At 44.6% G+C, this 69539-nt stretch overlaps 3 protein-coding genes across 10 annotated transcripts in view; 2 read left to right on the top strand and 1 right to left on the bottom strand.

Moving 5' to 3' along the window:
- The window catches only part of med14 (mediator complex subunit 14), a 14378-nt gene extending 9633 nt beyond the window's left edge, over window positions 1-4745 (top strand). For 2 of the 3 annotated variants that reach the window (XM_079170802.1, XM_079170801.1), the window contains exons 21-29: window positions 585-834; window positions 1459-1581; window positions 1793-1969; window positions 2149-2387; window positions 2486-2665; window positions 2934-3041; window positions 3469-3594; window positions 3704-3893; window positions 3989-4745. In XM_079170802.1, coding sequence (XP_079026928.1) covers window positions 585-834; window positions 1459-1581; window positions 1793-1969; window positions 2149-2387; window positions 2486-2665; window positions 2934-3041; window positions 3469-3594; window positions 3704-3893; window positions 3989-4062 — 1467 coding nt within the window. In that variant the 3' untranslated portion in view covers window positions 4063-4745. The remainder of the gene's footprint in view (window positions 1-584; window positions 835-1458; window positions 1582-1792; window positions 1970-2148; window positions 2388-2485; window positions 2666-2933; window positions 3042-3468; window positions 3595-3703; window positions 3894-3988) is intronic. The other variant, XM_079170803.1, reaches the window with a different exon arrangement.
- A 5363-nt stretch (window positions 4746-10108) lies between these two features.
- LOC306704149 (cohesin subunit SA-2) lies at window positions 10109-26817 on the top strand. 2 transcript variants are annotated; one of them, XM_079170371.1, is made up of 32 exons: window positions 10109-10383; window positions 11108-11191; window positions 12527-12614; window positions 14031-14195; window positions 14491-14587; window positions 14870-14946; window positions 15032-15103; window positions 16214-16418; window positions 17233-17384; window positions 17465-17538; window positions 17640-17763; window positions 17895-17993; window positions 18300-18379; window positions 18474-18581; window positions 18663-18783; window positions 18866-18983; window positions 19311-19414; window positions 20298-20390; window positions 20496-20582; window positions 20825-21025; window positions 21293-21375; window positions 21470-21557; window positions 21649-21729; window positions 22203-22295; window positions 22398-22572; window positions 24060-24196; window positions 24714-24815; window positions 24900-25051; window positions 25144-25272; window positions 25349-25539; window positions 25632-25707; window positions 25793-26817. In XM_079170371.1, exons 1-32 carry the CDS (start codon window positions 10319-10321, stop codon window positions 25926-25928), a joined length of 3657 nt encoding a protein of 1218 aa, XP_079026497.1. In that variant the 5' UTR covers window positions 10109-10318; the 3' UTR covers window positions 25929-26817. The 2 variants fall into 2 exon arrangements, with proteins under 2 accessions (XP_079026497.1, XP_079026498.1); XM_079170372.1 differs by lacking the exon at window positions 10109-10383 and adding an exon at window positions 10456-10603.
- A 152-nt stretch (window positions 26818-26969) lies between these two features.
- ppp2r3b (protein phosphatase 2, regulatory subunit B'', beta) lies at window positions 26970-47339 on the bottom strand. 5 transcript variants are annotated; one of them, XM_079170374.1, is made up of 14 exons: window positions 47268-47339; window positions 46300-46684; window positions 35928-36113; window positions 35527-35630; window positions 34809-34911; window positions 33376-33450; window positions 33180-33266; window positions 32434-32590; window positions 31817-31865; window positions 31646-31735; window positions 31381-31556; window positions 29851-29969; window positions 29644-29750; window positions 26970-28030 (listed from the first exon to the last, which is right to left on the bottom strand). In XM_079170374.1, exons 2-14 carry the CDS (start codon window positions 46651-46653, stop codon window positions 27895-27897), a joined length of 1743 nt encoding a protein of 580 aa, XP_079026500.1. In that variant the 5' UTR covers window positions 46654-46684; window positions 47268-47339; the 3' UTR covers window positions 26970-27894. The 5 variants fall into 5 exon arrangements, with proteins under 5 accessions (XP_079026500.1, XP_079026499.1, XP_079026501.1 ...); XM_079170373.1 differs by having other exon boundaries at window positions 47176-47314; XM_079170375.1 differs by having other exon boundaries at window positions 46300-46680; window positions 47176-47272.
- Window positions 47340-69539: the final 22200 nt, after the last annotated feature.

The raw sequence follows: 69539 nt of genomic DNA, 5'->3' as shown, positions 1-69539 counted from the left end.
GGGTCCACCCAAAATCCACAAATCGCGACCTGTCTGTTTTGGAAATACACAAATTAGCTTTCTAGTCACGGGGGAGATAAGACACACGGGAGATAAGATGCCATTCTAATATCTGTACTCTAAATATGAAGCTTGAAGTCAGCAGCTGGTTAGCTTAGCACAAAGACCGGAAATGGCTAGCCTGGCTCTGTTCAAAGTTTAAGTCTACCGGCATCTCTAAAGTCACTCGCACTGGAGTCTTGTGATCAGCTCCAGCAAACTCACTGCACCTGACCAAGAAATATTCTCACATAACCCTCCATGAAACCATAACGTGTTCGTTAGCTTCAGAGATGCTTTGGGTGGCAGATTTTGTTGTCTTCGGACTACCAGGCCAGCTGTTAAGCTAACTGCACATTTCCCATCATTTGAAAAGCTTTTAAATTCTATGTGTTGAGAACACTACGGGTATTTTCTACTCAGCACAACTACAGAATACTACTTGATTCCAAAAGTAAATACAGATAAACAATTTTACGATTAACAACTCAAACCTTTTTTTGGTCCATCTTTTAACATAAACCTCTGTCCTTCTCCCCGTCCAGACATTCCTGAATATGTTTGTAGACAGTAATCAGGATGCTCGCAGACGCTCCGTCAATGAAGACGATAACCCGCCCTCGCCGGTGGGCGTCGACGTGATGGACAGTCTGATGAACCAGCTGCAAGCTCAGCAGCAGCCGCAACCAATGAGAGGGGGCGCGGGAGGCGTGTACCCACCTCTCACATCGCCGCCACCGAACTACCACGCTAACGTAACTCCCTCACCATCCATGATGCCCACCCAGTCGCCAGGTAACGGCAAACTTTGTGCTCGTCCCAAGTCTGTGCGAGTGAATGATTTCCCGTACTGTTTGTGTCATCTGAGCTTGTCAAGCTGCCATGCAGGATTACGACCGGCAAATCATTGTTTTTGAATATATCCCATTGCTGCCATCAACCTCCCTGCTGACTTACGCATTTTCGTTGCCAATCGAGCAAATCGTGTGAATATTCCCGAAAATTAGGAAGAGCAACCATGTGTGCCCATTTTGATTTTTGTAAAGAAAAAAACATGAGATCAGCTGTTTCTCATGCAACATGCACACACCTCACAGCCGAGAGGGAACAAAGCATGCATTTAGTCCTGCTCCTTCCATTCCTCTCCATCTCAGCCCACCAGCCAGACTACAGCCCTTCCGCCCTGCTTTAGCATGTGTGTACATGCGTGAGTGAGTGAGGGAGTGTGTGTGTGTGTGTGTGTGTGTGTGTGTGTGTGTGTGTGTGTGTGTGTGTGTGTGTGTGTGTGTGTGTGTGTGTGTGTGTGTGTGTGTGTGTGTGTGTGTGTGTGTGTGTGTGTGTAAGGAGAACTTGTCAACCTAAGAGTCTGACGAGTCCTTTGGTGTGTGTGTGTGTGTGTGTGTGTGTGTGTGTGTGCAGGGAACATCCATGCCTCTGGCTCCCCTAGCGGAGCTCTGAGGGCCCCTTCTCCTTTCGGGCCCACCCCGTCTCCGTCTTCTCTGGGCATAGCAATGGGCCAGACCAGCTTTGCCAGTCCCCACGGTAAGCAGCAGGGTGGCCGTAAAAATTCTGGCCCCAGTGGTAATTCTGGTCTGTGGGACATGGGCTGGAATGGGCGGAACTGAAGAGCCTCACTTGGCACTGCAGACTATATGACAAATGGCCTGTGGTCAGTGGGCACACGGTGGTGTGTTTGTTGTTGTACGTTAGGTTGTTGTTTCGTCGCTGATGTTCTGGTTCTCCTTCACCATAGGTGCTCTGGACCCCAGCTCTCCGTATGCCATGGTGTCTCCCAGCCATAGGGGCCAGTGGCCAGGCTCACCCCAGGTCTCAGGGCCCTCTCCTGGGGCTAGGATCCATGGCATGTCCCCTGGCAACCCATCGCTGCACTCTCCTATCCCCGACCCTCATTCTCCACGTGCCGGGTCCAGTAAGTACTCAAACCTAGTTTGGCACTTCTTTACTTGCTTGTTCCTTATTACCCTACATGTACACAGATACAGATATGTCTGCAACAAGATGATATCGTCTGATGTGTCAGCGTAGCTCTATTCAAATATTTAAATGTTTCTCTTCAACTTCTTTCTCCCTCTCTTGTCTTTGGTTTAGGTTCACAAGTCATGCCCACTAGTATGCCTCCACCCCGCAAGCTACCTCAGCGCCCCTGGGCTGCCTCCATTCCCACCATCCTCACCCACAATGCCTTGCACGTGCTTCTGCTCCCCTCGCCCACTCCCTGCCTGGTGCCGGGCCTGGCAGGGAGCTACCTCTGCTCGCCACTTGAGCGTTTTCTGGGGTCGGTCATCATGCGGCGGCACCTTCAGAGGATCATCCAGCAGGAGGCCAACGTAAGTGCCGCACTCATTTGGAGCAATAATTCCACTCAAATGACATTGTGTGTTCTGCCCTCCCCTAACTTCCCCCTGCTCTGTCAACTCTCCTCCAGTTGTCCATTGTGAACTCTAACGAGCCGGGCGTGATAATGTTCAAGACGGACGTGCTCAAGTGCCGCGTGGCTCTCAACCCAAAGAACTACCAGACGCTGCAGCTCAAAGTCACTCCAGAAAATGCAGGTCCCTGGTCCCAGGAGGAGCTTCAGGTGCTGGAGAAGTTCTTTGAGACGCGGGTAAGAAAGAGCAGCAGCCACTCGAAGCCTTATTCATACATTATTCAAACATATGCATTGGAGGCATATGTACACACATAGTTGAAGAGTTTTTTTTTGTGTTTTATTTATTATATTATAGTGGAAGCATTTAAAACGTAGTCGAAGTGTTGTGCTTCAATTAAAAGACTCGTCAACTAGGTTTACAGGGATGAACTTGAAGGCCATTCATAGAAAGACTCATGCGGTTATTATTCCATTGATACATCTGCTGTGGTCCTTTTTCTAGGTTGCTGGTCCTCCCTTCAAATACAACACTCTGAATGCCTTCACAAAGCTGCTGGGAGCGCCCACGAACATCCTGAGGGACTGTGTGCGCATCATGAAGCTGGAACTGGTGGGTGGCACTGTCTCTTTCTTTGAAGAGCGGTTGTTACAATGTATTGTATCATGCTTGTGTCTGAGCCCCCTCACTTTATCTGTTGTTGTTTTTAAAGTATTTTGATCCGTATAGCAAACGGCTTAGTCTCTACACAGAATCCATAAGAACTTATGAATATGCTAAATTAATGAGACCTTTAGTTCCCAGCTGGCAAACAAGAGTAAACATTGCAACAAGATACCAAACAAGTACACTAAACGCTCTGATAAACTCCTTTTTGTACCACTGTGTAGTAGAGAAATGTATTTGTGTGTAATGAATGACATAAGATATCCATCTTATATGTTGATGCTGTTCTTTACCTTTTTGAATGAAGCCATTAGAATTGCCCATGTGTTTGAAAGGTATTACACCTATAGCTATATATTGCCGTTCCTTGCAGTTCCCTGACCAGGCGGCTCAGCTGAAGTGGAATGTCCAGTTCTGCCTCACCATCCCTCCCAGTGCCCCCCCCATCGCCCCTCCCGGAACCATCGCCGTGGTGCTCAAGTCCAAGATGCTCTTCTTTGTAAGTCTCCTCAGAGCCTCGGCATCAGCTCCGTGTAGCATCATTTTGAAACAACCTGACCCCCCCCCCCCCCCCCCCTTTGTGTGTTTGGTGCGTTTTTGCCTCACAGTTGCAGCTGACCCAGCGTATCCCAGTGCCCCAGGAGCCGGTGAGCATCATCGTGCCCATCGTGTACGACATGGCCACCGGCCTCACGCAGCAGGCCGACATCCCCAGACAGCACAGCTCCTCTGGCGCCGCAGCGCTCATGGTCTCTAATATCCTTAAGAGGTTCAATGAACTGCACCCAGCCAGACAGGGTGAGACTCGCACTGAATGATTGACTGCGTCGATAAAGATACTTTATGCAAAATGTCATTTCTAACGCTGTGGTGTTTTTCTGTCTTTCTTTCAGGTGAGTGTACGATATTTGCTTCTGTTCACGAGCTGATGGCCAACCTCGCTCTACCCCCCGGCACTCGTCAGTAGAAACGACACGCTCAGAACTCTGAACTCAACCAGACGGCTCCATCTCTGGGCTTAGAAGAAAGTAACAACTGTGGTCCCAAGATGTCAAAATCCAGCCCGTGTCGCTCCGCTTCAGCCACTGGACTATTGACCTGATGTGGAAATGCTGTTATGAAAAGAATTTAAATATGTACAGTTGTGGACCACAGTCTTTATTCTTGATAGGAGCTCACAAACAAGATTTGCCGCTGAGGTAGATCAAGGACGAGGGGGGGGGATATAAATGTTATTTTTTTTCCTCCAGGTGCACTTGTAAACAAGATTATCTATTGAAATTAAGGTTGTTTACGAAAATATGTATTATATTGTATATTTGAGTGTTGAACAGAATCAGGTGAGTTAGAGTTTTTGCTAGAGAATTGTCTTTAGTTCTTTTTTTCTTTTTTTATAACGCCAGACTGATATTATTATAGTATCAGGAGATATATTCCTTAGCACACTATTTAAATGTTTTCTTTCCTTTACTTTGCCAAGACCTCTGCATTTTTATTTCAAACTTTCACTTTGGATACTGTAAAAACTGTGACAAACTTTATAAGCCAGTCGTATTTTATTAAGACCCATTTTGAGTCCTGATTGGAGGATTTGAGACTTCCTGTCTGACTTTGCTATTTAATAAACCAAGCCCAGAGTTGGTTTGTGCTTCGAGGATCTTCCACTGGCAGCACTAAATTCATCCGCTCACTACACAAATACTATATTTTAAGTAAATGTCCTGCTTGTATATGTAAAGAATACAGCTGGGACAATTCAGGGGTTATTTGATCAACAGGAAATGAATCTGCAACTAGTTTGATGAGCAGTTACAAGTCATTTTCCCCCTAACTGAAGGCAATTTTTCAATATGTTTTGACATTGTGTAGCCCAAAGGATCTATTGAGATAACTGGCAGATTATTCAGTAATGAAAATGACCATTAGTTGCAACCCTATAAAATGTTTTATAATATAATATGAATCCCCTTTTTACATTTGGTGGTCTACAGGTAAAACGCGGAATGAAAATAAGATACTACTTACTACATACAGTACTTTAAATCTACTTGGTTAATCTCCACCACCTCCATCCTGGTTGTCTTTGTTGGTCCTGTGTTAAACCTGGAGAGAGCCGCTCTGCATCCTCATCCCTAAAGCATGACATCATTCAGATAGGCCCAGTCTGTGTGGTGGGAGGGGGCGTTCAAAGCCGCAAATCACGGACTGTGACTGCACGGCTGTCGTTGCAAAGGGCGTGAGCATTGTTTTTATTTTTTGTATCATTACATAGCTGCATGGATCCTCCGGGTGTAGAGGATGTATTCTTCCCCTCGCGGATGCGCGTGAGCGTCGGCACCTGCGGGAAAACGAACGGATTGCGGACGAAGAGACGCCGTGTCGGCTTTTATTCACCCCGGCTGAACGTTTGACACCCGAACGCACCCCCACGCGATGGATTGGATACTTCCGACAAAATGACATAAGATAAATAAATAGACTCAAATGGTGACGTTGCCCTTGCTGCCCTCCTTATGGCTTTTATCGGCGTTGCACATTTAGGAGAATAGCGAGATCACCACAGTCCGATATGGCCGTGAGCATATCCGAGCCGCTGTGTCGGCCGTGCGTCTACCACGAAGCTTTCAAAGGTAAGTCCCGGCGCTGCACACAAGTTTTTATTTGAATTATTTCGGGCTGTAGCAGCGTTGACATCTTTCTGGTGTTCGAATTGCATCTCGGGGGAGTTTGTGAAACCCCCGCAGGACCATTTCAACACACTGACCACTCCCCTTCGGTCCCTGTAAAAGTCCTCCATCCTTCCTGTAGGACCTGTAGACTAGATGACGCATGCACGTTGTTGTCTCCCCCCCCCCCCCCTTTTAGTTATGTCATTAATAAGGGGAGATGTCAGACAGGCCTACTGATTTGGTTGCTGTGTGGTCAGTGGAGCTACAGGTGAGGAGACCCCTGATGCCGGTCCAGCTGAGTCCGGAGCAGGTGGGCCTGGAGATGTTGTGTCTTTGCGGGCAGCTGGACCTCCTCATCAGGGCACAGATGCAGCAGGTAGAGTTGACCCCGAGCACCTAAATGCATCGCTTCCACCGGTGCTGACAAAAATTAAACTCCTGCACTCTCTGTCCCGATTTCATCCGTTTCTGTCGAACTGTCAAGTAAAATTTGAGTCACATTTCATATACTATATTAAAAATCAGCCCCATGCATCTCCATCAGCCTTAACCAAAGCAAATGAACAGTTATATAATGTATTAACCAATGCACAATGCACGCCCATTAAACAAGAGTCAATTAGCCTGGGTGTGCAGCAACTTAATTACATCAGCTAATGTTGGCCGTCCATCACGTTGTATGAGGAGGACGAGACATGCACTTGGCAACGGGCTGCAAATCAATGTGTGTAGAACTGCAGTTAGGGCTTGCACATGCTGTTCCGGCATCTTTCATTTGTTTTCAGCTGGGGGTTTTTTCTTTAGTTTTAAACTAAATACAGCATTTGTTAAAATGTGTTAAATCGTATTTTGCATCATTCTGCTTGGTGGAAACCCATCAACAGGAAAATATCCCTTCAGCAAAACAAGTAAAAGAATTGTCTCTGCCTGTTACCTTTAATTCGAGTTTTTATGGGATCATTAAGGCTGCTTTTATTAGCCAGGAGAACACATTTTCTTCTTCTTAAATTGTGCACACACACACACACACACACACACACACACACACACACACACACACACACACACACACACACACACACACACACACACACACACACACGTGTTGGTCTTTGAGAAGTCCTTATGGTCCTTTCCCATATTATAACTTGTGACGTTTACGACGGCACTCAAAGGCATCATTAGACTTGAAGAAGTCATTGCCAGCTGAAGCACAATCGTGTGCATTATGTCCCAACATGCCAAGACTTATGAACTGGTTTCAGGTCCCACTGTTCATGAAGCACTTTCACACCATTCTCTGCATTGACGCTCCTCCTTTTAATCCGGCGACATTATCGCTCATAGTTTCCATGTTCCAGTTCCAGGAGCAGTTAGGACAGGGCTGTAGCCCAGAGGAGTCGGACACTTTCCAGGCTCAAGGATCAGAGATTCTCGACCAGATGCTGCAGTGCCTTGAACATCTACCAAAGCCCATGCCCCAGCTGGAGGTATAAAGACTGATGATACTGTCTGAATTAAACAAGAGTATTCACGTCACAAGCTTCCCTAAAAGGGGCTTCAATTAAAGGCTACTGTTGCATGCCGTAAAAGCAGAGGCGTCATGTGTTTTCTCAGGACTACCTGGACATGGTGGGTCTGTCTGTAATGTTCCCCCGTGTGGAGGTGTTCCTCATTCAAGGCAGCCCAGTGGACATGCTGGAGGGGCCGCCGATGGACGGTAAGAGGAGGAGGAGGAGGAGGGAGAAGAAGCAGCACATTTCAGTCTGTTGTTGTTTTTGACGACAGATTATGCATGGATTTAGAAAGGCATGTCAAATATCAGGGGCTTTTATATTCTAACTGGGATTCAGTTCAAGACATGAAAAAAAAAATGTGCAAAGCTGTCAAAAAGCAGCTTGTTTCTCATTTATAAATATGCATATTGTATCTTTCTGTTCTGTATTATTCTAAACGTGGACACCCAGCCAGCGATGGGATTTTGACTACTCAAGCAATTGCACTTTACTCAATTATTTCCATTTAATGGTACATAACACTGAAAATACACTAAATTTCATATGCATATATTTGACTTTTTACTCTATTTGCAGCTTCAGTTACTTCGTAAAGGAAGATTTCACACACAACGCACAAGATTGCCTTATAGTTTAATTTGCCTCGTTATAGATTAAACAGATTAAACCAGTAGTTTATAAAATGTTCAAAACAGGCGCCACCTTGACTTTACATGAAATGTACATGATAAAATACTCACAGGGGGCCTTCATTCTGCACGATAAGCACATTTTGCTGATAATCCTCCTTTGCTTTTATGTAAGACTTTGAATATGGTACTTTTTCTTGTAAAAGAGTATTTTCGCACTGTGGTATTGCTAACCCTACACTCCAGTAAAGGAGCTACATTTTCTGTATGTTCTCTCTGCACACCGTACCGGCTGTTCACGTGATTCAAATGCGTTCCTTCCCCCCCCCCCCCCCGAAGATATCGACTAACGTGAGCCGATGCTTCTCCCTGCAGAATACTTCTCCCACGTCGCCAAACTGAACCAGCTCCTGGTGCTGAGTCAGCAGCTGGAAGAAGATATCAGGCACCTCGGCAGCCACAAATACATTGCCCACCAGTTGTCGGTCCTCTATGTGAGGAGAATACATTCCTATAGTGCATCAACCTCTATGTTTTCACTCCACTGTGCTTTTTTAACATTGCTTTTGTGTGGTTTTGTTTGCAGCAAGTCGTCAGCTCTTTCAGAGGAATTCAGGCTTTCTCCGAAATGAAGAAAGACATCGAGGCCAACTTCAAACAGATGAAGCAGTCTCTGGTGGTGGAGGAGGGCTCCAGGCACGAACCGCAGCTGGCCGCTCACTACATCAACTGGTGAGTTAGAGTCCATTAACTTGATGACGATTACTGCAGCAACAGGCTGATGTCAACCCTGCTCCCTGCGTAGGATATTGGAACTGACTCGGAGCTTAACGTCGGTGGTGTTGACGCTGCCGGAGGAGCTGACGGAAGACCTCGACCTGGCCGTGACCTTCGTGTCCCAGTTCCTGTCCTGACTCACCCCCCCCCCCCCCAAACCCGACGCCTCTGTGTCTATGAACCCTGACATTCCGGTGCACCGGGTCTCTCCAGGAGCCTCTCGATGAACTGATGTTGTCGCGACTGTGAAAAGGTGCTAGGTCATTCGATTCGACCGGTGCTCCATTTACGAATCATGTAGGTTTTTATACATCGTCCTCCTGTTAGTCCCTATGGTGAGTCAGGTGGAGATGAATGGAATGTATGAATCCCTCCTTGCACTACTGCTATAACTACTGTTATGCTTTCCTTTCTTTTTTTTTTTACCTAAAGTGGAATAATAAAATTGAATGCAATAGGGAAAAGTGTTTGTGTTCTCCCTGTTCTCGAGCAGATGTGATGATCATTTCCAAGGATGGAGCGATAAGGCAGGAACTTTGACTGGTCATCACAGTATACAGCACAATATAGATTAGATTAGTGTTGCATTTTCCCTCATAAAATACATGTTTGTGTACAAGTATCATTAGTGAAATATCAACATTAAAGGCCCTGAAAAAATCTATTTCTCTATTTCAGTTTTGAGTGATGACCTCCGACATGAACACAACTTTGCAGTAAACAGTTTTGGTAGTTTCACGTGAGAGATTTTCTCTGTTTGTGTTTTTGAAGTGGGCGGGGCTCCGTTTTCATAGGAAGGTCAACAAAGTCAATAATCCAGGAAACAGGAAAGAGTCCACAAGAGTACGTGTGAGAAAAATAGTAAGATACATAACAGTTAGTCCTACGGTAATTTGAACAGTTCTTTAGAATTATTAGAATTAAACACATTAGCCTCACACAGCTAGGCTGTCGTGGCTTGTTTAAAAGTCTGATAATGTTATTGAGTAATGATACCTACTGTCTGTGTGACTACAAACATACAATAGAAACATAGTATAACTCAGTAAAAAAGTATAACATGCTAACATAATATATCATCATATAGTACAGTATAATATATTATAGAAATAAGAAATAGTAGCATATCAGGTGAAATGTGGTAATGTAAAATAATACACAGTATAGTATGATAAAATACCACAAGGTATTTCATAAAAAATAAAAGTATATTTTGATGCCAATATTTTTTTTTACTAAAGCAATACATTTAACTCATGATTTTTATTTGTAACACAGTATTTCTCTACACTGTTGTATTGCTACTTTGACTTAGATCTTAATTTAATTTAAATGTATTTTAGGACGACTCATGACATAACGATGATGAGTAAATGGCTCCTCCTGCTGTTCACTTCCTGCACAGTGATCCACCAGAAAGTACCACGACAGCTCCCTTCTGAATCAACAACCTCTGGTCTGGTTACTTCCAATAATCGCTACACTGAGGCATTTGTATCCCAAACTCAGAGCAGGAAGGATACAACACGACGATCTATAATGCTGTTCATTAAAGCGCTGCATTGTGACGATTGCTGTCGACAGATGACCTCATGTCCCACGCGCCCTACAGATGTTTACAGCGCTGAGGTATGCAGGAAAACCAAACCGGACAGACCAGTCTGTCTGTGACAGCCGCCGGGGGAGGGACTCAAATGTGAGTGACGCTTTGAAATAACCAATCGCATACGTTCGATTTGGTTCGCCAGCCAATCAAGATGCAGCTAGGCTGTCCGGCAGCTTGACTATGAGAGCTGGGGAAAGAAGGATAATCGGGGAGGAAACCGTTTTTTTTTGTATTTATTAAACGTGATAGCCTTCGGATTTAAAATAAGATATCAATGAACATCAAGGCAGGATGAATCAATGTGAAGACGGTGAGTTAAAAAAGTTTATGACAGGCGACTGACCTGTGTGTTTACCTGTCAGTGACTGACCTGTGTGTTTACCTGTCAGTGACTGACCTGTGTGTTTACCTGTCAGTGACTGACCTGTGTGTTTACCTGTCAGTCATCTTTGTCACAACGTAAACACACCGCAGGGTACTTCAGGGACTTGTAACGGACGTTTTCAGCTTTTAGAAAACAACACGTGTCAGCTGGCAGAGTCGCAGCATAGCAGCGTTTTGTATGTCAGTTGTCCCTGAAAGCCTCGAGGGGCCACAAGCATCTGCTCTGCCGGAGTGTCCATGAGCAGCACTTTAAATCCCCTCTGACAGCTCCTCCCTGCAACACGCCTCTAAACTGGAGATTATTGGCAACCTCCTCTCTCTCTATACAGATGTAGTCAATGTTGATCAAGTATCCATGTTGTTTCTGTTGCACAAACTGAATGAACTACCTTCTTTATTTGAACCCTCCTTCATCACACTGTACTTCCAGATGCAGAGACGCACACCTGAGCCTGAGATCTGAGGAGGAGATGATACCAGATCCCACCGCTGCATCCAGGGCCACGGAGCAGAAGTGAGATGAAGATAAACATGTATTGATTCTCAGACGGGGGGCAATTCTGTTGTAACAGCAGCACAAAGACAGCAGCAGTACAGATAACTAGAGGTAGAGATAAATACAAGAGGCGTATAATAAACTAGACTAACAATAGAATAAGAACATAGAATAGAAAAACCCACGCAAGAACGAGAACAGACAGAGACAAGATGTGCAGAGTGAAGTGAGAGTGGTGTGGTGTCCTTGACAGTGGTGGAGGAAGTACTCAGATCCTTCATCTCAGTAAAACTGGCAGCACCACAGTGTGATAAGATAAAATAATCATTTACAGGATTACAAATATAATTATAAATAAGTAATAAACAGTAAAGAATCTTAACTAAGTAAAAAATCCACAATAACTAAATATAACTAAAACGTATTATATACACAGACAGCATCATTGTTTTATTGCACAGTGTATTTATATTGCACAGATATAATAATACTTTGTTACAAGTCCAGCATTCAACATTCTACTTAGAGTAGAGGTGCTAGAAGTATTACCTGCAAACACTTTAAAGTGTCAGAAGTAAAAGCAATTCCTTTTGGAAAAATGGCCAAAAAAAATAATCTGGAAACATGATTACATTTTTTTTAATGCACACAATCTGTACACACAAGTTATTATCATGAGCTATATGATGAAAATAAATCTGCTTTATTATTCTGAGTAGAATTGAGCTCAAGCTAATACCAGTCGGTCTACATGTCTGTGGGCCCTTTAATTCATATTCATGCTTATCATATTTAATAATTTGATGTTTCGTTTGTAAAATCAAAGTAACTATAGCAGTTACATAAATGTAGTGGAGTAAAAGTATATATTGACCTATAATTAATATACTTAAGTAAAGCACAAGTACCTCAGTATTGTATTTACGTACACTACTTGAGCACATGTTCGTAGTTACTTCAACCACTAGTCCTTGAATACCAATCATAGTAAATCAAGTATATAAGAAGTGGATGTAGCATCCCCTGCTTTATGGTCTGTTTGACTCTAAATGGACCATCATGTACTAAATGAACATCATGCTGTATTGAAGAAGACTTGAAACTAGAGATTAAGACCATAAACTCATGTTTACAATGTTTACTGAGGGAATAAATCAAGAGAGAAGTAGAGTCATTTTCTCATAGACTTCTATACAATCTGACTTCTTTTACCAACCAGAGGAGTCAACATAGAGAGAAAGCAGGTTTTAAGACACTTCTGCATTGGCTTCACTCGGCAGAACCGGAGGTTGCCGCCTGATGCCAATTTGATTTTCCAGTCTTGTAATCTAATTTAATGTTTTCACTTCCCAGTAAGAACTCTCATGATGAGGCGAACTCCTCCAGGGCCGTCAATCAATCGGAGGACGAGTCGGGGAATGAGAACAGACAGAAGAGCGTGGTAGGTGTTTTTCTGTTCATCATTTAGCATGCAGGGTCTAAAGGCCTGATAGCAACTGTTCACAAGAGGAGGAGTATTAGAAGAGCGCTATGATGATACCAGGAAAGGACACATTAGTTGAAAACCACAGGTGTAAATAATGGGATGCACCGATCCGACTTTTTCAGTCCCGATAGCGATACATGGTCCTTGGGTATCGGCCGATACAGAGTGCTGATTTCATATCACTGTGTGGAAGAGACTGGGATCATTCTCTTACAAGTAAAGGCAACATCTGACTTGACTTAAACATTGCTTTTCTAACTTTGTAAAACAAAATGCAATAGAACATTCTTTTTTATTTATAATAATGGTATCCTGATACCAGATCGACCAATTGTCACCGATACCCGATGCAGCTGTTTGAGGCGGTATCGGACCGATAGACGATATCACTGTTGATATTGGTGCGTCTGTTGTAAATAAGAAAATGAAAGATGGCTGGATTCCATTCTGGTGTGCCTGCTCACTGTCACACTGTCACAAGTTACTGGGACACCTGAATAGAAGAGAGCCAGTAGGCTTGGTGCAGTTTCTTTCTGTATTTTTCATTCCTGACATTTTACCAGAATATATGCTACATGAAGTCATTCTAGCATACATGACACTGTCTACAGGGCTGTGTGTCTAATATGCAACAAGCCTACTTTACTTTAAATACTTAAATATTTATGGCACATAGAATAATGAATAGATAGGAAATGTACGCCCACTTATTGCTGCAGCGGTTACCTACAGAGATGATATGCATGTGGTGGTGATCGACTGACTGAATCAAATCATTTGGCTAATAAACTTTTCTATCGTACCTTCAGGATTTCTTAATACCCTAATATATCGTAATACCTTGATACCGTGCCATGGTTGATGTTATTAGTAACACCTGTGCTTTTCCTACTAGTTGATTGGATATTTTAAGTAAAGAAACGATAAGTTGAGTTTTTGATTAATGCTTTCATTCATTTTTAAGGCAAAAATGCCAAATGTGAGGATTTGCTGCTTTTCTTTGTCAGATATAATCGTAAAGTGAATATCTTTGAGTTTTGGGCATTTGAGGACCCTGGGAAGTTATGAGATTTGTTCAATATTTTCTGACATTTTACAGACAAATCGCTTATTTGTGTAATTTAGAAAATAATTTGCAGATTAATTCATCATAAAATAATCGGTAGTTGCAGCTCTAGATATTGTCATATTCCTCAACACTGTTATTTTACCATTGATAAAGCTAAATCTCCCATTGTCTTGTGTCCGACTGACTCTCATGAATTTGCACCTTGAATCCTCGAGGTACTTTAGTGTTTACTTGGAATTTGTCATTTAGAAATTTGTATTTGGCCTGTTAAGGATGCAGAACTCATATATTCAAATCTGCAGAGACAAAGAAAAAGACCACACGAGGGCTCCGAGAATGTCAAGCGCAAAAGTGCCAAAGCCAGTCGCAGCACTGTTGGCGGAGCAGGAGGCAGCCGCCGCAAACGGAGACATGTGGAGGCCGTCACCCTGTTCGAGGTGCTCACCATGGGCAGGAGTGCCATGCAGGTGAGGCCAGCTCACTCTTAATTTGAAAGTCAAAAGTGTTTTTGTATTTTTCTCAGAAGTAGTGCAAGAGACATGCGTTCACCTTTGATTTCTAATAAAAAAGTTCTCGTTCTGTTGGTAGGTTTACATGCACATTAATATTCGACTTATATTCTAACTGATGAGCACTTGCAAAAAGGAAAAAAGAATGAGCCTATATTATATATATTATAAAAATACCTGAATATACGAGCTGGAATATATGAATATACAGGAAGTAAACACACTAATTGACTCTTGTGTGATGTCTGAGCAGGCGGTGATTGATGATTGGATCGAGGCTTACGGGACGGACAGAGACTCTTCTCTCCTCGACCTCATCAGCTTCTTCATCCAATGCTGCGGTTGCAGAGGCAAGCAGACGACACACAGACGCACACACACTCACGCATTCTTACATTACCAACAGTGGACTATCAGCTACTCCAACCGAGTGGGGACCTCTGCTTCTGGTCATTTTGAAAAATACAAAGATTTTATTTTTTATTTTATTTTACATTTTTTAAAGAAGTTGCCAAGAGGGAATTTGCTGTCTTGCAATATCGACCTATCAAAGACAAACACACACACACACACACACACACACACAGAATATACACAATCAGACGTATGTTTCCCTCCCGTCTCTCCCCCAGGTGTGGTCACAGCAGAGATGTGTCAGAGCAGAGAGGACAGTGAAGTCATGAGCAAGATGGTGGAGGAGCTGGATGAGGTAAGAGGTCTTCAATCTCTGCTTCTTCCAGTCTCTTTATCAAATGTAACACTTTGTACTGAATCCGTATTACTGTTTGTTTCAGGTTGCCGGTCTGCAGTATAAGAAGTTCCTGGCCTTTCCCTGGATCCTCACAGTCACGTGGCCCATGGACACAGTCAGTAGTACCTCCCTGCTTAATGGATTTGTCATGACATTTGCATCTTTTTTTGCCTTCATGCCCAACTATTTCTTCAGTCAGGTTTATAATAGTGATCAACATGTCAGTTAATTGCATTCATTATATTGGTTTTCTATCTTTTTACCTTGAATCCTCATCAGTTACTACCAAAGTAGAAACTACTCTTCCTGGGGTCGGTAGTAAAAAACAATGTAAAAACAAATATTTAATCAAAATCTAAAGCTATAAATGGAACAAAAAACAAAAGCGAACAACGGAAACCCGACAACAAAAATAAATCAACAACAATAAAACCACTAATAACAATAATAACAAGAAATGACAATTAGTCCAAAATTGAAACAAAAAAACTAAAGAAAAACATGCATACTACAAAATATATAAATAATGAACAACAGTAAAACTTTGAATCACAATAACAACGAAACAACCCACCCGAAACAAGTACCCACACCTAAAATACATTCAACACAGCTAAAACAAGACAAAAGCAGCACCATGCCGAAATATGAATAAACCAAAAAAGTTCTTCATTAGGACCACATGGTCAGATATTATGTTGCAAAATATGTCGTATTTGATACAAATAATATGACATAAAATGACTCCATCATTCACATTCACATGTTATCTATTCCCTTCATAATAAGGTCTTCATAGCAGTAATTTGAGATAAAGGACACTAAGCGGGTTGAAGCCGTGATGAAATCAGGGCCTTTTACAATCATGAGTTTACCGTGTTAATACTACTTAATGCTGCTGTATTCTTCCTATCTGTCTGTTTCTTTACTGTGTACACCGTAGCACTGAAGGGACACAATTTCTCTCCCCTGTTCAGTCCTTCATATGGAGCGCAATTCTCCCTTGACCTTTGAGGATGACCAACTTCATTCTTTCTTTGCTTCTAACTGAACTGATATCCAATTGGTTTAAGCTCCAGAGTGATCCCTGACCCGTCCCAACATACTCCTTCACCTCAGGAAAGTAAAGATGCCAAATATCTAAGTGACTCTCTTCTCTAACCTTCAAGCAGTTGCTTCCCTTCAGAGTGTGTTCTCTCCGCTTCCTTTACCCCCCTCTCTGCAGGACAGTATGGAGTATCCTCTGATACAACCCGGACCGTACGGCCGCTGGTTCCACTCTGAGTTCTGCGACTTTGTGTCGGTGCTCGTGGCTCGGTGTCAGCACAGCGTCATATTTGACAGTTACCTGATGAACACCCTCATCTCTCTGCTCACCGAGCTGTCGGACTCCTATATGCGGGCTTTCAGACACACCTGCACGCTAGCAGGTAAGGAGTAGAAAGCACACGCGGGTTGGGTTAGCCCAGTATGACACGCGGTGGGTGGGCCGGCTCCCTCCTAAAAATCTGGGTGCAAAGGCAACAACACCCATGAGAAAAAGATAAGAAAACTGAATACAAGGAGACAAAAGGAGGGGAAAAAAGGGGTGGACTCCATTAACGCTCTCCTGTCCATCCAGGGCTACACCAAAGCCCTTATTATTTATAGATTCATTCATCTATTCCTTTTTACTTATTATTGTATTACATTTTTCCCTTTTTAAAAATTATTATTACATTGACCTTTATCTATCCTGACCATTACTATTATTATTGTTAGTGATGATGGTGATGATAATATAAATAATAGTAATATTATTATCATTATTGTATGTATTATTTATTTAATAAACTTACTTATCAATGCTATTATAGTTACCATTTATTTATTTATTTAATTCATCTATTTATTTATTCACTCGTAGATTAATTAATTCATTTGTCTCTCTTCCTCCTCCTCATCACACATTCCTGTACATACCTGTGGTCACAGCTACTCACATACAGGAATATATGACACACTCACACAACACACTTTGATATATACGTACACAAACACTTACATTGGCTCCCAGTAACAAAAACAACCAAAAACCTTTACCATATTCGAATTATAACATCTGTTTCGTACATCTTATGTTAATGTCTGTATAATTTGTTAAACAAACCTCTAGATAAAAAAGAGAAACATACAGATATAAACACAATCAATCAACTAATCTCTGCTTTCTTTTTGGTTTGTATTTGTGACATCCCTGGTCAGCGGTGAAGCTGCTGAGCTCTCTGGCGGCCGCGGCTCTGAGCCTGAGCGGCGGCATTGAAAACACTCAGAAACTGTACCAGGTGCAGAAGACGAAGGCGATGAGACAGAGAAGCCCCCCGCAGCAGGAGAGAATACAGAGGAAGATCACAGAGGTAAGACCGGCGTCACTCAGTGTCTATCTGAAGGTATTCATCTTTGCTCCGTAAGTAATGTCTGACTCGCACCCTTCAAGCTGCGGGAGAAGAGGGCGGAGATAGAGGGCATGATGGACGTCATCTTCAAAGGAATCTTTCTGAAAAGATATCGGTAAGTATTTCTCTGACACTGTTGGTTTCACAGTGCATTTAGTTCAGTTTAGAGCTGATTGTTGTGTGTGTGTGTGTGTGTGTGTGTGTGTGTGTGTGCAGCGATGTGCTTCCAGAAATCCGCTCCATCTGTATGGAGGAGTTGGGTTTGTGGATGAAGCTCTACAGTTCCGCATTTCTCAACGACAGCTACCTCAAGTACATGGGCTGGATGATGCACGACAAGGTAAACGACAGAAAACACGTGATGTAGCGCAAAGATCACACAGATGTAGTCTGGATATTTCTGTGAAAAATCAAATCTTTCAGAATGTAGACAGACTGCCGTGAAACCGGACGTGCGTATCATGGTTTCAGGTACCAGATGTGCGTCTCAAGTGTGTGTTAGGCCTCCAGGGTTTGTATGGCGATCCTCCGCTCCTCCCGAAACTGGACCTGTTCACCACCCGCTTCAAGGTAAACAATCCTGCTTAAAGCTGCCTTCATGGACCACTAGGGGGCATGGTTGATGAGAGCGGTGAGACTGAACCAAACAGTACATTTGGGGACCTGAACAATTCGATCAAAACAATGAGCAAAAAGAGGCTAAAAAGCTCTGTAGCGATGCAGAATTTAGTGTGAAGTCTGTTTTTGGCCGTACAAATATTTCTAGAAAACAGCCTTTTCACATTCCACAGAGTTGATTCAATGTTACCGTCCAAAATATGATGAATGCACGTTCAGACCGACGCGTTTGTAGAAGTGCTCACGTTTGTTCTCCAGGACCGGATGATCTCCATGACCCTGGATAAGGACAACGAAGTGGCAGTGCAGACCATGAAACTGCTGCTTCTCATCTCCAAGTGAGTCGCCGGCCTTTCTCATCGTTTTCCCAAACAATTCCACCAAGCTTTCCTGCTATACGTCTCGGCATCAAACCACCTCTTGACTCCTCAGAACGTCCGATGATGCGCTCAGTCCAGAGGACTACAAGCAGCTGCTCCAGTTCGTCTACTCGTCGCAGCGCCCTCTTGCTGCCGCTGCGGGGGAGCTGCTCTTCGCACGGTGCGTTCATCTCCATCACTTTAGAAAAAAACCCTCATTTACTTAGTGTTGTTCTGAACATGGCTGGCCTCTCTCTGTTAGGCTTGTCAACACCGAAGCCCCTGCGTCTGATACTCAGGGTGAAATGAATGAGGAGGAGGCACATGAACGACAAACATCCGCCAGACTGAGGGCTCTGCTGCTCTTCTACCAGGAGTCTGAGGTGATTCGATTCGAGCCTCCTGTTTTGAGTTCAGGACAATGCACCATGGGAATGGACTAACTAGTCTCTCTTTGTCTTTCAGCTGCACAAGCATGTGGTGTACCTAGTGGACAGTCTGTGGGACTGTGGTGGAGCCCTGCTGAAGGACTGGCCCACACTCGCGTCCATACTGCTGCAGGACCCCCCCTCACACAGTCCAGGTGAGTGTGACGCGTATGTCCGTGTATTCGGAGGCAGACGTGTCCTTAAAGTTCTTAGACCACCAGAGGATCAGTTTGACTGACGATGTTGTTGATTTGGAATTTGCAATTTAGTATATTTTTTTTAATTTAGTTAAATTGTAATCTGTTAAAGTGTTTTTAGGGTTTGTCTCCGCCTCTAACAGCCTCATGTACTTTGTTTGCAGTAATGTACATTTCCACCATAGACATGGTGATAGACATTCTCAATTCACCTTTAGGGGGAAGTCACATGCATTAAGTCTACAGTGGTCATCATGGTGTGTGTGTGTGTGTGTGTGTGTGCAGGTCTTACCCGGGCTGATCAGGTGGTGCTTGTAGAGATCCTGGTAGCTTCGGTGCGTCAGGCCTCGGAGGGACCAGCGCTGGCAGGAAGGAGTGGAGCCAAGAAGGTCAGTGGGAGGTCCATCCTCAGTTATGAGCAGAGAAGTATCAAGATCTTTTACCTGAATAACAGGACCAATACAACAATGTAAGAGTACTCCACTACAAGTAGAAGTCCTGCATTCAAAATCCTACTGAAGTAAAAGTATCATCTGCTAAATCAACTATGTATATCAAAAGCAAATGTACTCATTCAGCAGAAAAATGGCCCTTCTAACAGACATATTCAATATTTAACATTATGTTGTTAATACTAATGCAACATTAATTACCTTTAGCTGCTCATGATACAGTCTCAATGTAATCCTGATGCCTCTAGATGACCTTCATAAGTACACAAGACCATCAGCATGAAGATTGGCTCATTCTGTAGTTATTCTTCATGCTTGTCGTCTGTGCCACCGGGTCGGATTCAAATAGAACCAATGATGGTTCACCAGAAACTCCTTCAGCTCAGATCTGTGCCACCAGTCCACCGCTGACAGACCCAGATCAGAAAGAAGAAAAAAAACTAAGTTCTGCTTTACAAATCTGGACGCTTCTTAAATCTACTACTAACAACTAATAACTAATAAAACAAAAAGATTAGAAACCACTGGTCGAATCTGAAACACTTCTTTGTATTTTATAATCTGATGTTTATTCTCTGATGTAAAATCTTAATCTGAAGCAACTAGTAACTAAAGCTGTTAAAAATGTAGTGGAGTAGAAGTAGCAGAACGTATACTTATGTACAGTACTTGAGTAAAACTGCTTGCATGTAGTTTCTTCCACCGTTTGTTCGGCAGTTCTGAGTCACTTATGAGTCGAAAGCATCACTTTAAATCTGGAGTGACGGAAGCACTGAAACGCGTTGCTTTAATAAACCCGTCTGTGTCTTTAATGTTTCAGGTAATGAGTGCCAGGGAAAAGAAGATCCAGATCGATGACGGCACTAAGCTCACTGATCATCTCCTCGTGGTGCTTCCTAAATTGCTGTCCAAGGTATTTATTTATTCCACATGTCAACTGTCGACACGTTAGTCCATTTGATTCTCTCTGCTGCACGGTTATATTCTGGGCTTTTATATTGTGATGATGTTTGTGCAGTTTTCAGGCAGCTGTGACACCGTTGCCTCCCTGATGAAGATCCCTCAGTACTTCCTCTCCGAGTGTCCCGAGGCCGACAACACACAGGTCTGCATCGCCGGACGCAAACACCATGAAGCGTTAAATGAGACGTGAATGTGGTGACGCAGTTCCCTCATCTTTTAATTGCCACTATAAACACTGGAGCCACGAAATAGAACTTAAATGTGACAGTTTAATTCAGAAATGATTAAGTTCTTACAATGATTTGCCTTGCTTGTCCCTGCTACCTGCTGGGTGCAGTCCCACATGTTAAAGTTACTCTGCGTTGTCTCCGTGCTCTTCCTCAGGCAGCATCCGGCCTGCTGGCAGAGATGGGAGCGGCTTTAGACCGCCACTCTGGCCCCGCCCTTCTGGAGGCGGCAGCCCGCACGTACCTCAGTCTGTGTGGGGGGGAGGCGTCCTGGTGCTCCGTGGCCCGGGCCGCCAGAGACTCCCTGGTCCGGCGCTGGGTGGACCACCTGACAGCTCTGCTGGGGGACTCGCTCCAGGTGAGGAGCGCCGTTACACTGCAGGGCCAGTAGCATGCTGACGTATGGACGTGTGTGTGTTTTGGACTTTGACCTCTCCAGGCTTCTTGAGGCTGCGTTCACACTGCAGGCAAAAGTGGTCCAAATCAGTTTTTTTTTTTTTTTTACAACAGATGAACTGAGGGGGTCACTAGTGGAAATTCCTTTATTCTAAGAGGTGCCGAACATCCATATATGCAAAGAATAAGCTTTACTCCACACAATGACTTGAGTATTTCTCCGTTGCAGGGTGAGAGTCCGCGTTTCTCTGCTGACGAGGAGAAAACTGCAGAAATTGTAGCCACGCTGAAGAAACTCAGAGCTTTCCACAAGTAAGATTCCAGAGCCGTTCGAGCCTGCAGTCTCCCCGCCCACGATGTGTGTTTACTGGCTGTTCAATATCTTGTTTCTCCCTTGTTTCCTCAGCTGTCACGACCTCCTGGAGTGGAACCTGTTTGGGCTGTTGTCTCCCCTCCTGTCGGCGGAGAGCGGAGCAGGAGGAGCCCCGCCGGAGGTACCAAACACCGCCTTCTTTAAAATCCAGTTTATTCCCCCGTCTTCCTGTTTCTAAGTGTCTCTTCCTCTCTCCACCTCTTTGTCTGAAGGTGCTGCTGGAGGTGCTGCAGTGTCTGTCTTACTGCATGCTCTGGTCCCTCAACACCAGCGGTGGAACTTTAACCTCCAGAGTGAGTAGCATCCGCTTTACTTTCAACTAGAATGAGTATATGAAGATGTAGAAATAACACAATTAGGGATTTCTATTAGTCCCAACAAAAGATTTGCAGAAATCTCTCATAAACTCTGCGGGATTGATTCAATAGATGGTGAACAATAGATTTAAATGGGTGAGACTCACTCTCACAGATCTGTCGGTTAAATAAACTAATCCATGAGTCGACAAAGTGTTAGTCGAATAACAGCTTCTTTGGATCGAGGACAGCCCTACATTTGTTTGTCCAAACAATGTATCTGATGAAAACAATGGATGAAAAAAGAGGCATATGTGTCGATGTGAGTGTCTAGAGAGGCCCATAGTAAGTGACTTTATTCTGCACAGTCTTAACCTCCCTGTTCCCCTCTAGAAAGCTTGTGCATTAACTAAATGTACATGTGCGCTATTTGTCACTTATCAGTGTGTGTGTGTGTGTGTGTGTTTTAGGAGAAAGCTGTGTCCCAGAGACTCCAGCTGCGTCTCTTCTGTGAGAGGGGTAACCACTGTCTGTCCCACTCCGACCACAGCGTGCAGCAGCAGGTAAACTCATGTCTCCATCAATAACAGCACCATTTACTCTCTTTCTTTTCTTTCTCCTCACCTGTTTAGAACCTCCTCCTCGTTATTGTTTTTGCACGTCAGGCTTTCCTGGGTGTGTGTGACGTCCTGACGGCTCACTCCTACCAGCTCCAGGTGTGGGATCCCTCCTCCTTCGGTCCTCTGCTCTACACACCCAGCCCCAAACTGCAGAGGGCGCTGTTGACCTTCGTCTGCGCGCACGTCTTCGTCGGACCGGACTGTGACGGCCAGAGCGCCGGTGAGATGTGAATCAGTTTTAACCCTCCTGGTAACGTGTTCGTCTTTGTATTGCTTGAGTCTGACGTTGCAGATCGGTGTTCGGGTTCGACACAAGAAGGCTGTTATTTGCAGCTGGATCTGTTAATGAGGGAAAAGGAGTCGATGTGATTGATTGATTTCAATTTTCAACAAGTTAATTGACGTCCCCAGTAATAGACCTTTACTGTTGTAGCTGGGTGAGGTGAGTCTAGTTTTAACTGTATAAAGAATAAAGGTATTTTATACATAGTTTTTGACATACTTTTCTTTCATTTTAAATCTCAGTCTGAAAAGCATACTCATAGCTGCAGCTGATAAATAAATGAGATGTAGAAGTATAAAGTAGCATGAAATAGAAACTACAGGAGGAAATGACCAGCTCTGCTGAGCGGTTACGATGTTTAACTGTTAAAGATGAGTGTTAACCTGCATGTTGTGTTTTGGTGACCTTTGCACTCGTACCCGGGCCGTGTGGGTGCATTGCAGTATTTTACACAGCAGATGGCGCCCTCACTCTGTCCGAGCTCTTTTCTTCAGCGCAGCGGCGGTAAAAAAAACCAACAGCCATGCAGATATTAAATGCACGGCCACACATTTGGCTTAATAACTCACTGCAGAGCTTCCCGCCGACCGTAAATGAAGTCTGATTTCCAACCTGACCTGACCACTGACCCCGTTAACATCCTCGGGACTGAAACCCGGCTGCACTCATTTCTGTAAGAGCACGTTAAGACTTTGCCGTGCAAAGAAATGCAGCTTGTAAAGTCGATGACTTTTACGGGTATGTTCCCGCCCGTTCTAATAAAATGAGAAAAACAAAGATTGACGTGTTGGAAACACGTAACTGTTTTCTTTGTAAAGTCCTGCAGGTAAACGAGTTAATCCGCTCATGGCTGACTGTAACTAAAACATTGCATTATCTTTACAATAGCTTCTGCTTCCAGAGGCATATTGCAAATCCAAATATGGGATCGTCCGGAGGAGGCAATAGTGCTTTCCTGGTGGGAATCTCTTAAACGTTCAACCAAATACAATACAGGATTATTGGTTTTTGAACATGCAATAAAAGAGCTATTGTTTTATTGGATTTGCCTGGTAACGGTTCTGTTATATAGACAGTGTTTTCTATTAGCTGCTGGATCAGAGATCACTCGGAGGGCAAGGGCGCCGAGTTAAATCATAAAATCAGGGGCAATCTCTTTCCGTGAGAAAATTCCATTAACTCCGGCTCACCTCTGAGCCCATTTTATTAGCCTTGTGAAAGATTGAAGCCACATGGTGTCACAACCATAACTCCAGCCTCATGTTATCTTTGATTTCCACCTGCTAAAGCCATCGTCCTCAAACTAACTGCGGGCGCTCTACGCTTTGTTCTTTTTTTTTCCTCCTCTGGTATATGATTTCTCGCGATGAATCACTCGCTTTCGCGTCCGACCGCGTTGCCTCGACTCCGTCTGGCTCGCTCAGTCGGTGAAGACTCTGAAGTGGAGACGCTGGAGGAGCTTCACAGGCGGAGAAATCTGCTCGCGGCCTTCTGCAAACTGATCGTGCACAGGGTGCTGGAGATGAGCATGGCAGCCGAGGTCTTCATGTACTACATGAAGGTAAAGGTGGAATAGTCGGGCATTGTGTTTTTTTTGGGGGGGGGGGGGTATGTGTATTATCTTTCCCGCCAAAATTAGGCGAGAAGAGTGATACTCCCTTCTCCGTGTCTGTGGGGTAAATATACACATAACGGCCAGCAGCCGGTTAGCTTAGCTTAGCATAAAGTTTGGAAACGGGAGAATGGCTAGCCTGGCTCCGTCCAAAAGAAACTAAATCTGTCCACCAGCAAAATCACAAAGAAACATCATTTGTGAGCTTTTCAGGTCCAGGTAGATGTTTTTTGCTACTTTTGGAGAGAGCCAGGCTAGCTGTTTCCAGTCTTCATGCTAAACTAAGCGATCTGGCTGCTAGCTGCGTCTTTCTATTTAATGCACAGACATCTGGAGAGTGGTATCAATCTTCTCATCAACTCTGAGCAGGAAAGTGCATTTCCCAAAAATCCTAAGCTATTTGAATATGTATTAAGTTGACGCTAGCGTGTGCCACAGAAGCTAATTTCTCCCTCTTTGTCCCCAGTACCACATCGACTTCGGAGACATCATCAAGGAGACGATGTACAGGACGAGACAGATGGATAAGATGGACAGCGCTCGCACACTGGGGCTCTGTTTGCAGCAGGTGCAGTTGCCTCGCGCACACATCTTGAAATATAAGCTGCCCACCGCTAGCTGCTGACGCATGTTTTTGTCCTTTTGTCCTCAGCTGTTCGTCCGTCTGAAGCGAGAGCAGGAGAGCGGCGGCAGGGCTCACCCGAGGGTCCAGACCTTCACCAGCATCAAGGAGCTCGCCCGGCGCTTCGCCCTCACCTTCGGGGACCTCGTCAAGTTCCGCGAGTGCGTCGTCGTGATCCACAGGTCGGCTCTCGTTCAGCGTTGCCTGGATTTGTTTTTTTGCTCATTTTGTTGTTCTTAAAGTTTTTGTGTCTTTTGTGTGTCAATATGCGCAGGAACGGCATCGAGTTTGTGTTCCAGGAGTTCGGTCAGACCCCGGACGCCCCCACGCCGCCGTACCTCTCCTACCTGACCATCCTCGGCGAGTTCTCCGGCAAACTCCTCAAACCGGACAAGAAAATAGTGTGAGTGAGAGTTACAAACATTCTTTTTTCTTTTTTAAACTTTGTTTTCTGAAAGTCTCGTTCTTGTTCCGGGCAGGTTCTCCTACCTGCAGAAGCACACCGCGGAGCACATCGTTGACCTCAGGGAGGAGTGCTGGCAGCCGCTCGTCTACTACCGCGCGTCGCTGCTGGCCGTGGCTGAAGGGGAAGACGCCGTGTCGTACGTGAGCTCCGACAGGAAGCCCTGCCTGCCCGGTCGCTCTCCCTTCTCCAGACAAAAACTAGAAGGTGCAACACAAAAACGAAACGAAGTACAGAATGTACAGAATTTAAAAAAGTAACCGCTGCTTCATGTGTCTTTTAATTTTTTTTATTTTTAGGAAGCAAGTCCCCCTGCCCGTTCAGCCCCCTCGACTCCAAAGTCAGCAAAGGTCACAGGTCAAGCTTCAGTCCAAGGTGAACGACTCTCATTCATTTTATAAAGCAGCTCCACAACACATCTCCACCTGGCTCATACTAATAACTCACCCGACTCCTTCAGCCACCAGGAAAAGACGACCGACGCGGATCCCTTCTCCGTCCCCGCTGAACCTCCTGCAAAGAGGCTGAACTTCGAGGGATCCGTCCTCAGCACCGGGCACGAGGCGGAGGACGACACCGTGGACGTTGAGCTGTAACAGTTAGGAAGCCGGAGGAGAATCTGGTGCTTCCGTCTAGACGACGAGAAAACCACACTGGACCTCACAAACGTCTTTTTGTGTCATCTTTGTAATGATGTTCAAACATACCAGCGTCCATTTGTTTTCTACAATACTGTTAATACAGTTTAAAATATATTTTATATCTTAAAGGATAAGTCTGCGATATTCTCTATATTTCTTATTGTCAACAAATCCCATGAAAAGACCAAAACCAGCAAGAAGAATGTATCCTATTATTACCTGTGCCTGATACGTCTTATTCTGTGCCATAAACCTCCAACTGTTGCTTGGAAAGTATTTAAAACACATCATAGTTTCACTGGGGGGACGTTATCCTTCAGTACAATGAACATGGGAACTGTAGTTTACTTTGACTCAAGGCCACATTCACCGCCCTGCTGCTGCAAATACCCACTAGAGCACCAAATATGTATTAATCCACGGCGGAACATAGTGCCCAACAAATGCACTTTTACTCCTGTTTGAGTAATATTTGCTAAAAAAATAAAGTGTCACTTGTTTGAGCAAATTACTGAGTATATCAAAAATGATAATATATCTACATATTTCTGATCAGTGTTAAAAGATTTGACATTATCATGGGATTTGTAAACAGAGCGAAATATGGAATATCTAAGTATATTTTATTCACAGACCAGTCTCATGAGGACCAAGTGTTTGCGTAAAGCTTTTCTCCATATTCACTTCCATACTGTACTTGAGTGTTACATTATTTTACGTTTACCTTTGTTGTCCTGCCTCCACTTTATTATTGCTCCTCATAGGATATAGTTGAGTTAAAGTTTGCCAAAAACTACTTATGTATTTCTGTAAATTAATTTAAATTAAAAAAAACAGTCCAAACTGTCAGATTTTGCCAAGCTGTAATATATATATTTTTTTATCATCTTTACGGTTTTTCACTGCATTTTAATATCCGTGTGTTCCTGTTTTCAACATATCAAAACCAGTTTTTACGAGACGGATGAAATCAAACTGCACAGTCTTCTTTACTCTTCCATTAACCAAGGCTTTATTAATAATTTAAAGAAAAGCATTTTAAAATTGGTTCCTTTTGTCCTGTCAAAAGTACATTCAAATTAAGTACTTGATAACATAGAAAAAAAAGAATTTGTCTAAAACATTTTCCCAAATCATTTACAACACGGCAAGCACCAAATAAATATTTACAGTTATTTATAAATCCATCTCTAATAACTTAATAATAAACCCATCTCACACATACAGTAAATCTATCATAATGAGTACAGACCTGTACAATATACAGTGTGTGTGTGTGTGTGTGTGGCAGTCTGAGCTGTGTGTGTGTGTGCAGCAGGCTCAACGGTGGCTTGTTTGGCATTTACATTTAACTTCTCATTTCAACAAACAACCATGAATGAATTTTACAGTGTATAGAAACCTCTTCCGTTGGGATCACTGGAATGTAACATTAGCCAATGACTTCAGATGATCATGAGTTTAAAAAACCTGAATCTACTTCGCTTCTGTCCAACAATCCAGGGAGCTGCGCTGTGGGAACACTGTGAATGTGATTACACAGCACGATGTTCAGATGAAATAACGCTCGCCCCCAAACATTTACACAAACACTACTTCTCCTGCGGTAACGTTGTGGGGATGGAGCGCCGGTCTGCTCGTGACATCATGAAGTCCTCTGTGGAGACTTCTTTAAGTGTGGCGGGTGAGAATAAATCATCTGGTAAAGCACAGCACTGGTAAGGACCCCGTTCTGCTCAGACCACTCATTTGCTCTGAGCCAAATGTGTGACACTGTGTCCATCTGACCCCACCAGTGCTCTGACAGCTCTTTGTGTTCACTCCCTTTTTACTGTCCTGTTACTGGGAACCGTGGGGGGGGGGAGGTTGAGCTGTGTTTCTGGGCGGGCGTGTGAGAGAAACGGCGCGGGGAGAGAGAGGGTCATTCAAAGTCCTCTTCGTACTCGTATTCGTCCAGCTCCAGGTTGCAGTGTGGACTGGGGATCTGGAAGAAGTGTCTCTTCAGACCCAGCTCAGTGGAGATGTGCTGCCCTAAAGGGCTCAAAGGGTTGTCGTACCTACACGGACACACGGAGGTCAGAGGTCATTCAAACAGTCGAAGTGCTACAGGAACACCACGTTAAAGAAATAGGTCGACGTTCGGGAAATGTGCATATTCATTTTTGTATTGGGAGTTGGAGAAGCTCAATACAAACAAACAATGGAACCACCAGCAGCTGGTTAGCTTAGCACAAAGACTGGAAACGGAGGGGAACAGCTAGCCTGACTTTGCTCGGACTAGTACCTTTAAAAACCTGCTGATTAACAAACCAAAGTGTGAAAACGAAGCCTCAGCTGGCTGCTAACCCCCGTGAAACAACAACCTGTCGTGTTTACCCTCTTTATATGGATTACACAATCAATATATCACGGGTTCACTGGTGAGCTATAGAGGAGCTGATTGGTTGATTTTCTCACGCTTTCCCCTGTTCCCAGTGTCTGTGCTGAGCTAAGCTAACGAGCCCAGACGGTAGCTTTATTATTTTTTTTTTAGAGTTCCCAAATTGTCAAACTATTCCTTTAAAGAGAGGTTTCCAACTGGAGCAAACAAAGGAGCAACACATGAAGGCGTGGACAGAAAAGGAAAGATAACAACAGAAACCGTCTGGTTCAAAAACAGACTCCCAGCTCTAAGACGTGGCCACGTACACATTTCTGACAAAACAACTGTCTGCTGTCAACGGTGGGCTCAGATTGGGTGGGTGGGTGGATGGGGGGGGGTAGAGGCCAGGAGTGGGTTTAGGACTAGAGAGGACCTACTGGGTCCCTGAGTGTCTTACCTGCTGTGGTTACCGGCCTGTCTTTAGGAGTCGGTGGTGTTCCTAAAACCGCCACACAACATACCGGTCACCGGCCTCGTCTACCTCTGACTCACTCTGTGCTCAACCACCGCTGTCTGACTGCACAGCAGACTCCTATCAATCATCTGTCAATCATGTCTGCTGCAAAAAACATCTATTTATGTTTTAGCAATTGATAACCACACAATATTGGTAATACAGCACTGGTGACCATGCTAATAGCTTACACAATACGCAGGGCCTGTATCTATCTATCTTAGAAAATTAGCAATGATGTATAGTAAAAAAAAAAAAGAGACATTAATAAAGCAACAAACTGCTACTGACGGCAAAAGTGTAGAAAAAACCTTTAAAAGCAACTTTAAGTGATCACATGACTATCACGTGTCAGCTCGAACAGGAACAGCCAATCAGAGACAAGGATTCCCTACATCGGCCGTATTGTTCATGCATTAAAATAAATCATTACATTTCAATATCTTAGTCTGCAAAAACATATTGTATTCTTTGTAAAAAGGTTTTTAGTGAAATCCTTCTTTTTCTCCAGCAGCAATTAACAATGATCTAATATAATTATACTATACAAATGGGGATGAAGTTATATATATATATATATGAGAAATTGTGCTGCCGGTAGACGAGGTACAATATAAAGTTTCATCACTGCCGTCATGTCTTGTAATTGTCTTTTAAATTCAAGTTGTAAGAAATGGAATAAGTAGCTTTTCTTCAGACCAAAATTACAGTTTGTAATCCTTTGAATAAATTCGGGCCCAGGACTGTAATTGCAGCCACATGTAACAGAGCGATGATTGAAGTGTTGAACTCACGCGTCGTTACACTGATCGTTGGCGGCCTCCTCGGCCACCAGGATGTCGTACTCCTCTGCAGCGTATTTCTCCCAGTCCGACACCTCCTGTCCGTCCGTCTCCATCTCCTTAAAAACAGGACGAGTAAGGTGATCCCCCTCTGACGGGACAAACAAGCCACGGTGCTCTCTCACATGTGAGGACATCCTACAAGACTCAAACCCTTACCCGTATGATAGAGAACGGGTCCTTCTGCTCGTGGTCCAGGTACTTCTCGATGTTGAAGAAGGTGTCGAAGAAGATGTGGGACAGCTTGCATCTTTTGAGGTCCCGCAGAGTGATCTTCCCTGGACAGGATGAGATAGGGACGGGTATTATTAAACTATTCAGGAGGTCTCACAGCCAGCCAATCGGATATGTCAGGCTGTCTACCCTCCCTCATCTTGTAGTGTGACAGCGGTTATGGATGTGATATTGTGTCTATTAATCAAAGTACAAAACAGCTGGGCCACAAATTTGTCAAAATAGGGCTGCAACAAAGTTTTGCTTTTATTATTTATTAATCTGTCAATCAATTGTATCAATTAACTGACTCATCTAGTCTGTAAAAGTCTAACAAGTTATCGGAGTGCACTGTCAAGTTCTCAAATAATTTTGGTTGAAAAAAAACAAAGATATTCTATTTATAAAGATGTGAAAAGAGATCGGCAGCACATCCTCAGGTTGGAATTCTTACCGGATCAATGAAATAAAATGCGTATTCCAAATAAATCAGTTTCCTCTAACTGTTTTGAAACTGTGAGTCAAATGAGGATAAACTGAGCTGATGTTAAACAGCCTAACCGTCTCATGCAGCTGCTGATAAAGCTCGGGGCTACTGACAGCAGAAGCCCGATCACCTTCACTTGCAAGCCTTCAAATCTGGAACTTCCAGAGAGGGAGCGCGGCCTGATGTTTGGAGGCGGCCGCTGAAGTTAAAGATGTCCGATTTGCCTCACGATAAGACATGAATGTGCTTTCAAAGTGATGGAACAAAATTCTTAAAATCAACTGTAAACCCAACAGATAGACTTGTTACGTGGTGCCTGAAATGAAGTGATTTTCTAAATCTCCGCAGCCCTCACAAGTCCTGGTTTCTGCTTTTGAAAGAGGAGAGAAGAGACTTTCGATTGACGAGAGAATTAAGTTCAGCATTCCACGACTGCGGCGTTTAAGACGTTCCTCTGGTCTGTTTGTGAAAACTCTGCCAGACTCATCTAATCTGCATATTATGTTGTCATCTAATGCAACGTCTCCGTCTGCAGCTGGTGTGCCTGTACCGCAGACCAGAGATCATTTAATGAGACATTTTAACACACTAATAAATCTCTTAAATGTGTTGTGCTGGTGGGTGGGGGGGAAACATCAGCCTGCAATAAGACGTTGTTGCATCTCATATTACACAGCTCCACTAGTACAGCATGGCAGCAGGTCGACTGAGGGTCACATTCAGCGATCACATGTCTATCAATACTGAACACGCACGGCGTCGCCGTGGACCAGTGTCTCCTAAAAGGCACGGGGACGAGGCTAAGTGCTGGAGGGACACCGGCAGCTGGCATCAGTCAGTCCGTCTCTCATCTGTACGTTTTCTGTCTGTCGCCGTTTAAATAAATGGAACCTGTTAGGACTTTGTGGTGTGTGTGTGTGTGTGTGTGTGTGTGTGTGTGTGTGTGTGGGGGAACTTCTGAGAGCGTGTGAATGTAAAACGGGTCTGACCTTCGACCTCGGGCTTGACAAGGTCGAGCATTTGGCAGAGGCAGTCCTCGAAGGGAAGGGGCTCGATGGCCATGGTCTCCAGCCTTTGGCACTGGTCCTCGTAGAAGTACTCCAGCTCGTACATGCTGAGCACGCCGTCCCCGTCCAGGTCCATGCAGCGGAACCAGTACTCGATACTGGACACAGGGAAAGGGTGCGTGTGAGTGAAGACAAAGGCTTTGGAGAAACAGAAGATGCGATCGGTGTGGCTCGCGAGTCCACGCACCTGGTGTCGGTCTTCTTGTCCTCCTCAGAGATGAGGAACCAGACGAAGTCGGCGTAACTGAGCCGCCCCTCCTTGTGCACCTTCCGGTCTCTGGTGGAATAAACCCAGACGGTTACTACTGAAACATAAAAGATTCGCTCGGGCCTCCTTTAAGCTCTTTTACGTTCTTACCTCGTTACAGTTCCTGAGAATAGTCTCTCAATCATCTTCTGGGAGATGGCTGGAAAAAACACAGCAGAGAGATAACTTACAATCCAGACTTTTGGGAATAAAATTCTCTCATACAACAGCGATCTCGGTTAACGTGCAGTATTATCCACAACACATGCAATCCATTCTCACAGACTGTAAATCCAGACTGGCGAGAGTAAGCTCTTTTTATTTTTTTATCTGGACAATGCTATAAATCTTCCGGTCATCATTTTGACCGTGCAGTGGTGGAAATTGTTCCAGACGTGGCGTCATTGGAGCGGAGTAGAAATGCTGCTCTCTTATTGATCTCGTGTCTCATTTCCCCTCTCTCACTCACAGACCATCAACCAAGAACATGTGGCATGGAGTGTGTGGGGAGGAGCGGGTTTGTGTGAGAGCAGTGACAAAAATGAAATAAAAAGGGGCCAAATAACGTTTACAAATGTTTTTTATATATCGGCATTTGTCCGTTGTTGTTTGAACTGTGAGTGTATGATTAGAAGATGTACACTTTATCCAAATACAGCAAATCCAGCAGATTCTAGTCTGGCGTGTTTTTGATTTTGGGGAGAAAAGTGAGGCGTGGTCGTGCACACCTTGGTCATTGTGCTGTGCCAGGTCCTTCTGGTCTATGTAGAGGTCGTGGTCGGTGTCCAGCTCCCAGAACTTGCAGTAAATAACGTAGAAATGTTCGTAGGAGAAGAAGTCGGTCAGCTGGTTCACATCTTCTTCCTGCTCCAGCAGTGCCAAATTCTGAGAGAGAGAGAGAGAAAAGTTACGGCCATGAGAAGTTTGTTGTATTATTTATGATCAATATGCTATTAATATTAATATTAGCCAAATTGCCCACGATCGTTTACGGGCCGGCTTCCTTGTTCCTGTTCAGCTGCTGTACTTGGTGAAGTTGTACTTTAAACAGCTTTATAGTGTAATGAGGAGTTTAGATCATCTGACCGTTTGTTAGACTTCATTCTAGTGAAGTTGTTCCCAGTTTCAACAATTACTTTGGTGAGAACAATGTTATCATTACAGAAGCAAATTATGACCCATGTACAAAAATAACTGAATTTCCCTTCAATAAGCCGTACATTATTAACACTGCTTTGCATAAAAACAAGAAGTCAAGTGCAAGTATTAGTATATTAGGGTTTCTATTAAAAACTGTGAATGTGCAATTGAAGATAAATGTTTATATGAAAGAGCTCACACAATGATTCTTAAGCCTGGTTTATCTAAAACAATCTATTCCTGGATGTTTAAAGGACCAAAAGGCACCCTTAGTAAAACAAAATACATCTTAGTATCAGAGAAAGAAAAGAGTTTTGTAATTGTAGTCGTATACCTGAAGAAAATTACTTTTCCTGAGCTCCGAACACGTTATTTTTCCAGTCCATGAACGGTTGGCATTGTAGAATATCCTCTGAATCACCTGCAAAAAACAGTTGTCATCACGTAGAACTCAATAATGCATCAGTTAAAACATGATTGATGCATTTTGCAGTATTAATGTTGCAGGTATCTGGGTTATGGGAGCATACCGTGGTGATGTACCGCGAGTGAAAGTCCGGGGCCTCCTTCAGGAAGGCCAGGCCTGCGTGTGAGTTCACCACATCCTGGATAGATAAAGTAAAGTCAGCTCTCTTTGTCTCTACTGCAATGTCTGCCTCATTTCCACAACAAACCCCTCACAACTAGCAAACGCAAATGCAACAGAACAACTCAGTGACACGCTGTGCCTACGACAATAACAAATGCACAAGTTCAGACAAATTCTGCCGTTACTTTTCAGAGACGAGTCAAATGTTAACGCACATGTGGCATTTCTCCTTTTTGGTCGACAGAACACACGACAATCAGAGCATGCGCTTAAACGCGTGCTTATTCAGACATCCAGAGACGTCGGTGTCTATCTGCGTCACTCTGTCACACCATATGCTTTATAAATTGTGCTGTGCAAAGAAAAGGCTCCGGGCTTCGTTGGCGGAGGCCGTCACATTTTGAATGTTTCTTTGAAGGCACAGAGCACTTGGTGGACCGGTTTTGGGATCAGCTTAAAGTCTTTTCTGATTTGACAGCGAAGCGGTGGGACGGCCAGAGAAGACGTTCGCTGGTGACTGCTCCCAACCTTCTCTCCTTCCTCAGGCCACAAAGCCACAGGGGGTGTGCTGCATTTCCAATCAACTGTAGCTACATTCTTGCCATGACCCCCCCCCCCCCCCTGTCTTTTTGCTTTATTCTACCCCTTTCCCTTTCTGCTGGGGGGGAGGGGGGATTGTTGACATAAATGCGAAGGCGGCAATGAAATTAAAAGGCCTTATTTCGGGGCAGCCGTCGTGCCTCCTTGACTCTTAGTGTGAGAAATTAAATCATAGAGAAACACATAAATCACAGGGCACAGGAAACAGGCGGGGACAGTCAAATCTACTCCACTGCAATCCGCCTTTCATTCATCAAAACAGTCAAAGGCCATTCGCTGAGCAGGGACCATACAAATTAAACGGCGGGTGCCACAAGGCATCTCTGCCGGTATGCTAACGGCTGCTCGGTGGCAGCATGAAAATGAGTCAGGAGGAGGGCGGGGCCCGTGTGGAGCACCAGCAGCTTGTCAGAGGGAATGAGAGCACAAACAGCCAGCACAGCAGGTCCACATGGCCGGACTGACCAAACAGTCAATAAGGCGACTTATGAAACCCGAATCCATGATTTCTAGGATTCTTTTGGTGCTACAATGTGTGCATCACATTTCCATCTCCATCCCTCCCCTGGTTCATTTCTGTTACTCCCCTCCACTTTGTTACCGGCTTTACAGTAACATCCCTGATTTAGTCCTCGGCCACATGAAAAAGCACTGCTTCAAGCAGGGCAGCCCTAAAATTAAGCCCAGTTTGCACTATACCCAAGCCAAAGCAATGTTGCCATGCACCGCGTTTGCCAAGTCCGGCCCTCTCCCTGGGTGAGCTGCAGCCAGTACCTGCAGGAATGGAATAAGGTCGTCTTGTTCCAGGTAATTACAGCCAGGCTTGGCCAAGAGGTGCACGAATTTAGAAGCGTCGTCGTGACAGGTCTGCAGAGTTCTGGAGAAGAAAAGAGAGAACAGATGGTTGCAAGGTTACTCTCTCTATTCTTTTTTTTTTTTTTATCATTCTTTCATGAGCACAAGTTTGAAATTGTTCCCCTCATAAAAGTGCAAGTGCAGGTATAATGCATTCGGAAATTAGGATTCTGAATCGCTGCCCGGTGATTACGAGCGCCGAGCGTTACGCTCGCGACGGGGAAATAATGCGAGCGTCTGTTGCGGCCTCTCATCTAAGAATGGCTCAGTCATGAGCTCAAGTCAAAGGCCAGGTCTATCCGGTTCTCTTGAGGCTGGAGCATTAATACAAGAGCATGCCTATTGTAGAACAACAGCATTCTGCACACAGCTAAGAGCTCAGCCGCCATTACTAAAAGCCCTGTGGCGTTCCTTTCAAAAGACACTCAATAGATGTCTTCATTGAAACTTCTCTCTTGTGAGCATTTGTGGGGCCTTTGTGATCAGTGACTTCTGTTCAGGAATGAAACGGATAATGTGGCGATCGCAGAGAGCTGCATGCAGCGTCTGTATTCTCTGCGAGTGGTCCTCATTGTTCAAAGGGGACTGTACGAGTGTACCGGCGGCCCAGTGAGGATAAGAAGAGCCATTGTCTTACTTTCTCCACATAGCCACCAACTTGTGAACGGACACGAACCCGGTCCTGTCGCCTCCAGCCGAGCAGAACAATGGCATCTTCCAGTAGAGAGGACACTCGCAGGCCTGGGGAGACAAGAAAGCAGAAGAGTTGGGGGGAGAGTGCGGTGTGGATGTACAGAAGAGAGAAAGAAAGTGCACTGCCTGGATACACAAGATCTCTAATGCAGAAAAACACGACACAATGACACTGTTGCATCACTTAAAAGACCCAGAGGACATCCACTCATGTCTCTCTTCACTCAGGTTCCCCTCAGGCCACTGCTCACATTCCTCACGGAGAGAATATTTTCCGAAAGGAGGTTCAGAATCATTTGCTGGGGTGGCAGCTGTACCTCCAATGCTCCAAAATCACATTCTCACCTTGGCGACCATCCCCATGTCCTCAATGGTGGCCCTTTCATTTGGGAATTGGGAAAATGTTTTCTCAATTTTGGAAATGAGGCTGTCGATGTTGACGTTGGCTTGGGGCTGGCCCTGTGGGAAGTAGAACTTTGGAATGCTTTCACTCAGCGCTGTGGCGACGGGCTCCTGCGTCCTCACCTGGGCCTGAGACAAACACACAGAAATGCACTGTTAGCCACCGACGCTAGCGAAAGGCTAACGCCTCGCAGCGCAAAGCATTCCAGCGTGTGCCGGGGCTAGCCTGGACACACACTCTACATTGCTGGCACGACGAGCACACCTCTCAGCAGCCCCGAGGCCCGTCAGCTAGTAGTTATAGTTCTTATCCGTTTATCTGTAATCCTGTATTAGAATTTCCCCTTTAATAGATTGTCACTCCGTAACAGCTTTAAATGAAGATGTGTCAAGTGACATTAATATGTGTAGAATTCTTTGACCTTGTTAATGTCATCCGTTTATCAAATTAGAGTCAGGCATTTAGAGGGCGCTGTAGAACAAGTTAATAACTAGATAAGGCAGAGGACATCATTTATAAATAACATTTAAATATAGAAATCTACTTACAGCTGTACTGGTCTAGTTGTATTTGATAAACACAAGCATTACATAAATAGGTAATGGGGATGACTCATGTTGAGTATTAGTCATTCGTCATTACTGGAGAACTGGTGTCACGTTTGTGGCATCACAATAACGTCGAATTAAGAAAGAAGTCTTTAACCGCATAATGTGTGATCTAACTGGACACAAAGGGTATCTCTAAACAACATGAAAGTCAACCACACACTGTGAGTGATCGTGTTTACAGACGCTGTGAACTATCTGTTTTTACCAGTTATGTTTACAACAGACCAATGTTTCCAGTTGTCAGTTCAACTCCTCATGCTACGATCCGTGTCAACATATTGGGAAATGATAAACTCAACAAATACTGACTGGATCTTTAATAAACACAAGGTTCTCTTTAATGACTGCATTTGTCAAATAAATCAATCAAGTGCCAGGAGACATTTTGACAACATAGATAACATTACTGATGACTTAAGTATTCCAGTAAGCCACGAACGGACACGCCTCAATCCAATACTGACGTTGTTATTGGCATGTGTTACCTTCTTTAACGGACAACCCCAAGAAAGGACTAGACGACTGCAACTTCACGATGCATAACGTGTGTTCCCTTAAAATAAAGACTGAGAGACACCTTTGGCTCGGCTTAAACTAGGGCTGCACTGATCCAGCTGTTTCAGTCCAGATACTGATACCAACACCTGGGCTTTGGGTATCGACCCATCGACAGTGCTGAGAGTTTAATCAATGAGCACGTATGCCTCACTGTGTGGAAGTGACAGGGACCATTCTTTTATGTGCAAGTCTGGACATTGTAAAACAAAATGTAATGAATAAATACATAAATATTATTGTATTGATAGGTTATTATTACAGTAATAAACCAAACACCAGCAACTTGGTGTAAAAATCTTCAAAATTAACAGTGAATATGCAAATCAAATGGAAACCCTTTTAATGCAGCAACAAATTGGTCAAATTTAAACAGGAATTACAATCAGTCAGTATATAATATATATAGTATTTACATAAAGAATTGAATCGAATAGATCGGCCAGTTATCATCGATACTCGATCCAGCATCGGCCTGATGTGGATACTGGTGCATCACTAGTTGGAACAGAGTCCCCGATTAAAGGCAAGTAGACAGCAGTCGTCAATGACAGCCCTGGAGACAGAAGCTGGGCTTGCGAGGGTGCATGTGTGGGTGTTAGCTTAGAACTGGAGAGGTACAGTGTGGGTTTAGGGCCTTTTAGCTGTGAGTCGTTACAAGATATAATGCTGAGCTGAACCTTTATTAAATCTTCAAAAACCTTCCAATACACCACAGCACGGAAACATTTCTGTGCGTGTCCTCTTAACTACTTCTGCCCAGGACCAAAACAATAGCTTTGTGTGTGCTTTGCTTTGGACATGGAAACCAGTGTCTCTTTTGAAGTCTGATAACAATGACATAATGCAACATTGGGCCCGTGTCTTTATGCAATGATACATCTTATTCCAAAGCAGTGTGATTTACTACACCATCTGAGCACAGCTGACACACTGTGAGTAGATGGTGTTCATTGATAAAACGTCCCCATGGTGTCTGGCTGAGGACTTTGCTGGAGAGGACATGAGTCAGTGAAGCTGTACACTTAAAAAGCCAGAATGCATTAGGACACAAATGTGTTATGTTGCGCATATTAGCCACTTACTAAAAACAGCTTGAGCAGAGCATGCTTCACTCAGAGTCGTCATCCCATACCCAATGACCCTTTACATGCCAACTGGCCTCATAAACACCCACACAGGCTAAGAGACAAAAAAAATACCATCTTGTTGTTTTTTGGTGCAACACAACATTCTACCAATTGTTCTCAAGTCTAGCTAGATTTGACAAAGCCTACATATAACCATTGTGAAACCCTTAAAATTATAGTAGGATCTAGCCATATCCATTCCTACAGGATGAGTGTCAACAGTGAATGAAATTGTTTTGCTGTATTCAGTGATCTCCTCATTTCAACCTGAGGAATGATGAATGCTGCTGCTCCTCTGCTCCTCTGTCCTGTGTGCTGGTGTCAGCCATGGCTATAAAAGGACATAAACATCTCCTGCTGCCCTGCCCCTGTCCCCTCTATCTCTCGCTTCATGCTAACCGCTAGCAGAGCTCTTGAGCACAACCGCTAAGCCCCGTGACATTTTACACGTTCACGATGATGTGGTGTGGAAAAGGACGGTAAAGCAGCTGAGCACAACATACCACGCAAGATGAAGCCCCCCCCCCCAACAACCGCGGCTCACGTTTCATACTTCTTGTCACAAATAGAAAAAAACCTGACCCCAGACCACCCATAAAAAGTGGATATGATTGCACAACAATCACATTGTTACATGGCACAGCAATGTGTGTAAGCTAATTGATGAAAGTCGCCTTGGGAAAGTGATGCAACTCATTTGTCCTCAATGTGCAGCTTGCTCCAACAACACCTATAGTTCCACTTTATAAAGACGGTAAGAGTGAGGACAAATAGGCCTCTAACATAACAGATATGTACCAATGCAAGCTGATTACCAAGACACGAAGCCCACAAATACCAGTCCACATTACTGGGCCTGCCCACTGGCCTGTGGTAGAGGGTACACTCATACACTCAACACCTGCCTGTCCTTGCTGGAAGGCTCTGAGCCGCTTCTTGAACCGAGAGGGCAGAACAAAGTCACAGCCGCGTGCCAGCAGGGCCAACTCCTTCCTCAGGTCCGGGTCCTGACGCAGAGAGAGCTCCCTCATCCTCATCCTTGCTGCGGACAGGACGGGGAAGACATGTACACACGCAACGCAACCGTCACTCCGGCGTTATCCTCTGGACTGCGTGAATCACTTGGTGCCAGTGAGCGCTGTGAGCGAAAGGCAGTGGCGGCGGTGGAAGTCCTCTGTGTCCCTGTGATTGTCCTCTGTCAGAGTGAGAGCCTCCTAATGCAAGGGAGCAGCTGCTACTGTGACTCTCTCTCTCCCATTCCAGATCTGGTCGCACAATCTCAGCTCTGCCTGCTGCTGCTGCTGCTCTGTCCCAGTCCCTACACAACATGCACGTACGTACGTACACACACACACACACAAGTACGCCGCACAGGGTCAGGGAGCCCTTGCCTCAAAGCCGGTGGGGAGATAAGAGGCGGCAGGGTGTTTGTGTGTGGGAGTCACTTAGTGTACGTGTGGGATGGGAGGGGTGTGTGCAATGGATCTGCCCTTTCCAGTTTGCATTCCTCCGCGCTCATGGAAGGTTATGCAAAGAGACAGACCTGTTGTTGCAGCTTGCAGCAGCCGCGGAAGCCAAATGAGGGATGCGCCTCAATACCGCGATGACACGCTGCTCGTGTTCACCGGCTTCCTTTCCGAAAAGCTCCCACACGACCAAACACGTCGCTTGTGCTCTGAGGCCTGCAAATTGGACCCCCTTCCTCTGGGCGGTACAGACAGACGCTAATGGGGAAAATTCTAAATAAAACCCCTGAAGTGATGGAATATGATTTCAGCCACATGCTAATTCTGTCTACATCTGTCACTAAAGTGTGAATCACCAGAACAACAGGCACACAAAATAAACTTAATGAGGCACTGGCAAATACAATAAACACACAACCACGGTATGACTACTTTATAATAGATAACAAGAGTGTAGGTCAAATACAAATGTTCTATGCAACTATTCTGCATCTTATCTAATGGTGGTCTTTGTTTTGCCTTCCCCTGGCAAGCCTGGGCTGCCAGCCATTCCACGTCTTATTATAGTTGATGGGCAAAATGGGGGGGGGGGGGGCGACATGTCAAATTCAAAGAATGATGACCAAACAAGTCTGCGCCTATTAAAAGCATCAGTAAGGACTGTTTGGGCAATCCAAGAAACTGGACCTGGAAAACAAGTGTGTATCTTTAGTCCTCAAACAAACATCCGCTTCCGGTTGCTGCTGCCCTGGAGTGATGGCAATTACATCAATTCTCCACAAATGTGCTGATCTAACAGCTCTGGGGTCGACTGTGCGTACGGAGAGCCTCACACCTACCTACATCCTCCTGCTGATGTGAGTGTTGATTAAACAGAAATGGTTCAGAGATGTCCACATCAGCAGACTATGTAAATAAGCCTTTGTCTTTTGTTAGTTGTCGTTGTTATTTCACACAGAAAGTGAAAGAACGGCCACCTTATTTTTAGATGACAGGATCACAAAGTCGACGGTTTTCCACTGGTTTCTGCTCAAGCCCAGTTCCTGTTATCGCCCACACAGGACGCTGCACGTGCTCGATAAGCTGTTTGTATGACGGCTTCTTCACACTGGCTGCCTTTTGTTCATGCTCATCAATTCAAACCAAACATGGAAAGGAAAGCACCGAGGCCAAAAATAAAGAAAACACACGGGCAGATCACAACTGTCAACGCATATGGAATACTGGTCTGTCCAACCTTGTGTTGGAGCAAACTAAAAGAAGTGTGTTTCACAACACAGCGAGGATAATGATGTGCTTGTTTATATATGAGGCAACAGTCCTGTTAGTGTTTTCAAATCAGGGCACACGTGGTGTGTGGAGGTTACTGACAGTCTGGATCGATTGATGTGGACGCGCATCAGGACAAATCAGTGTTGAAGTCAGACGTGTGCTGCATTGTTTACGTTTTTAAGTTGGGTTAAGTAGTAATGTGTGGGAAAGAACAAGATTAAGGCCAAAAACAATAATTGTATTATTGTGGTCAAGCCCGGGACAATTTGGTAGGGACTGTTGAAAACCGGACATTTTTGTGTTTTACAGATATCTGACAGGACTCGGGAGGCCCGGCTTGAAACCAGGACAAACCTGGACGTCTGGTCGCCCTCACAAAACACATACAGGTTGTGAACATAAGCTTCCATCAGGATGATTTAAAGTTAAAGTCCCAGAGAAACAGAAGTTATAGTGCTTCAGCTCCTGTACTGTGATGTACTGTGATTACATTTTGATGCAAAAAAAGACTGATAATGATAGATTTGAAATATAGGCTATGTGGCATAAGACAAGAGACAAATGAACAATAAACACCGTGACTGTGAATAACCAGGATGGACAAACTCCAGCAAACCAGATCATCTGAGGGCCATTGCAGGCAGGCTGTCCAAACAACACGACCCCCTGAGGTAGCCAGCTACCAGTCAGACTGCTAAAGTACTAGGTCCACACTCTAGTGGGTCACTGTGACGAAAACACGAGAACTCAGACTGACCCCACAGTATGTCTAACCTGTAAACTGTTAATCTGATGTGCATGTAAACATGTGTGCAGTCATGTCCTCTTATTACACGTGAGATTATAAAACACAGTGTTAAGCGAGTGACTATCGGCAAGTCCCAGCAGTCAGAGGACTATTCACAAGTTGCTGAGGTTGGATTTTAGTTGAGCTTCCATCAAAAAGGCCGTCGACACTGTTGTTATAAAACTGTGATATTCAAGAGACAACATGCAGGGCAGAAATATTACAGGAGGGTGGGGCAAACCGATTAAAACTCCTCCAGCGGGCTTTCCCAAACTGTCAATACAAGTGCAACGACCCACACACACTGAGTTCAGCTGGCTTCAGTATATCTGCATTACTGCATTGAACCAGTTACATGTACCACAGTACATCCACTCCGAGGTGACTCAGACCATCCCATGACAGCAGGGTAGAGCCACAGCTGGTTCACAGCGCTGATGCTGCCGTGAAATCCAGAAAGCTCCGGCCCAATCCGCCACAATCGGATGTCTGAGACTGGGATTTTGAGATACATGTGAACATGGGCCAAAAATAGGCCTGATTGACTGACAACATGGTGGGCTCAGGGAAGGCCGACGAGTAGAGCACGATGTGAGCAGATCAGCTGGGCTTGTGTTAGAGCAATAATGCAGGAGCGGAGTCGGACAGCTATCGTAGGGGTCTGTTGGAAGATCTATGGAGTCCACATGGCACCAGAAGTGGAGCAAAGGGCCAGAACACGAAAGAAATAAGCTGCAGATAAGGGGTGACGATACTCAGCCCCCCCCCCCCCACCACCACCACCACACACACAACAGTGTTACAGTAAATACTGTGTAAACATTGAAAGAGCTTAAAGTGAATTTTCCCTAAAAGCTAGAAGGTTGCGAAGATGATATTTAACATTGATGATGACTTCTTCCTACAAGTGTTTACAATCCAGGAAACAGACTTTAAAAATGACATTGATTTTATGTTTCCAGGGTTTTCACTACAGTGAGAGTCAAAGTGAGCTGGCTGTATGAGCGCTCAGATAACTGTGTTTGGAGTTTATACATACGTAGCTTATTCAATTACACGTTTATGAATAAACATAAAGCTGGACAAACAACAGGTCAATTGAGACAAATGACAACAGGGTAAGGAAATTAAAACCATTCGACAACTTTTCATAAAGTTAAACAACAACAAAAACAACTGGAATAGTTTACAAGGTGCTTTGGTGCTCCAGAAATACTGGTAGAATGCATAGGCAGATAGCCACCTCATACTTCTTTGTGCCATCTCACATCAGGCCTGGATCAACGGATTCTGAGCTGAAACCCAACGTTTGCAATCGAACACTTTATACTGATAAATTCCCACGACTCCAAAATAAAAGGACTTGTGGGAAACACGTTTAACACCTGGTTCAGTCTGACAGGTCAGGTGACTGATGACGTGACTCTAGACCCTTTGCTTCAAATAGCTTCAATGTTGCTGAGCCCAACCGAGCACGTTACAAAAATACATCTTGTGAAATAACCTGTGATCCTAAATGTGGACGCTGAGAACTGAAGAACAAAACAAACCCTCAAAGTACATTTATTTATACTAATCTATACTGCTACGGCTATTGAGTGTCTCCGCGTGTGACCTATTGCACTCGTAACACAGAGGACATTTCAGCTGCCGAGCTACACAGCAGAACCTGAAGCCAGGCCTTTCTAGGAAGCTGCCAGTTACTGTACATAGTGCACATGACAAATCTATGACCACATGCGCTGACAATGAGCAGCGTCTAATAGAAGTTGTTTCAGAGAAAATTACAGAGGATGAATGTGCTGCCACGCCTCATCTCACTGGCAGAGTTCTGGGTGTCTAATGCCAACACAAGGGAACCAAGGCTATCTATATCGGTGTCTGATGTCAAAGTCGGACCAGCTGTTCCAGGCTGCATCAGCGTGACATAAATTGAATTTTTGAGTAATCCTTTGAAGAATGCATCTGTATGCAGGAATTCATTTTGTTGTCTTAAAATAGGAGTATTACTTTGTACGACCTCACAATCCCTTTAATATTGAGTAACACAGTGAGGCCAGAGGAATACATACAAAGTGTCCAGCAGTTGCTTTTTATGAATCTGTGGTGAGGGGGGTGGCATTGGGGGCCAAATGTATATATCTGTAAAACCTCTTACTGCTCCACAATAAGGGCTCATAAAAAACCAAGACAAGTAGGAAAGCTCTTGGTAAAGATTCAAAGCCAATGGATCACCCTTGTGAGGAAGAGAGAGACCAGCATGCTACGGCAATGCCTTTCACATCCTCTTCCTCCTGTGTTCAGGCTGTTCGAGCAATGAATCATCTCTCATCGGGTCACAAAACGGCCTGTGTTTGTATCATCACCTAGACCTGAGATATCCTGGTGAACAGAGGATCAAAACCTCTAACGGGTGTTTCATTCTGATGCATTTTAGGTCTCTACATGTGTCTGAAAAGAATGGAAAGTTAAGCATTATGGACTTCTTAAATAAGTTTTTTCTTCCATTTTTCTAGTTGGTTAAAAAGATATGCTTTATGATAGACCTATGAAATTTGCTTTGGATATGAGGCAATAAACACTGATAATATGATTATGTGAGTTATGCAAATAGGTATTCTATATTTTTGGACTCTTGTTATTGTGGATCTGGTTGATATTGATTTGTGGTGACTTATAAACCCATGCAGGCTACGTATAGTTATCTGCATTACACAATATATCAGAAGAGGATCATCTTGTCTTTGCTCTACCTCCAGCCCTGGTGTTCCAGTCAGAGAGAGTGATGTCTCACCAGTAAACCACTCGAACGTCTTTAGCGTGTCAACAGCATGTCGAAGGCGGAGTCTCTAAGAGCACGTGCCTCCAGCTGTCTGGCTGTCACCACACTCGCTACGCTCACAACTTCTGATCTTGACAGAGCCCTCCAACAGACACACAAAACATTTGTTTAGCCTTTTAACTGCGTTGTGCAGCTTCAATTCTATAATCGAAGCAGCCCAAAGCAAAAAAAAAAACAAGATTTACATTAAGTGATAATAAGATCTGCCCCACACGGACTGAAAGGAGCAGCCAGAGTGGCAGTGATAGGCTCGGTTCAGACACTCCCACCTCTCATACCACACTAATTCTTGGGCGAGGCCTGAACATTTGGAAAGTATTTGCCTAATAATCACAGCATATGCCTTCAGACATGGAGGCTCCACTGTGATAGTGCAGCGTGGACAGCGCCTCCATGCCTTTGATCTGGTTGGCTACTCAGCAGCCCCTTGTGGCAAGCCTCAGAAAATAAAGACCCCAGAGGATACATTAGGGCCAACTGTGAGGAACTAGAAATTGAAATCTGTAAACGGTTGGGATGGATCAAATAAACTGATTAAAGCCCCTGAGTGTGGGATTTAAAATATGTCCAACTTGGGGGGTTAGAGTTAAAGTAAGACACTGCAGCAGACAGCAAATGTTGTTGCTACCAACAAGGACGCTATAATCACATGGAAAAATAGATCAACCACAAACTCAGTAACTCATTACATTTACTATTGGATATTCATGCTATGACTGATGAGGTGCAACTTTTGGCTATAATGCCGCTGCACTTAGCAAACCCATGAACGCATGATCTTAAACAGCGGTTACGTTTAGCCTGCCATAATAGGAAAAGCACCAGTGTTACTAATAACATCAATATTGGCTTCATTTTATTCAAATACACCAGTAGGCCATGACAGTGTGCCAGCATGCACAATACCAGGACCCTGAAATAGAAGCAGCTATCTGTTATTTAGACCGCTGCTTTTTATACTATGTTATGTTAAAACGCCTTCGGTGAAAAAAAGCCTAATGGCACAGTTTGTGTGCATATATGAAGTAGGTATACGTTATGATAAACAGTGAAACTCATACAGGTCCTCATTTCCTTGGTCAAAGCAAAGTAAACGAGCAAGTGTCTGCATGCTTGTTGTTAAGGCGGTTATTAACTTAGCTTGACAAACATGGAATTCATGCATTCGATTAGTACAGGTGTACCGAAGAAACTGGTAACTGTGTGCGTACAGTCTACTAAAACACAATATAACCATTTCAACCTATGTAATGAAGATGAATTTCATTACATTTAATGTACATTGCAAAATAATGCTATATTCCCCGTCTCTACCTGCGCCTCAGACTTTACTGCGAATACCTGTTGCAAAACCAACAAAGCCTAAGAAGGTCTAAGATTTTGCAACACACCCTTAAGTCACGGGTACCTCAGGTGGCTCCAGGAAGAAGGCTGATACTGCGGGATACGCCTTGCTTTCGATGTTATTAAGAGCTGCCTTACATGGTTGCCCGTTGGCATGATCTTGTAAGAACCTCCGAATCTTGTTTAAACATGTAAAACTGTTTCAGTTTGGATAAGGTGTTTGGAATTATGTCGATGGGCTGTGTGATAACAGAACAGTTTAAATGTTGTTCAATGTCTTAATTGACCATTTCAGTCGAGAACTTGCCTTTTTCGTGCTGACAGACCTCCGTAGCACCCTGCCATTGGGTCCGGTCACTCTGGTATTACTGCTGCTGCCCGAGGGCAGAGTGCTGGCAGACGGGGGGCTGGAGGGAGTGCCAAGAGGAAGGGGCTTCTTCTCCGCCAGGTTCCTCTGGGATGCCACGTTGTTGTTCTCGTTGAAGGTCAGCGACCTTTTGTCCTGGCCGTCCCCACAGCTCAGTTCAATGTGTTGTCCGCTTTTGATTATGTCAAGATAGTCTTTGAGTAGCGACTGGGTTGCAGTGTCACTCAACCAGTTGAGAAACAGCTCATCCACTTTCATCTTCAGAACTGGCTGGAGGACTTGTGGTGACGGCATTTTTGCAGGATATCGCTGAACGTAACGCTACCTGTGCAGAAATATAAGAGTTAATACCACAGCACACCACCCTGGGGCTGTAATTCAAGCACAACCCTCAATGAATACAGATACACTGTACAACCGACGAGATGACCAAGTTATTTTAAATGCAGTGACTGAAAATAACACTTGCAATTGCTTAGTGTCAGTCTTCCTTGCTTTGAGTACACAACAAAACACCCACTGACGTTATTGAGTTTTAGCGCGAAATGTCAATGCCGTAGCCCACAGGCAAAAGTAAACACACATATTGACCCCGGTATCATTAGCTATTTTTAAAAACTCCATTGTAGGAAATAGAGCTGCTTAAAGCAAGTATATACTTAGCTAGCGTCACTTAGCTGTCAGGCTAACGTTAAACACGAGAAGCCAGGGCTTACAGAGTTAGTCCATGTTGGTGTGAGATGATTCTATTAGCAACACTTGTTAGCTACATTAGCTCTAGCAAGCTAACGTTAGCCGGTAATTGAGGTAACCAACCTTAGAGTGAATGCACGTTAAAGCCCAATGCGTTGAAGTGACTCTACGTTACTTCCTTCATCGGCGAAGCTGTTGCACGCGTATCTGTTTACCTGAATTACAGAAGCATCGCTGCACCTCCTGCGTTCATTCCGCTGAGCGAAAGCGAAGCACACAAGTGCTACTTCTCAGGCTGTCGTTCCCCTGGTAACCACAAAGTGTTAACGCGAGATCTTGTGCAGGGTGAGAGTTCATCCTCTGGTTCATCTCGGCAAAACGCTCCTTTTCCTCCAAGAACATGTCTTCCCACCGCCCACCTGTTCAGAGAAAAAGCTTGCTTCACTGCTCGCTGCGGTGTGTACAAAAATATGTCTCCACTCTGTCATTATTTCTGCTGCTACAGTTTTCCTTATTTTAAGCCTCAGTACTCAGTGAGAAAAAATAGCATTACCGCGGTTTAAAATACATCCAGTTCTGCTAGCACAATGTTTTAAAATGATAGAAAATATAGTATGCTGCAGTGGCCCCTGAAAGTGTTGCATTAGACTCACGTTACTACTACTAGGCACCATACCACAACAACTACTACTTCTAATGTCAGCTGGTCGAGGTAGAGACGTTTAACAAATTCAAGTTTGGCCATTTAACCTGTAACAATCTGTCGTATTTTATAAACTTGTGTGTATTTTATATGAAATCTTAATTTGTTTAAGTAGTAAGTAGCTTTAAAGTAAATGTAGTGGAGTAAAAAGTAGTACCATATTTCAAGAAGTAGTAAATTACGTCAACATTGTACTCAAATACAGCACGCTTGATGTACTTAGATACAATCCACCTCTGCATGAAGTACATCCTGCATGAACACATGTCTATAACAACACTGATGTATGACGCAGGCACGCTTCATTTTTTTTTGTGCAAGTTGAGACATGCTTACCTTAATGAACACAGTTATATTCATGCATTGTGTTGCTGCAACCCATGTCTCCTACAAAATTACCACCGTTTGTCAATTCATGACTGTTTTCCGCAATGCACAATCCAGATCAACTGGGTCGTCACTGTGGGACTCCTCTCCAGGAAACTAGCCCCGTGTGACCAATTTGGCCTCTTATGAACTTGATCCTGACTCTCTCCGCATGAATAACAATGACACATCTGCGCCTGATTCCACCCTCTCTTCTCTCCTCATCGAAGCAGCTGGGTCGAGCACCTGGTGTGTGTATGGAGCTGGACATTCTTATTGATTTCTGTGTGTCCCAGACTTTGTGGCTCCCCCGCCGCCCCCCCCACCGTAGAAAGCAAGCAACACAAGTATAGAGGTCAGTCAAAAAATAATGGGCACCATATTTGACACCAGGGTCAAAAGAATGGAGTGGAATGATTTCAGCTGTGCGGACTCTGTATCTCATGTTGAATCCAACCATCAACATATATGCATATTTAAGAGATGAAGAAACCCATTGTGGTCGCACTTGAGCGGCCAACATGTAACATGAAAATGACTGAGACCCATTTCATGATCACAGAGTCAGGAAATGAATGCTACAATAACAATTTCACTTGGAATTTATTTGACTTAGCATTGCAACCAAAAACAACAACTTGATTACTCCACGTCTGTGTGAACACAGTGTTGCTGGGTAATTATACCTATTATGCAGGCAACATAACAAAATGGTCTAGACCAATCTGTCCCTTTTGGCAATGACAGATTATAGCCCCAAACAAACGTTTTCACATCATCTTTTTTTTCTGTGTGTTAAATGTAATTATTTGTTGCTAATGCTTCTATTTTCTTTTACGTTACTGAGATGCGAAGCGTTAGTTCTTGATAAAGGCCATCACATGTTGGCCTAAAAAAAAAGAAAGTGACCTGACATTACGTTATTGATAGTATGGTATATTTTCAGCATGAAAGACATTTAGGACACCTCTCACCCGAAACCTCTATCTCGCTAATAAACCACATTCTAGGTGCCTGCGGACTCTCGAGAGCAAATGAATGGTGGCTGCGCAGTTGGGAAAATTATTGACCGAATTCTCCTGATTGCTTCCCTTGATAACGCCTGTAAATCAAATCTAAAACATTCAAAGTTGTCTGAGGCCCGGCAAGTAATGAGAAACCTCTTTGTTCTGTGTTTCGGAGCCTAATCAATATCAGAAACGAGAAGAGAGAGAGAGAGAGAGAGAAAAAGTGAAGGTCTCGAAACTTTAAACTGTGTAACTTTTCAAAGTGTAATTACAGTGTACAAATAGGATTTTACCCAAAGCAGTGTGCATGTTTTTTTTTGTTTTTCACGCCTTGAAGGACATTTCAAAGGTTTGGCCGAAGCTGAAACCACAGGGGGACAGCTGGTTAGCGTAGGAAAGTGTTAGTGAGGAGTTCATGTGTGCAGCTCTCCCTTACTGCTGTCAGCTATGCGGTACGGGCGCTCTGTGAAGTAGGCGATGAGCAATCTGCTCTAATAAGGAGAGTGAATAAAGTTGAAAGTGTTGTGCTGTAGCTGTGCTCTGTGGAGAGTTATTTAGACCGCATTATAGTCCATGCACATAATAGAATAGGCGATTATTTTAAGGTTTAACTTTGTTTCACGTTGTGCAAGTCAGATACAACTTTGTTCTATTTGTTTCTTAAAGAAAACATTCGTTCACGGATTCAGATTCTAGGTTTTTTTTATCGACTGAAGAGCATCAATTGCACCACAGCTAAGAAGTTACCTAATTGAACTGTAACTTTTCGCTTTATCCAGCTGTAATAACAACATTTATTTAAACATAATGGATGGTTTCAATAGTTCTTTGGCAAATACTTTCCCCTATTACTCATTACATTCTGACATTCGAACAAAATGGACTCCCAGATGGTTGTCATTGCAAAAGGTTTGGGATCCTTTGATTCCAGTCCAAGCCTTTATATCGTCATGTGATCGCGGGGATTCTGGCGCTGCTAACCTTGAAGTTACAAATAGCCCGTCTGCAATTTTCATACGAAAGGTACTTTTCTGATTAAATCTCCTGTTTTAAAGCGGACATAAAGATCACACGGTGACGTTCTTTTGAGCTGGCTTTGACACTTTTGTCTGAGCTGGTCCTTCAGCCGGTGTTCAGTAAATCTTTGTGCCAGACACAAGTCAAACCACAGTCATGCAATCTAATATATTATTCTTCTCTTCTGAATATTAAAACATCATCTTAATAGTTTGAACAGATTTCCCACTATTTTTGTGAGAAAGAGAAATGGTTGGACAAAAATGTAAAATACATCCAAAAGCACAAAAGTACGAATAAGATTTTGACTTGTACTCTGGATTATCCTTGTAAAGATGAACTCGTTTTTGCAGGATGATTTTGGGATATCTCTGTTGTGAATATACAGTTGTATGTGACACTATTCAGTTCGTGATGGTTCAAAAAAAGGCTCAGAATTTCTTTCAGTGTGGATCATTTCTTTTTGAATAGTATAGTTATACAGCTGTACAGGATGGAAATATTAAATTCTGTGGATACTCAATGCTTCCTTCCTAGAACAACCTGTCACACACTGTTAAGGAAACTTCTATTATTCCGTACACACATTTGGTTCATTTTAAAACCCAGATGGGATTAGCACTTGGTGTGTTCAGAGAGGGATTATTCCTCTTTAATCGGAACGCAGAGACAGAAACGACACACACAAACGGGCATGTCGAGTATAGAGATGTCATTTTAAACCTCTTGATTTTAACTGTTGGTTTACTATTTAAACAGCTCACTGACCTCACAAGTCAAACGTCCTTCCCATTACACGATCACAAGTCAAACCTACATCAGCTAATTACATTAACTGTTGTCTTCAGGCTCGTTTGCTTTGGACCTTAAAATATCTCTGTAAACTGTGAATGAATGTAAAAGTGATATTGGCGCAGACAACCGCTGAAAGTCACCGGTGAGCATTCAGGGCCGCATGTCTTCATCTTCCGCTGTCGTCTCTTTCTCTCGTCCAGACTGTGCAGAGAAAAAAAATCTGCGGCTCCATTTGAATTATCTTATTTTCAGGCTGGTAACGATAGTGGAACACAGTTTTTATAATAGCATGTTGCTGTTTGCATTAAAATGCTGATACAATTTGACCTGGAAATGATGTTGATGTGTAGACCGCTAATAGACATTGAGTTTTAGCAACAAAGATTGTGCAATTTGTGGGTACAAGTGACAATTGTAATTACTATTTTGTATAACCCGACTCTTAAATATAACGTATTGCTTATTTCCAGTACATTTTTCATAGTTTCTGCTAAATAGAAGCGACAGCGAAGCTACTCGGAGCCCACTTTACGTTTCATGCTCTTCCTTCACAATTTGTAAACTGCATAATATAGAAGTTAAAAAAATGTCCCTAAAGTAAATTTTAATATGTTTTCAATCATTTTCCAATTTCGTTACAAGATATTTTAGAATGTTTAGTTTACAAGCTGAAGACAATGAACTTTTAGTCAGTTACGTGTTGCACTCTGGTCCATCATTCCACATGTTTGGTTTTGCTCCACACCACTCCTCCCAACTTAAGAAGCCGGATAGATTTTTTGATATTTCTCTGGTCTGTCTGATTTCCAATAATAGCCCGACATTGTTGAAATAACTGCTAGCATAAAGTAACAATCTTACAAGAATGTAGCTGCTCTAGTGATATTTGTTTGACCAGAAACGGCTTTGATCTCGGTCTTAAACATCCTCCGTTTGATACGGCTTTCAAAATGAACCCGCGGTGTGAACCTCAGTCTCCGCCTTCCCAAAAAAAAAAATGGCAGCAGGTAGTGATGGGCCTTCGCGTGGCTCTTTCATGGCTACACTGTAAACACGCGCCACTGTGGTTTTTTTCTTTTCTTATTCCTTAAGAAAGAAAATCACAGGCAAGAGAATCAAACTGTCTTCAGTCAACATTTAGATTCCTAATACGCCGCGCGAATAAAACGAGCCGCAGAGGAGAGGAGGAGACTTCTTTCATTAAGGCACTTCACTGACGCTCTGAAGTCTGCTCCCTCCATCTGAGATGACTTTAAAAGAGAAACAATGCCTCTGCCTGTTGGGCTCTTTGGAGACGTTCTCTCTCATCACGTATTAATGAAAGAGGTGGCATGTATGGAGTTGGAGAGCTGGAGCGAGGAGAACCTGGTTCGTGAGCAGCTGCCTTTACGTCAACAGACTCGTGTGTCGTGTATATTCGTCGTTTCTCAAGAAATCGGTATTAAATCTGCACTAAATTTCCTTCCACTGGCCCTGATACACACACACACACACACACACACACACACACAGTGCATGTACGAGAGAGTGTATGACATGGGCCTGCAGAGGGCACACTTCACCTGGGATGCTCCGGGGCTACACCTTTCCCAATCTCTCACCCTCTTTCTCCACACACACACACACACACACACACGCTCACACACACATAAACAATATTCATTTTGAGCGTAATCCTCTTATATCAGGCACAGAGACAGTATGAATCAGAGGTGAGTTCATGCCAGTTATTCCGCATCACTTTCCAACACTGGCTTCCATTTCTCCTTTTAATGAGACAGGCCCATCAGGACGGAGCAGTGGGTGGGGGGGGGGGGGGGGGGGGGGGGGGGGGGGGGGGCTTTTTGATATCCTCAGAGGGGCACGTCGCATTAACGCTCGTAATTCACAGCAAAAATCAAGAGCGATATTTTGTCGGAGCGGAGGGATCACACCAATTACCAGTTGTTTATTGTTCGCCATTGTTGTGTTTACCGCAGTCTAATCACATTTGGAGGTCGGCCACGGCGCTACATCAGCTCCAAGTGGAGGAGCTCTTTTGAAGCCTTTCATTTTTTCCGCTGTGCCATATTAGCGGCGCCGAGCGGCCCCAGACAACACGCTGCCTTTGCTCTCGAGATAAAAAAGAAACAAGCATTGCATCACTCTCTAAGTAACTTATCGAAATTGAGGAAATTGCACGTAAACTGGTCACCTGAATAATAAAAGAAACAGACCAGCCCATTAAGAAAAATGTGTTTCATCTGTTAATTTGCCTCAAGATAATAATCGTTTACATAATGACTTGAACGTGGGAGCGAGACGTTCTGTTCGATTCTGGGCCTCCTAATGTTTGGCCGGACGAGGCTCCCCCCTTCTCTTTCCCTTCTTGCCCCTCCTATGGAATAGCAGATTCGTGGCATGAAAGCAAGAAAATCATGGAAATCAGCAAGGCCTTCATTATACCAAGGTCATTACAGCTGGCTTTTATCCTCCTCTGTACTTATAGGAGGTAAGAGAATCCTATTCTCCATCACCCAAGGCCTCACCTTTGAACACACACACACACACACACACAGACTCACACCAGGGCCAGAGTTTTTCTCATACACACACACACACACACAAACGCATCGGTTTCTCTTTCATTTGGCCTCCTTGAATTTCATCATTCACTTTTACATCACATTAGCACGGCGTGCTAGTGGTCGGCGTGCCTGCACATAGAGGGCGGCTGTTACTTCAGGAAAAGACTGAATAATGCACGGGGAAAAAAAGCGGGGGGGGGGGGGGACTGGAAGGGGAGTCGGCAACAGCACTGATGATGATCTCCTCATACCGCATATATGTGTGAAACAGTTCGGAGTATACATGGGCACACATCACAAGGCTTCTCCGAGGAAGTAAACCAGAATGTGGGCCACACCGTGGGGGTAACAGCTCCGTGATTCTGTTTTATATGGTAAACTGCATTGAATAGTCATAAAAGCTTTGATTCCTACAGTCGTGTTCTGTTTCTTTACATCCACGGCAAAACACAATGTGTAGATCAAGAACACGACGCAAACTAAATTGGAGCAATTTTGTTGCCAAATTGCCGAAGTTACTCGTGGAACAATGTTAAGTATTAACAGCAAATTGGACATCTTCCCAGATAAAGGTTTGTAAAAGAATGCCTTAAGTTTTCTGTAATTAGCCCATTACTTTAAAAGTAACCCAATTTAGAGCACAAAAAAACCTCTCCACGTTAATATTCTTAATGAGCATCTCAGGACAGTTGAGTCTTCCTCAATGGCTCCATCAAAACAGAAGAGAAAGGGGGGGAGGGGGGGGGAACTGTGATCTTGAGGGGGAAGGAAAGCGTTCTCTTAATGTGCACCAAAAGATGGTCTCTTCCGTCTGTCTCGGCGGCTGTGTCTGATTTGAAACTCTCCATTGATCTGATACCACCAAGAACCGGCCTGCATATTAAACGGACGCTGCGATGCATCTCCCCTTGAGACGGGTGGGTTTATTCACATGTTCATCAGTGTGTGTGTGTGTGTGTGTGTGTGTAGGCTCGTGGCTGTAGTCCAGGTTCAGGGCGAAAGAAGAAAGCCCTGAGAAGAAAATGTAGTCAAGGGTTATGTGCTGTCCGTTGATCGTCGTACCAACTGTACCAACGCACGCTGGCCTTCGCTTCTGATGCTGACGTCATATAATCTTCAGGAGGGTTTCCGGCTCACCTCACAGGATGTCATGTCCTCCAAAATACACAGACTCGTTGTTGTACTCCCTTTTGTCTGAGATGCGCAAGACCGTCCTCCCGTCTTTAGGCAACAAAGCCTCTCAAAGACCCTTAATATTTACACAAATGCCCTCATCCTGGTCTGCATGGGAACTTACAACAGGCCAGGAGATATCTTGATTCATGCAAGTCCACATAAACACACAAGCAAATGTCCCCCCTTGTCGAGTCTTTTTGGGTCCATGGAAACTTTTTCTGCTCAGTGGAACAATCCTCTGCTGCCTTTTTTGTGTGTCCGGGCATTTTATGTGCAACGGGGGAAAAAAGGAGGCGCGCCTGTCAGATTGGGACTGGCAGAGACACCGCTGGAGAAAGGATGAACATCAGGCACCTGATCGGACAGGATCAATGAAAAGCAATTAGATGATAAGTCTGTGGGAGCAGCGCCCGACCTAGAGGGGCCGAGACCTTTGCATCGGCGGGTGGAGTGCGAGGGGGGACGGACTGTAAAAACGTGTCATGGTGATACGTACGTTGTACAGTATTAATGCGCGTTTGTCTGCCTGTGCTCCTGCCTCCTTGGGCTTACGTGTTTTACCTAACATCTATTGTCATAATGATGTGCAATTATTAAGGGAGCAGGGTTTTCACAGCGGGGGGGGAAAAAAGGGGGCTGAGCCGACAACAGGTAGGGCCTCCCTTTGTGTCTTTGTTTGAGCGCTCGGCAAATACATATTCATGCTCCCAATATGCACACAATAGCACACATTTGTTTATAATCTTTGTTTATTTGGGTTGAATACATTAACGGAAACACTTTCTTTTGGGGGGGCGTTTTGTCATGCAAACAGGGAGCACAGAAGACACAAAGACAAAGAAAGGCTTTACCGGTAAAAGAGGTGGACACAGTGTCCAGGAAGCGATGCCTTGTTATTTCAGTAGCATCCCTGGGAGAGGTGAAGCTCTCGCAGCAGGCTAGCTATTAGGCTAAACCAGGGTGCGTTCCGTGTGGGCTGAACAGACAAGTTCTGACCATTAGCCTACCTGGTGTCGCCTTGTTCCAGAGCACACAAGAGCTTTTCTTTGACACACAACAAATAACTCGGCGCCTAATCAGGGCTTTGTTAGTACATTGTGATGTTTGTTTTTTCCTGCTTATCTGCTCCCGACTTGAAAAAACTCTTGTTTGTGGCCCTTTAAAACCGAATGCAGGCCACTGTGCTGGATTCATGCATCGTTGTTGATTTGTTTACACATATGCAACAAAAAAAAAATGACAACAGAAGAAATAATAGAGAGGTGCAGAGAGGCTTGAACAGGGCGCTCACCGGGGTATACTTTAATAAGTTACAAAAGAGGGAGAGAAAATATATTAAAATGATGGAAAAGAGAGAAATACACAAGATCAGATCGCACACACGAGCAGGCATCCGTAAGTAGACAGAGTAATAAAATAAAAGGAAAAATGACTGATTGTCAGTGGGCGGTTTACACAGATAACCCATGAGATACTCATCGTGGAGGTAAAAACAAACCTTTCACAGCTCCCTTGAATTGTGCTGGTGCTAATTCTACAATAGCTTTCCCCATCACCGACGCTCTGTGTGAATTACACCAAACTGTTAATGTGATGTTCCAACAGATCGGAGGCCTGAGCTTGCAGTGGGGATTGATGATCGTAGGAATACCGTTCACGGAAATATGAAGGATGGCTCCCGCTCTGGGGAGCTGTACACACATGAAGCAATGATGACACTGATGATGCCCGACTGCAGAAGCAAATGTGCACTAGAGGACGATTCTCAATGCATGTGCTGCCTTCCGACACTAGATGGCTGTCTGTGCTGCTCGCGCTGCGTCTCTCTGCACCCTCCTGCAGCCTCCTCTCACTGCTGCTATTGGCCCTGGGAAATGCGAGGGCTGAGCGGGAGAGCTTTTTGCTCATAATGCTTCGAGACACTCGGGTTATGAAAACACACAGCTACACAGACATAGCGCCCAACTTAATGTTTTGATGTTTGAATTTGCCAACCCTTCATTTTTTTTCATGAAAGTCATGAACTATGGTTTAAATATACTGTCATCACAAAAGTCACGTACAGATGCACGCTCGCCGGGGTGAAAGTGCATGGGAGTAGATTTAAAAATAAACTCTATGCGATGTCAATTTTAATATATATTCCACGAATCTAGATTTTTTTTTTTTTTTCTGGATCAGGAAAGACTTCAATTAAACTGACAGATTTCAAAACAAGTCAAGGGTGCTATTAGTGTCAAAAAGAAACCACTGAGCACATTATTTATCATCCCAGTTATCGTATAATTATTCTGACTATAGCTCTATTTCCATGCCTCCCTCTCATATTAGTGTATTTGTGCGAGAGGCTATTTGTAGTTTCATTATGTGCAGTCAATGCGACCCTATTGAGCACTTGGTCTGCAGTATTGACTTTGAAGACTGCCTTTCTTCTTCTTCCTCTTCTTCAGAGGCCGGTCGTCTCTTTAGCCCAGAGCTCCCAGACCGCACAGCCGGCCAGTTCACGGCGGCCCTTTTATTATGATGTCAGCACTTCGCTTAAAGAGCATTCGATATATCTCCGGGACGACCGTCAGTGGAACATCAGTAGCATAATACAGAACACGCTCCGGATGGCTATTCCTCATAGCCGGTCAGTTCATTTGCTCATTGATTTATTGGTGGCCAACGGTGTAATGGAATTAAGTGAGCAGTGATTATCACGACTGGGAACAGGTTGTTTGTTTGTCCCCCCCCCCCCCTTGCATCTGTCAAGAGCTTCAACGCCGGCAACGTTGAACCGGACAAATGCATGCGTGTGTGCGAATCTGCAAATGCACAAGCGCATAAAAAAATAAGTCCTCCTGTATTATTTGCAAAAATAAAAAGAGAAGTTCCCAAACTGCTAGGGCGAGTTATGCGATTTCTCATTTGACCCTCAACCGGAGACAGAAGGTCCCGAGGCTAAAAACTGGGTAATAAGAGGAAAGGAGGACAGGAGGAGCAGAAAAACAAATGAGCAAAGCGGTGGAGTGGAGGAGAAGGCTATTAGGCCCGGTCTGATTTGCAGGCCTATTAAAAGACGATGATCTAGAAAACAAGCAGTTGCACCAAAATCACCCCACATGAATCAGGGTTGCGATCACTTCAGGAGCTGCGTGTTTGTTGGGTGCTAATATTACTCTTTTATTAACACTCCTAATGGTGAGAAGCAGCCAATAACAGAAGCCTTGCATAACCCCAAGCTCTCTTTTACAAGCCCAACATTCATTTATTCAACTGGTGTCGGGCCTGTTTCGTCTCCATAATGTCACCACGGTGCTGCGATCGAAACCCTCCTTAATATGTGAAGAAGTGTGATGGTTCAGTGCGGAGTGCTTTGTCTGGTTTTGTTTGTGAACGCGTGTGCGCACCTCCACATCTCGATCTGCATCTCCGTGGCTCTGTAATTTCATGCAAACTGAAATGAAAACCTTCTTAGCGATATGCAGATTTCTTTATGCAAAGCAGCGTTACCTATGGTGCGCGGACGGCAGCTCACGCCTTTGATCAGTCTCCCTGACATTCTCTAACTACTGAGAAGAAAAGAACTTAAAAAATTGTAAAGGCCCCTAATTGAAGTGAACATAAAAGAAGATACATGGTGTTAATTGGTATACGCTAAGAATAATCTAGACCTCGGAGACCACTGTCCCTTACCACCCCCCTTACCCCCCCCCAACCTCCCCCCCGCCAAAGTGTCAGGATTTACATCTTTAATTCAAGATTTCCCCACATTAATTACCTCGCAGGCAGCGAAATACGGATCACTTCATTTTAAAGTATAATAAACATCCAAATAGTTTCCACCCCCCCTGCTGCCCCCTCCACATCCATGAATATCAATTTTTTTTTGCTAGTGTGCAAAAGCCCGTCTCTGCTGTTCTGAAGGAGGCTGTGCATAATTGAAGTGAACACTGGACAAAAACTTTAATCGTAATTCTTCGGAAAAAGATGGAATTAAAGATAAAGAATACATTCGGAGGTCAGTGAAAGATGCGGCCTGCAGCCTGTTTACGGACAAAACTAAAGTGGGTTTAGATTGAGACCTGTTTCAGAACAGCGTATTTGTCACGGCGTAATTTTGGCATGACAACTAATTTGTGTGTGTGTGTGTGCGTGCGTGTGTGTGCGTGCGTGTGTGTGCGTGTGTGTGTGCGCGTGCGTGCGTCTGCTTTGCGGTGAAGTAAAGCAATTTGAACACTAAGCCCCGGTATGACCTTTGATTATGAGAGGAATACAGCGGTGCTCATATCCCGGGCCTCTCGGTTCCCTCTCAACATGATGAATGGGACACCCTCAGCTGCAGGACAAAACAACCATTCGAGGATCCAGGGTGACACGCACACACACTCACACACACTCAGGCACACGCACGCGCGCACACACACACACACACACACACACACACACACACACACACACACACACACACACAGAGACAGAATGCTGACAGACAAATGACACTCTGATGGAAAGTGAAGCACTTTTAAGTCCTTAAATGCCACTAGAAGCACACACACACACACACACACACACAGAGTGTGCAATATTACAACACCTACACTTATCTCCTTGTGTTTAAAGCACATTTAACACTGCGCTGCCCTTGAAGATAACCAGCTAAGCTGCGGCTTTTATCTCGGGAGCAGAGAGAGATTTATTAGCAGAAAATAGAAACATCCATTATGGCTTATTGAAACAGTTTCAAACGTACCCAAATGTGGTTGAAATTATGCAGTTTTATTAAGCAACAATGAGCAATTTATGTAAACACAGTTCAAGCTAGCTCCTGCACACCTTCAAATCTTCCCCCCTTTTTTTTTTTTTTGAAGCAGGTTTTATTTCGGGGGTTTCATCGTAATTTATTGGCTCAAAGTGCACGGCGCGGTGTTAAAGCTGATTTGATATGGAAACCTGCAGGGACATATTAATTAAAATAGCAATATAATTAGCATTCCACTGTGACCTAAAAGTTGAATATTATTAGAGCCGCAAACCGTCGGCTGTGATGAAAAGAGCTTACATGACAGTGAAATTGAAATTCAAAGAGCTGGAGATAATGTACACACAGATCAAAAGAACAAACGGTGGGGAGAAAAATAACACACCAAGAAGTTTTACATTTCCTCACGGGGGGGGGGGGGAAGTGTGTGCACACTCATGCACGCACTGGCACACATGAGAGCACTCACACTCTGTATTAGGTAGTTTGGTGTCATTCCAAAATAAATCTGCCAGATACAAATATGGCTGCTATGACAATGAGTAGTAATGGCAGGTAAACTCACTGTTACTGTCTGCATTTTATTTGCAGAATAGAGGATGCACAAGAATCATAATGCATCTTTCCTCATGATGTGAGCTGAGTGTAAATGCTGTTCTGGAGTAGTTCTATAAAGTCATACGAAGGCGGGATGTTGAACTGCATTAATAACACCATGAAATCATTAGCGGAAGTGGTTTTATGCACAAATAAACATTCTGCACATAATTACTTGTCGAAGCACTTCAGTAACCGGAACGTGTGCTCAGCATAGTGATCCGCTGCAACTGTGGCAACGTTGTGTTTATGGGAACAACTCTAACTGCTCACATGATCTGATAAATAACTAACTTTTACTTAAATACAGTCTTTATTGAAGTAAAAGTAGCAACACCACCGTTTGAATATACTCTGTTAAGTAAGAGTACAGACGTATTATCAGTAAAATATACTTAAAGTATCTAAAGATGCTCATAATCCAGAATGGTCCTTTATATAGAAACGATTGTAATATGATTACTGAGGCATTTATGTGCAAGCAGCATGTTACTCTCCATCGTTTCTCATTCACAGTGGAGCGATGCCGCGTCAGGAAATCTACAGACACATCGTCTGTTTTCAAATAAATGTATCAATATTTATTGACAATTTTGTCCACATGTATCAATTGCTAAAATGATATTATCATCCCAGCACTGTAAAAAAAAGAAAAAGTCAGCACATTTCTTTCCCACAAGAGGTTTTATGACTCGAGGTCAGAGGTCGCCGACCTTCTTCTTCCCCACTTTGTCCCTTGTTGACATCCAATAAGCGCCCCCTAGTCGCACTGAAGCGTCGCTTTTCCTCCGGTACAGCCGGAGGTTTACGACGCTCCGATCGTCGACGCCACACTCGAGCTGACATGTTTCATCACGTCACCAGAACGAGCCGCCGCTCACGGTCCCCGGCGTTCAGGTTAACCCATATCAGCTGCCACAGCACGTCCCCCCCCCCCCGATATACATTAAGCCTCACACAGGTCATGACAAATCCAAACAGCCCTCGCAGGGGTCAGCGCACTCCGGTCCTGCTCAGTGTTGCTTTTGTTTAACCTTGAGGGCGTCCATGCTTCCTCTCTGCATCCCTTCAGTGAGAGCTGCATATTCCTGCACAACCTTCTTTTTTTTTTTTTTGCCCGGGCCGAGCTTTGCCGGGTAAGGGCCTCTACGCCTCTAAGCAGCGGCTCCACAAGTGGGTGCGTTAACGTGTGTCCCTGCAGTGGGCCGGCGCGCCAGCGAGCCGGTGATAATTATTCATTAGTATTCATTAGTGTGAGGTGCTGGCCGGTGCGGGATCATGTTGAATCACCGTTTTGACGAGGCCTCGGCCGCGGCGCGGGTCAGCGAGGAGCCAGTAATTAGGCCCACCAGTCAGGAGGCATTTTCCTTAGCACAACACGTGAGGTTGAGAGGGAGAAGATGCAACCGCCGGGGAGGTTGAGAGAGGAGAGGGTGTGTGTGTGTGTGTTTTTTCAAAAGGAAAAGCCGACCCTGGCCTCCTCGCCTCCCCCGTCTGGGTGCCGTCGAGTGCCTTAACCTTCCCTCCATCGCTCACTCCCTCAGAGGTAGAAAAGCGTGATAACCTTGCTCGCCCGCATTGTTTGTCTCGCGCCCTCTGTTATTCTGTTTACCGAGCTCTTCTTTGAAGCTTTTTTTTGCTGAAATTCGAAATGAATCTCCTCTTCTTTCTTCTCCTCCTCTCCTCTCCTCTCCTCTCCTTCTCTCCTCTCCTCTCCTCTCCTCTCCTCTCTCCTCTCCATTACCCACATACCGTATACGTGCTTGTTTATTTCATTCCAATGTGTCTGCCTCTGTTGCATATGTTTATTTATGGGTCTTCGTGTGTCGCGTGGTTGATAATAACAGCAGTTATTATCACTTACAGACATAATTGTGTAACGGTTAACATGACAGAGTGGTCGCCTCCGAGGAACGCTGTTAGTGCGGTAAATGCGACAGAGGCCTAACTGAATTAATCTAATCGGAAGATAATTACACTGGCTGGGACAAAGCTGGACCAGATTCATCAAACCCTTTCTTTGCCCCCGCGGGCCGTTAAAGGGGGAAGCGATCTGCGAGCCCAGTGAGGTTAAAGGCGTCCGGCGCACCTCAAAGCTGGCTGTGCTACAGCTGTCATTGCACATCTGACACAGAAAAAAAGCTGATTTGACAGCAATTGAGGAAAGGAAGGGGTCAAGCGTTGAGCTGTTGGGAGACAGAGCGAACCCCCGGATCCTAATCCCCGCGGAGATGATACAGCTTGTCCTGTCAACACGTAACGTCAAGTTTACCTTGAATCAAAACAAGGAGCATAAGACATTTGCAACCTCTCTCTCTCGCTCTGTTTCATTCACTCGCTCGCTTTAGTCATGTCCAAGTGCGGCCGCTCGCGGGAGGGGGAGTGCATTGCGTAGCCTCGCTGTATCCTGACATGATTCCAGATTAGACAAATTCCCTAAACTACAAGCGGATGGCATGACCCCCCCCCCCCCCCCTTCCCTCCCTGCCCCTCTCTCCCCTTGGTCTCCGGCGTACGTGATGTTTCTCCTTCAGATTTATGACACCGGCATATAGATGCACTTGACAGCTCTCAGATTGGCGCTGCAGAAGAGGGAGATCCCAAAGTGAGTCGGGTTAGCTGGGTAAATCTATCAGGGGTCCATCCGGGAGGAGGAGAAGGTTGAAGAGGGTGTGTGTGTGTGTGTGTGTGTGTGTGTGTGTTGGGCGGGGGAGCCGAGGGATAGGTGGAGAAGGGGAGAGGAGAGTGAGGGAGAGAGAGGCCTCGGTGGGGCCCCGCTGAGCACATGAGCCTCCATGCTGAGCGCAACTGCGGCTTGCTGACAGTTGCGCTCAGCCTTCACTGTAATAATGAATAAAAGGAAACTCCCTGCAGATTACACATCTTCCGTGTTTTGACATTGACCTTAATACATAATTTAACCACAAAGCCTGAAGAGTGTGTAACGATATAAGAGAGGACCGGAGGATAGAACAAAATAGATGCCTGGGCTAAAACATACAGGCCCAAAAAAAAAAAAGCTTCAGTAATGGCTCTAATATGAGCAAGCCCAAGAAGACTCTTGCCACCAGTCATTTGTTTTTTCTGAGTTGGATGGGGAAGATTTTTGGGGAGAGGACTGGAAAATGGAAGGTAGAAGAAGAGTAAAATGTGTGTGTGTGTGTATGTGTGTGTGTGTGTGTGTGTGTGTGAAAAATGCAGCGATTTTCTAGCTTATCGAATTCCCAGTGGAAGGAAAAAAGTAGTGCTGCTAAACCACAATAGAATAATGCCCTGGCTGTGTGTGTGTGTGTGTGTGATGGTGTGTGTGTGTGTGTGTGTGATGGTGTGTGTGTGTGTGTGTGTGCAGACCGGCAGAGCGCGATACCTGAGAGAGGTATTTGTCACTGTCAGTGTCACTTCCTGGTCTGTGAACGTGTGTTTTCCTCGGGGGCGTGCGAGCGCTGTGATGTTTTGAGTGACTGTTTACAGCGACGTTTGCTGAGCCAGCACTCACTCTCGCTCTCTCTTTAGCCACAGGTTATGTCACTCCAGCTGAGGTCACAGTGTCACACACACACACACACACACACACACACACTGTCAAGAAATGCTCTCTGTAGCCGAACTCCTCTTGAAGAACTAGCAGACTAACAGAGCTCAGTGGAATATGTCCAGTGCATCCATAAATGATGCTCAAAGTCAGCAACGGAATTTTGATTATTGTTGTTTTCATCTAGCTTGTGCGTTTGGTGCATTCTCTTTTTTTGTTTTTTTGTAAATGGGAAATGTTGCTGCACATGATTCATGCATTAACAATCATTACAACCCAATTATGGAGGGGGTTACGTCACTGGTTGGATGGTAGGTGCTGCGAAACACAGATGCAGATATTAAATATGAATTACAGAGGCCGTATCTGCCCCCCCTCCCCTCATCCTCTTAAGTCCTCTCAAACCCTTTCGTCTTCGGGCTCTACAAAGACAGACTGTTCTGTAATTGAAGCAGCGCGTCAAAGCCGATCTTCCTGTCCGCGTGCAGCCCTCTGATTCGCGCTCTTCTCATTAGTGTCATAATTACAGCCGGTGGAAAAGCGAGCGGGCCCCGGCGAGCGCTAAAGGTGAGAGCGCTGGGCCCTGCGGTGGGTCGGGGGAGGGGTGACCTCCTACCCAGTTGGGGCCGCAAATTTGTACTGAACTCAGGCTGCGCGGTAGTCCGCAGCGCCACGCACCAGGTCTCTTTAAAGGCCGCATGCTGATTTGCATGGTAAATGGTCCATCCATCCATCCATCCATCCATCCATCCATCCATCCATCCATCCATCCATCCATCCATCCATCCATCCATCCATCCATCCATCCGTGAGGGTACCTCCGGTCACACCTGTCAGTGTGTCCCCAGGCCTTGGCCTCGGTCTGTGTGTCTGAGCTCTTCAGGGGATTTTGTTTGGCTGCGGCATAACCGGCCCTGAACTGCCTCCAAACTGGTCCAGCTGGGTTGGACATCTATGTGTGTGTGTGTGTGTGTGTGCGTGTGGACTTGTGCCATCATGGCTCCGTTACCACAGAGAGCCACAGCTATGACTGTGGTGGCAGTAGTGCTTTGGTGCTTTGCCATCAGGCTTCCCTCCAAGGGCTGTGTCAAGACACAGAGAGTCTTGGTCCGGGTGTGCGTACGTGTGTGTGTGTGTGTGTGTGGCGATGCAGGGCGGTGCTCTACTTCTGCAGCAGTAATCTAATGAGCCTGTAAACACACTCATTTGACATCATTAATTGGAAGGAGATCAGAGATCCGAGAAGGGTGTGTACAGTGTGTGTGTGTGTGTGTGTGTGTGCGGTAGCGGTTGAAGGGTTCTCCCAACAGAGAGGGTTCTCTCAGATCAAAGATTTAGAGTGTGAAATCCTTGATTATGCGACAGAGAGACACATTAGAGGCAGTTTTCTGCCAAGCTGAGTGAGCAGCAGAGTGTTTGGTCAGTGCCAGCAGCAGGCCTTGATTTCACCAATGAGAAGCACTGAAGCGACACACACACACACACACACACACACACACACAAAGCCGCCCTCTGTTTTGTCAATTTTAAACCATGAGTGGACAAATCAAAGTTCGTCTGGCCCCCGTTGATTTTTCAAGTATTGTAGCGATTGTAAACACATTAAGCTATATATATATATTTCTTTTTTAGACATGCAGCGACAAAGCTTCTGCCGGCGCTTTTGAAAAAAGTTTTGAGTCCTCTTTGTGACAGTCACAGAGTGGGATCCATTAGCTCTAATTGTGCTGCCATGCTGGTTCAGTCACATTTGTCAGCTGGATCTAAGCTGGGGGGAAGCAGAGGTGCAGTGCCGGAGTTGCTAGCTACCAGTCCTCCGCTCTGACTGTAACCCAGTCCAGTCCTTAATGATCTATCTGTCTACCACCCTCACATACAATGGCCCCACACCGCTGTTCGCTTTCATTTACAGAGTGCCAGTCTCTGAACTCCCCTCATCAACCCTTTGTTCCTGGCTGTTTCATGTTTTTTTTGGAGGGGAGGGGGGGGGGGTTTGAATGGCATAGCTGTGTATATGGGATACTTTTGAGCGCACACGTTTGACAGAGACAGCCAGAGCGGGGAATTTTCCAGTGCAATGCATTATGAAGATTTCACTTTCTGCCTTTGATTCGGCGCTGACAGTTGTCCTTCAGCCCTCCTTTAAAGTCCCACTTTCAATCCCTAATGGCTGTCATGTTGCTGCACACTCTGGACTCTTACTCAAAGTGTCATTGGCATAATGGTCGGCAGCCGTTGGCCTCTTTTGATCATCCATGCTGTGTGCGAGAGCATACTGGAGCCGAAGCAGTGAGGTGTGTGAGGTGTGTGCGTGTGTGTGCACTGCTCGCACCTCTGCTTGGGCTGCCACTCCTAGGCAAAGCTCCACGACCGGAAATCTAAAATTCACTTTCAAATAGTTTTCCTCCTGTTCTTGGCGCCTAATAGCCAGAGCAGTGGAAAGTGTGTGTGTGTGTGTGTGTGTGTGTACTCATTAAAGGGATAGCGTAGGTTTCTACTGTATCAGCATCTCAGGCCCAGCCCAGTTTGGCACTCCCTCAACGGTTATGCATACTCCGACAAAAGGATGAAAGGCCGCAAGGGAGCGAGAGAAAAACCATGAGAGAGAAACAGAGTGAAAATCAGTGTGTGTGTGTGTGTGTGTGTGTGTGTGTGTGTGTGTGTGATGGTAAGCCTTGGACAGACGGAGCCAAGCTGCACTCAAGTTCAAACACCCCCGGCCCACGTTCAAATGTATTAAGCCAGTCCAAGATAAAATCACACTCACCAGGCCAGAAAGGACACATCTAAGCAAGACGGTCGGGGCCAGAAAAACATCCGGAAGAGCTCCGACACGTCACAGCAGAGACGAGCTCGCGATATGGATGACATTGTGTTCAAACATCCCGGCTTTAAAAACTTGTGTGCGGATCCAAGCTCGCCGGTGTCACTCGTCCAGGAACCAGCGTCCTCTCATTTCCTGCCTGGTTCACCTGCTTGGCCCGCAGCAGCCCAGGCCCCGGTCCAGGTGTTAGCCGCGTCCAGAGCCCCAGGGCGCTAAACGCCATCCATGTCCAAACGAAAGAGACCTGAGAGCGGCCGCGGGGGCTGCTGCACATCAGGGCGTGTGGTTTCATGACACAAGAAACAGTTCTTCTGCTTTGATAAACATTCGCTCAAGAAAAGGCTTGATGAATTTGACAAAAGCAAAAAAAAAGCATATAGAGCTGGAGAAACATCTTCTTATTCGTCTGACATCGCTCATTATTCCATAATGCTTTCGCTTGATGCCTTTTCAGACAATATAGCCTGAATCCACTCTTCTCTTTATTTTATTCATGCTCAATGTTTCTCGCTCGCATGCTTTGTTCCTCCAAATCTTTATGAAACAAAGCTCACTGCCTCCCGCGGTCAGAACTTTGAACTCAGTATATTTGATGCGGACAGCAGCAGCAGCCTGTACAGCCACAGTCCTACATTTAATATTGCGTATCTATTGCGGTAGCTCCATAGAACTTTTTTTCTCTTCTCTTTTTGTCTAGTTTTCCCAGAAAACTTCTGCGTTAATCGATTTGTCTTTGGACTTTATTTATTTAATACACACACTTGCACTCGCGCGTACGTGCAGCACCTCCCCGCCCCTTTATCCACAGAGGGATCCAGATCAGAGCGCTCGGCCAAGATCGCGTGTGATGTAAAGTTCTGGAGAATAAAAGATGTCTCTTCCAATAACATATTTCCCTGCATGTATTGAAAGACGTGTCAATTTCAGTTACACCTGGCGCGGTGGTTGGAAAACAGAGAGTTCTCCGCTTCTAAAAGACAATGCCATAGCAGTCACTCCCCACCTGAATGACTGATACATTAAACATGCAGAAAGCAGCGGGAGGACACTAGGGAAAGAGCGTTCAAAGACAAAAACAACGCATCCAAAAAAAAAAAAAAAATATGTTGCTTGCTACAGTACAGTGCAATGCAGCTGTCTGGTGCTCCAAACTAGTCTTTCTAGGAACAGAGGAAGCAGTTTACTATACAGACAAAAAACATTGCCTCATTTAAATGACCATTTTAGTGGGCTACGAATTCCCAGATAGTCTAAGTTATTTTCCCCGCTGCCTCGTGAAGCTATTTCTGTATCTCTGTGATATTCCACCAATGTTTGACATCGAAAAAGTGAGCATTTCCTCGCCTCTCCGTGCCCTGAAAGCTATTCCAGAGAGGCAGCTGATCACACGGGCTTTTGGTAAGAGGAGCCGAGGAGCATCTCTGCCTTCTAGTTTCCCTGACAGGACTGTCAAGAGTATACGCGCGGGGCCCGTAGACCAGACGTGCTAACATCTGCAGTCCTCACCAGGCTCATGAAGTGCTGACACAGCTGCCCTAGGCCTGGCCCTGTTGTAGAAAATTAATTCAGGCAAGCCAGAGGACGCCTCAGTCGGTGAGACAGACAGACAGACAGACAGACAGACAGAAGGGGTCCTGTAAGGCAGGCAGTGTGAAGAGGAGTCTGGGCTCTTTGTTCGCTGCTGGACACATTACGACTCCATTAAGGAAGCCTCACACACGAGGCGACGGCTGTCTCTGTTCTCACTGAGCAAGCAACTTACCAGAAGAGTGAGACTTCTGCTCTCTCTCCCTCTCTCTCCCTCTCGCTCTCTTTCACTGTGTCTCAGCAGTATTTTAAGTTTTAGTGTTTCTTTGGACTTGGTGTAATTATTTGGTCGAAATTGCAGTTACCAAAAAGAAGAAATGTAAGTTTTACTCGTTTTCCATCAGTGACAGCAACTCCAACATTAGTTTGATTGGTGCAATAACTGTGTGGACAGGCCAAGAGGCAAGTAATGAATGAAGGCCCAGCAGAGGCTGAGCGCAGGAACTTTTACTCCACTATCATCCAGTCTGTTCTCTGCTCCTTCATCACTGTGTGGTTTGGATCGGCCACCAAACAGGACAGAGACAGACTACAACGGACTGTCAGGTCTGCAGAGAGAATCATCGGTTCCAGCCTGCCCCTCCATCCTGGACTTGTTCACCTCCAGAGTCAGGAAACGGGCTGGAAAGATCACTGCAGACCCTCCACACCCTGGACACAAGCTGTTCCAACTCCTCCCCTCTGGTAGGCGCTACAGAGCTCTGTACGCCAAAACCACCAGACACCAGACACAGGAACAGCTTCTTCCCACTGGCCGTCACTCTGATGAACACTTAATCAGTCATACTGCACTATTACCACCATTCTGCACTAATACCTCAAATCCATTGACATTGTTCATGTTCTTTATGTTTGTATATATACTTTTGGATACATATTTATGTATTTACTAGACTTCCCGCTTGCTGTGAGTTCTGACAGTGTGGTCATCAAAAGCGGACCAATGAAAGAGAGACAGCTTCTGCTAGCTGGAACCCTATACCTTCAAATAATGCGAACGCAGCAGGAGCCGGTGTTGAATCATTGATAACATTGGTAAACTAACCAGCTAATCGCTGAGCTTGTTGAAAAAGATGAAAGAATAAGTCTTGTAAACCATTGGCAGTCTATACAGGGTCAGTAGCACATCGCCTACCGATAACGGCCTCACATGTAAAGCCCAACCAGACGTTTGAATCTTAGACGCTGTTTCCACAAACATGTCAAAACTTTTTTTATCCTCATCTGTAAAATGGAAAAATATGCATGATTGCTGAGTAATATTTTACCAAACAAAAAGTGAGGACATTTCAAATTCCAAGTATTGATACTTTATTTTTCCCTTTATGTGCAAGAATGAACAGCCACCAATTGCTTGTCAAATTCTCCAAACTGACTTTTGCTTAATATAACTAATTGCTGCAACTCATTTTATCAGAAGATGAAGATGTGGTATTTTTTTTTAATCAGCTAGCGGCTCTGTTGCCAGACCTACATTGAGATTGGAGTCTTAATCTTTAGTCTTTAGTTAGGCCTTGGGGAATCCTTGTTAATGGATCCTCTTGCTTAGGGCCTCTGGCTTAATCCTTGCCA

Source organism: Pholis gunnellus (genome assembly GCF_910591455.1).
Source record: "Pholis gunnellus genome assembly, chromosome: 12".
Classification (NCBI taxonomy): Eukaryota; Metazoa; Chordata; class Actinopteri; order Perciformes; family Pholidae; genus Pholis; species Pholis gunnellus.
This window is presented reverse-complemented; position numbering and strand designations above follow the sequence as displayed.

Bases quoted from the DNA above. Each gene is read 5' to 3' on its own strand.
- LOC306704149 (XM_079170371.1), top strand. From the start codon at position 10,319: ATGCAGGAAAACCAAACCGGACAGACCAGTCTGTCTGTGACAGCCGCC. The intron at 12,615-14,030 runs GTAGGTGTTTTT...TCAAATCTGCAG, and splicing joins AGAACAGACAGAAGAGCGTG to AGACAAAGAAAAAGACCACA. The intron at 16,419-17,232 runs GTAAGGAGTAGA...ATCCCTGGTCAG, and splicing joins ACACACCTGCACGCTAGCAG to CGGTGAAGCTGCTGAGCTCT.
- ppp2r3b (XM_079170374.1), bottom strand. From the start codon at position 46,653: ATGCCGTCACCACAAGTCCTCCAGCCAGTTCTGAAGATGAAAGTGGAT. The intron at 33,267-33,375 runs GTATGCTCCCAT...TGTTTTTTGCAG, and splicing joins ACTCGCGGTACATCACCACG to GTGATTCAGAGGATATTCTA. The intron at 29,970-31,380 runs GTCAGACCCGTT...CATCCTGTCCAG, and splicing joins TGTCAAGCCCGAGGTCGAAG to GGAAGATCACTCTGCGGGAC.